The sequence below is a fragment of the Chionomys nivalis genome, chromosome X (genome assembly GCF_950005125.1).
Source record: "Chionomys nivalis chromosome X, mChiNiv1.1, whole genome shotgun sequence".
Lineage (NCBI taxonomy): Eukaryota > Metazoa > Chordata > Mammalia > Rodentia > Cricetidae > Chionomys > Chionomys nivalis.
The window spans coordinates 83,502,661-83,574,749 of record NC_080112.1 but is presented as its reverse complement, the minus strand read 5'-3'; positions in this window follow the sequence as shown (position 1 = coordinate 83,574,749).

Genomic DNA, 72,089 nt, shown 5'->3' with positions numbered 1-72,089 from the left:
ACATCATTAGTCTTCAAGGAAATACAAATCAAAATAACGCTGAGATACCATCTGATATCAGTCAGAATTGCTAAGGTAAAAAACACCAATGATAACTTCTGCTGGAGAGCATTGGAGTAAGGGGAACATAATTTGTAATAGCCAGATTGTAGAAACAAACTAGATATCCCTCAACTGAAGATTGAATAAAGAAAATGTGATACATTTATGCAATGCAGTACTACTCAGCAGTAAAAGAAAAAAATGATAACTTGAAATTGGCCTGCAAATGGATGGAATTAGAAAAAAAAAAAAATCCTGAGTGAGGTAATCCAGACCCAGAAAGATGAGCATGGTATTTACTCACTTATAAGTTGATACTAGCTGTAAACCAAAGGATAATGAGCCTATAGTCCACAATAACAGAGAAGCTAAGTAATAAGGTGAACCCTAAGAAAAACATACATAGATCCACCTAGAAATGTGAAATAGATATGATCACCTGACAAAATTAGAAAAAGAGAGGTGGGGGAGAAGGGAGAGAAGAAGAGAAAGAGAAGGGAAGAAGGTGAAAGGAGAACTTGAGGGACAGAATAGACAAGATGGAGAACGGACAGTATGAGAAAAAGCAAAGAGATATTTTGATTGAGGGAGCCATTACGGATCTAGCAAGAAGCCTGGCACTGGAGAAATTACCAGGAATCCACAAGAATGACCCAAGTTAAGACCCTAAGCAATCAGGAGTGGGTGCCCAAACTGGCCTTGCCCTGTAGTCAGATTGATGAATATCTTAAATGTCATCATAGAACCTTCATCCAGTAGCCGATGGAAACAGAGGCAGAGACCTGCAGAGGAGCACTGGGCTCCTCTTCCGAAGTCCAGGTGAAGAGTGTGAGGAGTGAGAATATGAACAAAGAGGTCAAGACCATGATGGGGACACCTACTGAATTAGTTTGCCTGAGCTAATGGGAGTTCACCATCCCCAGCTGGACAGGGAAAGAACCAGTATAGGACCAAACTATACCCTCTGCCAGGACAGTCAGCCCCTGGAAAGCACACACTCACCGGTCCAGATGGAACTCCTCAGCACCTAAACAGGGATGCCTGGTAGCCCAATGAGCCGGGGACAAAAGAAAAACGTGGCAGCCAGGGTGGGGTCCAGTAGAGCACAGGAGACCCTGCAGCCCCAAGCTGAAGGTACCTGCGCTCCCTTGCGGGGGAACTTGAGGCCTGCCTGGTAGGCAGGCACTCACCACTCTGGGTGGGTAGCTTTAGTGTAGGAGAGGGAAAATTGTTCTTGAGCAGAGGACCTAGCAGACAGTAGGGCAGGCTTGGGGGGGGGAGCTATTTGACAAGAACTTTAAGTCTTTGAAGAAAGAAATTGAGGAGGATACCAGAAACTGGAAGGATCTCCCTTGCTCTTGGATTGGGAGGATCAACAGAGTAAAAATGGCAATTCTACCAAGGGCAATTTATAGATTCAATGCAATCCCCATTCAAATCTTGAAAGGACATTAATCAACTTTATATGGAAAAACAAAAGACCCAGGATAGTCAAAACAATCTTATACAATAAAGGAACTTCTGGAGGCATTACCATCCCTGACTTCAAACTCTATTACAGAGCTTCAGTATTGAAAACAGCTTGGTATTGGCATAAAAACAGAGAAGTCAATCAATGGAATCGAGTAGAAGACCCTGATTTTAACCCACAAACCTATGAACACCTGATCTTTGATAAAGGAGCTAAAAGTATTCAATGGAAGAAAGAAAGTATCTTCAACAAATGGTGCTGGCAGAACTGGTTGTCAACATGTAGAAGAATGAAAATAGATTCATATCTATCACCATGCACAAAACTCAAGTCAAAATGGACTAAAGACCTCAATATCAGTCTGAACACACTGAACCTGATAGAAGAAAAAGTGGGAAGTACTCTACAACATATGAGCACAGGAGATCACTTCCTACGTATATCCCCAGCAGCACAGACATTAAGGACAACATTGAATAAATGGGACCTCCTGAGACTGAGAAGCTTCTGTAAAGCAAAGGACACTGTCAGTAAGACAAAAAGGCAACCCACTGACTGGGAGAAGATCTTCACCAACCCTGCAACAGACAAAGGTCTGATCTCCAAAATATATAAAGAACTCAAGAAACTAGACTTTAAAATGCTAATTAAGCCAATTAAAAAATGGGGCACTGGACTGAACAGAGAATTCTCAACAGAAGAAATTCAAATGGCCAAAAGACACTTAAGGTCATGCTCAGCCTCCTTAGCAGTCAGGGAAATGCAAATCAAAACAGCTTTGAGATACCATCTTACACCTGTCAGAATGGCTAAAATCCAAAACACCAATGATAGCCTTTGCTGGAGAGGTTGTGGAGGAAGGGGCACACTCATCCATTGCTGGTGGGAATGCAAATTTGTGCAACCTCTTTGGAAATCAGTGTGGCTATTTCTCAGGAAATTTGGGATCAACTTACCCCAAGATCCAGTAATACCACTCTTGGGAGTATACCCAAGAGATGCCCTATCATATGACAAAAGCATTTGTTCAACTATGTTCATAGCAGCATTGTTTGTAATAGCCAGAACCAGGAAACAACCTAGATGCCCTTCAATGGAAGAATGGATGAAGAAAGTGTGGAATATATACATATTAGAGTACTACTCAGTGGTAAAAAACAATGACATCGTGAATTTTGCATGCAAATGGATGGAAATAGAAAACACTATCCTGAGTGAGGTATCCCAGACCCAAAAAGATGAACATGGGATGTACTCACTCATAATTGGTTTCTAGCCATAAATAAAGGACTTTGAGCCTATAATTTGTGATCCTAGAGAAGCTAAATAAGAAGTTGAACCCAAAGAAAAACGTATAGTCATCCGCCTGGATAGGGGAAGTAGACAAGATTGCTGGGCAAAAGCTGGGAACTTGCGGGAGAAGTGGCATGGGGCTAAAGGGAAATGGGGTGAGAAACGTGAGAAGGGGAGGATGGGGGGAGCTTGGTGGAATAGGATGGTTGGGATATAGGAAGGGTGGATACGGAAGCAGAGAAATATATATCCTAATTAAGGGAGCCATCTTAGGGTTGACAAGAGACTTGACTCTAGAGGGGCTCCCAGGTGTCCAGGGAGATGTCCCCAGCTAGTACCTTGGGCAACTGAGGAAAGGGAACCTGAAATGACCCTGTCCTTTAGCCATACTGATGAATATCTTGCATATCACCCTAGAACCTTCATCTGGTGATGGATCGAGACAGAGACCCAATTTGGAGCAACGGACTGAGGTCTTAAGGTCCAAATGAGGAGCAGAAGGAGGCAGAACATGAGCAAGGAAGTCAGGACCACGAGGGGTGCACCCACCCACTGTGACAGTGGAACTGATCTACTGGGAGCTCACCAAGTCCAGCTGGACTGGGACTGAATAAGCAGGGGATGAAACCGGACTCTCTGAACATGGCGGACAAGGAAGGCTGATGAGAAGCCAAGGACAATGGCACTAGGTTTCGATCCTAATACATGAACTGGCTTTGTGGGAGCTTAGCCTGTTTGGATGCTCACCTTCCTGGACCTAGATATAGATGGGAGGATCTTGGACTTCCAGCAGGGCAGGGAATTTGGACTGCTCTTCAGTACCTAGAGGGAGGGGGAATAGAGTGGGGGGAGGGGGAGAGGAGTGGGGTGAGAGGGAGGAAGTGGAGGGAGGGGGCATTGTGTGGGAGGAGGGGGAGCGAAATAGGAAATGGGGAGGAGGCAGAAATTTTAATTTAAAAAGAATAAAATAAAGAAAATAATTAAATAAATAAATATCAATTAAAAAAAAACTATACCCTCTGAATAGTGCTGATATTTGTATGACTGGGGTAGACTCCAGAGTCACTAGCAGTGGCACCAGAATTAATCCCTACTGCTTGTACTGGTTTTGGGGAACCCATTCTCTTTGGATGGATACCTGGTTCAGCCTAGATATAATTGGAAGGGCCATGGACCTTCCCCAAAACGATGTGCCTTACCCTCTCTGAGGAATGGAGGGTAAGGTGCATTGGCAGAGGGAGGTAATGTGAGAAGGATGAGGAGCGGGAAATGGGATTGGTATGTAAAATGAAAATGGCATAGTTGCTCTTCAGTATCGAGAGGGAGGGGGAATGGTGTGGGGGGAGGAGAAGAGGAGTGGGGATAGGGGGAGGGGAGTGGGGGGAGGGGGGAATATTTGGGAGGAGGGGAGAGAAATGGGAAACGGGGAGCAGGTGGAAATATTAATTTAAAAAGAATAAAAAATAAATAAATAAATAAAAAATTAAAAAAACAAAATAAAATAAACTATAAAAGAATTTAAAATAAGGTATGTGAAAATTCGATTTCAGAAGGACTTTCTATCAGATATTAAAAACTGTACACGGCTTTTGACAGTTATGGGATAGAGTTTACGATCTCATGCACGACATGAGTGAGCTCTACCACTGAGCTTTCTCCCAGCCCCAAGAAATATAACTGTGATTTTGTTCATTCATAACCTCTCAATTTTATAAGAAATAAGTTGAGCTTCCATAAGATTTACCAGTCTTCTGAATTCATGTTTAGACTTCCTGCCTTTCTCAGGTTATCATATCAGAATTCAGAACTGAAGCTTGTTTTAAAATAAATATTAGCAGGAGAAAAGATTTGATAAAAGAATTGCCAGAATATTTTGCTATTAGTTAATAAATTTTGCCCACCAAAACTTATTGCTAGAATATTTGTGATTTAATAGCAATCTATCACTACTTCTAAAATACTAACAGACTTGCTCATTCAGAGGTCAAAGTCAAAGCAATCTAGATTGTATCAGTTCTTTTTAAAGATAAGTTGAGAAGATGGTTTTGTTATCATTTTATGTTGCTGAAGAAATAAAAGTTTTACTTATTCAAATTTATTTTGCACAACTTTTAAGTTTAATGCTATGTAAATCTTGCTGACATTTGCAATATTCAATTGTCATCATAAGCCAAATTTATACATTTTATTTAATGTAGCATTCACCAATCTATAAACGAAAATAGATTCTGTGTAAGAATTTAAGTGTCATAATTGACTAATTAAACTTCGATGATCAAATTTTCTTTAATACACATTTCATTCAATTCAGTATAGTGTCCATAGTACCTGATAGGTCTACTCATGAATGATAAAAGACTTAGCATATTAATATCTTATGGAAACTGAGTTATATCTTAAAGTAGTCTAAATTCTGGGCAAAAGCACATTTCTATAATAAAAACTAAACTGAATGATTATTATTTTCCGTGGGAAAAATATCAGCTAAGTAGGCAGCCACCTAAGAGAGAAAACATATATTTTACTCACTAGAGGGAAAATATTTCATTATTTAATGCAGTTTCTGGATAAATTACATTTAATATATTTTGGTCATTTCATCTAAATGTTCTCTTATCTCTTATTTCTTACCAAACAGTGCTTTTTGCACTCTTTCAAACTTTCTCTTAAGTATGACAACCAAAGGTTCAAAAAGATAACCTAAGCTACAGTGTATGGGCAACATAAATTAGTAAAAAGCAAAAAATAAATGGTTCAGAAAAGTAAGATATGCATGCAAGTAGAAAAAAATTGAGTAGTAAGTTCAAATCTTATTGTATAAAACTCTCAAAGGATTAATAAAAATATTATAAAGAGAAAGATCATCTTTAATGGGAAGTTTTAAAATCATTATTCTACATCCTATTGTCAAAAAATCACTCATAATTTTGGAAATAAAGAATTATTAACAATTGTTAATTGCATCACTGATTTCAAACTTAACTAGGATCTGTTCTGTTATTAATTCTCAAAGTGCTTAATATCCTAATGCAAATTATGAGTCTTCTACATGATGGCTTAAAATCATTTAAATAGTCTCAGAACACAGCCTATTTTGTTAAAAACTTTACTAGTTTATAAAAAGCTATCCTGCTTTGGTGATCCTACATATCATTGTTATCTCCTACTCAACAGATCTACTGATTTTACTGAAAGTCCATTCAATGTCAGTTTTTAGGTTTTTCATCTATTTTAGTGAATCATTGTTATAAATTAGAAATGGTCACTTATCACCTGGCCAGGTGTTTCCTGTACAAAAAAAAATGAATTAACAATATATATATATACCAAATTTTAAAAACCTTTTATTCTCATATATCAAACTATTCTAAAGAATGACACAAAGGAGTTTTTACCTTATGAATTACAGTATAAAATTCATATTTGGAACATACAAATTTTTCTCTTGAATTTAATAATTAGAAGAAATAAGTCAATCCTAGTCTCTCCACACTAACTCCTGTATGTTCACTGCCTCTTAGTTACCAAAGAGCTTTCTTTGCAAGGTAGTTTGTGCTTTTGTTAATAGTACAGCATTATACAGGAAGATTTTCTTTTGTGACTATTTATAATAGAAAAACCTCATTGATAGACATAATGCATCTAAACTCTATGAAGACAGAACTGGGGATATTTATACAATCTTGTAGAATTCTTTTCCTTAAGAATTTGCTCTGACAGTATTCAATGTGTCTGAAAAGCAAATCTAAAGCCTGGCTATTAATAAAATATTATAAAGAAGCTCATTTTTTAACCGAACCTTTGTTTCCATTTTTCGACATAAGGTTAAGACTTTGCCTACCTTTGATTATATACATGTTCCTGAAGCTCTATCACTGATATTAATCTATGATACTGTTTTTATTCAATTAAAAGTATATACTATGGAGTTATAAAATCATTGTGTTGAAATGAATGGATGTTCTTTGGTTGAGAGGAACTAATATTAGTTAAGATAGCTTCACGTGTCAATGTCTTATTTCCAATATCCTTTCTGTAAATTGTCTAAGAAAAATTATTAGAGAAAAACTGTTTATACATTAATTTTTATATAATACATGAAAATTATATACAGTGGCAAGGGGACCATCCACAGAGTTCTGTATAACTCCATCTGGTAGAGATACCCACAACACCCAAAACTTTCACCTTGCCACGAGAGGATTACATGTCCTCTGCACTTCCATGGGTAATACAATCTACTCCAGATATAACCCCATCACTTGCCACTTCTGGACTACCCTTTGAACATTATGAATATTCCATAGACTATCATGTTTTGGAACTAGTACCTGCTAACTGTACAGAAAGCTTAATCTATAAAAGGAAACTGCATCTAACCTTGGTTAAGCTATGGACTACATTTTAAATCTTATTTGAAACACTAAGTGGCCTAAGAATTGAACTTCAAACACCACTCAGTTCATTGAAAACATTGCAAGCTAGGATAAGAACAAATAGAAATCCAAATACTTATAAAGCATAGCAATGAAGGTGGGGGACAAATATTCACACCAAAAAACAACCACAAATTATGTAACTCTGAGGTGCCTACATTTCACGAGAAAAGTGCAAACAATATAAATAATCAAGAGAAGATGAAAATTAAATTACATCTTAATGTTCCCTGAGAAAAACAGCTTTGATGACTCACAAATCAATAATTTCAAAACAAGACTTTTAAATATATTAAAAGTACTCAAGTCTCTTGCCAACCCTAAAATGGCTCCCTTAATTAAGATATATACTTCCCTGCTCCCATATACACCCTTCCTCCATCCCAACCATCCCATTCTCCCAAGCTCTCCCCATCCTCTCCTTCTCACTTTTCTCTCTCTATCTCCCCTTACCCCCACTCCATGCCCACCCCCAAATTCCCAATTTTTGCCTGGCAATCTTGTCTACTTCCAATATTCAGGAGGACAACTATATGTTTTTTCTTTGGGTTCACCTTCTTATTTAGCTTCTCTAGGACCACGAATTATAGGCTCAATGTCTTTTATTTATGGCTAGAATACATTTATGAGTGAGTACATACCATATTCATCTTTTTGGGTCTGGATTACCTCACTCAGGATAGTGTTTTCTATTTCCATCCATTTGCATACAAAATTCAAGATGTCATTGTTTTTTACCGTTGAGTGGTACTCTAATGCGTATATATTCCACACTTTCTTTATCCATTCTTCCATTGAGAGGCATCTAGGTTTTTTCCAGGTTCTGGCTATTACAAATAATACTGCTTTGAACATAGTTGAACAAAGACTTTTGTAGTATGATTGGGACTCTCTTGGGTATATTCCCAAGAGTGGTATTGCTGGGTCCAGGGGTAGGTTGATCCCGAATTTCCTGAGAAAGTGCCACACTGTTTCCAAAGTGGTTGCACAAGTTTGCATTCCCACCAACAATGGTTGAGTGTTCCCCTTACTCCACATCCTCTCCAGCAAAGGCTATCATTGGTGTTTTGGATTTTAGCCACTCTGACAGGTGTAAGATGGTATCTCAAAGTTGTTTTGATTTGCATTTCCCTGACTGCTAAGGAGGCTGAGCATGACCTTAAGTGTCTTTTGGCCATTGAACTTCTTCTGTTGAGAATTCTCTGCTCAGTTCAGTGCCCCATTTTTTTTAATTGGCTTAATTAGCATTTTAAAGTCTAGTTTCTTGAGTTCTTTATATATTTTGGAGATGAGAGCTTTGTCTGTTACGGGGTTGGTGAAGATCTCCCAGTCAGTAGGTTGCCTTTTTCCATCATTTAACATCTATAAATGGGTAGTAAAATTTGGTATTTATATGGATTTTATGCAGAAGTAAAGAGAATTGAAACTGGCAGATGAATGGATCTAGCTTGGAATCTTACCATGAGTGAGATAACCCAGGTCTATAAAGACAAAGGCTTAATATTCTCATAGATATGGGAGTATTAAAATTGAATCTTTAGAGGTCTATATTTAATTCAGAGTATGCATAGACTTCAAAGAAATAATGACATTTTTAAAGTAGGGGAGGGGCATAGATGAACACAGTGATATATATGAGGGGAAAATCAGAAAGATGGGGAGAAGAATAAAGAGGGGAGGAGAGAAGAGAGTGTTGGGGAGGGAAAATTAGCTTTAGCATATTTGTTTTGACATAATCTTCCATTTGACTCTTGTTTTTACAAGTGACAAGACTCTTATATGGGTAAATACTGTTCTATCATATTTTCCATATTTATTCATCATTTGGTATACACTGAAACTGTTTCTGTTTCTGGGAACAAACTCATGGACTTAGTTCAGTTTATGAAAACAAAATATATTAGTGGAGAAATAACTCTTGACAAGTCAGTTTCCCAAGTCTTAGATGAAGTATAAGCTCCTGATATTTAATTATATTCTAAAATAAAAATTAACAACATAAGGGAGCCATTTTAGGGTTGGCAAGAGAGTTGGCTCTAGAAGGGATCCCAGATGTCCATGGGATTGTCCCCAGCTAGGTCTTTGGGCAGCAGAGGAGTGGGTGCCTGAACTGTCCTTGCCCCACTATCACACTGACGATTATCACAAATATCACCATAGAATCTTCCGTTGGGTAACGGATGGAGATAGAGACAGAGACCTTCATCAGAGCAAGGACTGAGCTCCCAAGGTCCAGTTGAAGGGCAGAAGGAGGGAGAAGATGAGAAATATAGTCAGGACTGCTGGGGGTTGGTTCACCCACTGAGGCAATGTGGCTGTTCTAATGGGAACTCACCAAATCCAGCTGGTCTGTGACTAAACGAGCATTTGATCAAATTGGACTCTCTGATTATGGCTGACAATAGGGACTGACTGAGAAGTCATTGATAAAGGCCCTGGGACTTGTTTCTATTGCATGTACTGGCTTTTTGGGACCCTAGTCTATTTGGATGCACAGCTTCCTAGGCCTGGATGTAGGTGGGAGGGCCTTGGACTTCCCACAGGGCAGGGTTCCTTGCCATCTCTCAAGCAGGGAGGGAAAGGGAGGAGGATCAGTGGGGGAGCAGGAGGGGAATGGGAGGAGGGGAGGAAGTGTAAATTTTTGAATGGAAAAAATAAAAACAAAAGAAAGCCTTATTTGTGGAGAAACAACGGCATCTGGATATATTGCTTTAGTTTTCAGCAATACATGAAAATATTCATAATACGAAAAGTAAAACATATGTTCTGCAATTAGACAAACAAAAGCTTCATATCCCATTTCTAACTAATAATAATTTACAGAAATTAATTGTGATTCTATTATGTTAAACTCTAGTCATCAGTTTTTCACATAAATTAATTATAGAATTTGCCAAAAAAAAATACATTGCCAGAGGACATTATGAAGATAGTGTTCAGAATATTTATTAAGTACTTAATGTCTTCTGGCACAGAATTACAATTAATTAAATGTTGCTGAGGTCTTGATTCATAATACTCTCTGAAAGTAACTCTAGGAAAGGTTAGTAATAAAACAGTTTTAATTACTTCAGTGTGCATTTGATGGACAGTTACTTAAGAAATATTGACATACTCCATGTCCCTGAATTTCCTTGGAACTAAAAAAGTGTAGCTAAGTTTCTTAAAGCTAAGTTTCTTCTTTAAGGCAAGTCCTCATCAGTGCTTCACATTATGTAAGTAGATTATCAGGTTAACCCTTGCTTATTCACATTAGTTTTGTATGACTTTCAAGACTGCATATGGTGTACATATATTCAAAATAAAATTCTGATAAATATCTGCACATTCTACAATGTGCAGATACCTGTTAGTGTTTTAAAAGTTGAACAGTATCACTGTAAATCTCAGTACATAATACATTTATTATATACCAAAAATTATATGTCACTGACAAGTATTAGATTGAACTATGTATGGAATACCATTTTGTTTACTATATAAATCAAATATTGTTAATTTAATATGAATACAAATTAATAAAAATTTCAAACCTTTCTTACTAAAATTTTTACTCAATGAAGACAATATGACCATAGACTATCCATACACATAATAAAATTATTATTACAGCCAGCAAATAATCACATCTATCTGTTCAAATCATTATTGTTATCTTATGATGAAGGAAACTGAACCAATTTTAATGCAAATAGTTATATATAATAATATAATAACATCTATCTGTTTAAATCATTATTGTTATCTTATGATGAAGGAAATTGAACTAATTTTAATGCAAATAGTTATGTGCAATGCTTCTCAAAACCTGCTATTTTACAGAAAATAAGTGTCTTTTCCTTTAAAAATTGGTACATTGGACTGAAAAAAATCATGATTCATAAGTTGTGTTACACTAATTAAGACTTTTTTATGACAATTTCAATTTGTGAAAAGTGAGAAACAGATTTAAAGTTAATTGCACCAAATCACTAAGAAGGAAAATTTCAGTTAGTGTTCTGTATTTATATATTTACTAAGATATATAATTCTTATTTAAAAATAAAAATCAGCTAGAATCCTAACACTGATTTTCAGAAATATATTTAGTGAATCGTCATGACAGAATACAATTATACTTCCCACCATTACTTTTTAATAGAATTTTTTCCAGATAGCAAAATCAGGAGTTGAATGCTTTAGGAATCAATGGAAATATTTTATGATATTTCCAAATCCTCCTTCTATATTCTCAAAGTCAACATTTTTTTCTAGCAGTCCATCATCATGAACTTCACTCATCTTCAAATCCTTTATTCCATTTCTCTAAATCTGCTTATTCAAATGCTTGCAGTTCTAGTCTGTAAGAAGCCCTCAAATCATTGTTTATCTCATCATTCTACTTTCCAATGCTTTTCACTTTACAATTTTACCAGATTTAGATTCATAAAATCAGAAAAGTTCACATTTTTATAACTTTATAAAATTAAATAAAATCCAGTATAATGTACAAAGAACTTTAATAAAGGCTCTAAGATGTTATTCTAAATCCATGTTCTGATGATATTATAGTCTTGGCAAAAATGAAACAAAGCAAAATATCAATAACTGCAGTCAAGTCAAACTATCTTGGCATATATATATATATATATATATATATATATATATTATCTTTACTGAATATTTGTATTTACTATAGATAAATGAATTAATGTATACCAATAGATAGTAGAGCAGTTGCCCTTAATTTCAATCAGGATTTTACGCAATGAAAAATTTGACTCCACATTTTCATCTTATAACATTTATTTATCTTTAGTTAAATGTATGAATATTTACCCTTCATATATTGTAAGTGTATTATATGTGTGACAGGTTCCCATAGAGGTCAAAACACAATGGCAAATTTCCTTAAAATGGAGTCACAGACCATTTTGAACTGCCATGTTATTGCTGGGAATCCCTGCAAGAACAGCAAGTAGTTTTAACACCTGAGCTATCTCTCTAGCCCCAGACTCTGAAATTATTCATAGCTTTCTTAAAATGTATCATATATTCTATGAATTTGAAGTCTTTAGTCTATCATGGTATTATTCATGCCAAATTTTAGCTAGTATATCTATACTAAGTATGATCTAGGCGTGCAATTACATTCAAAAAATTGAATGTGGGTTTCAATTTGCCAATAATTTTACAGTAAAATATGGGATTTTTAAATGTCTATTAATTATCAGAAGAGTTATATTAGAATATAGCTGAACAAATTGTACAAACATATTTCCTTAAATAAATAGTGCAAGTAGATCATTGGTAATAGATAACATTTTATTATATGAAAATATATGGAGAATATACTTTAAATAAAATTCATTTTAAAAAATTACCTGGCAGTATAAATCATTTTGAAACTGAAAAACTGATTTTGAATAAATTACGGTATCATCAGGGGAAAAATAATTTTGTTTCCCAGCACAACATTATATGGATTATATAGTAGGTAACTATTTTCTTGGCTTGGAAAACTGGGAATTAGACATTCAAATATTCCAAGCCATCTCAGAATCACTACGTGAGCTAAACCCCAGTGTAAAGGTAGTATTTACAGCTTATATAGTATTTCCCTGATATTTTGAATTATTGACAGTAGAAGTTTTGTTATGGCTGTACAAATAATCTTTTGGAATGTTAGTGTTCTTTTCTTTGTTCGAGAAAGGTAGCTGAATGTTAAAGAAATTGAGATGCCATTATAAAGTGGGAATATAAAGAGTGAGTGGCAGCATGGGCAGGAAAGAAGTGCCTTCCACGCTTCCCTCATCCATCAACTTCTGAGACAGGTGGGAGAGCTGGCACTGAGGCCCTCAGAGGGGAGAGTTAGCCTGGAAAGTCCACTGTTGCAAGACAATGCAGGAGAGCTCACTCTGGTTATGAGTGCAAGGTAGAGTAGGATGGCTAACCAACCCTGCAACTACGCAGGCAGGCCCAGAACCAGGGGTATGGGTTGGCCCACCCCAATATCCACCCCTTCTGTGATCTGCTGGAACACATGAAGGGACCAATCCTGCAGACCCAAAGCTGCAGGATTTCACAACACAGGGCAACAGCAGGATAACCAAGAGGAGTACCAGTGAGGGTCCTGCATCTATAGAATAGCAGAAACTAGAGGCTTCCAACTAGAGGCAAAGAACACTTGAAAATTAAGATGTAGGGACAAAAATGTTTACTGTGTAACTCAGTACTCCACACTACACTTTCCGTGAGAATGTTTTCCTTTTCTTTTCTCTTCTTGCTTTTTTCTCTTAAATTTTATCAGGAGGGCAGAAGGTAGATACGCAGGGACAGGAAATAAATGGAATCGAAATGCATGATGTGTTGTAAAGTAAGGCAGAGTAAAAAAAATAAGAAATGCATGATGTGAAAGACTCAAAACTAAATAAAATAAACTTTAAAAAGAGTATTTCTAAAGTAGCTATTTCAATGCTATTTTGTCCTCAACTATATCAATATTAGTTTATATAAGTTTGTTTTAAACAAACATGCATGCCTACAATTTGTAATTAAAATAAACTCTAAATGTACACATTATTAACCCTATGATGACTGTGGAACTGCTTAATTTTATCATCCATCTAAAACTGTTTTAGGATAAAACTGCACATAAAACTATATTATACTTTAGTTCTATAGTATTTTTTCTCACTTCACAAGAATTTATAAACACAGATTGTGATTTATATGAAATTATAGCCAATTTTGTACATAGAAATGCTCACATAATTTGTGATTAATTGCATATGTGTATGTGTGTGTGTTATGTATTAATGTGTAGGCCATAAATCAATATTGAGTATCTTTCTCAATTGTTCACTGGAGTTTTTAAGAAAGGCTATATCACTGAATCGGGAGCTCAGACGTTATGTTATACTGGCTGACCCAAGGCTCAAGAGATCGTAGGTATCTGCCTGTGTCTGCACCCTGCTTGGGGACTACAGATATATGCCATTACACACAACTTGTAAATGGGAGATAGGGAGCAAACTGAAATCCACATGAAAGCACTTTAAGAATTAATTCATCTCTCCAGCCCAATTATAGTGCATTTTCAATGCAACTAGCTTCCTATATAAAACTTAAACTTAATCGAATCTGTTTCAAGAGGGATTTTTTTTTTTTTTGGTAAAATAACTAGTATAGCATGGTAGTGTCCTCCATATATTTTGTGGTGAGATTTCTAGCAAAAAAGATATTTGGAATCCACTGGAGTCTCCAATTGGTTCCATTGAGCTACCTTGGTATATAAAAATCCTGTAATTAAACTGAAATAAAATATTTAATCTTAGTTTCATAGAGGAAAACAGATTGGGATTGTTGCTAAGCAGTTGGCTGCTTTTCTCAATGTAGTATTAATAACTGTACTGTCAAAGTTGATACTTGAAAGTGTAAAATTTCTGTCAGTAGACTTGTTTTCCAAATGATCTTGACCAGCCCAGTCACATCAGCTCTATTTCAACTTTATCACCCACATTATATTTTTATTCCTCAGTCATAGTGAATTCTCAAAAGCCAGTAAAATAGTGTTGCGATAGTCCCTGCTCCCACTGTTAGGAGTCCTATAAGAGGACCAAGCTGCACAGGTGTCACATATATGCAGAGTGCCTAAGTCAGTCCCATGCAGGCTCCCTGGTTGTCAATTCCATTTCTGTGAGCTCCTATGAGGCCATGTTAGTTGATTCTATGAGTTTCCTCGTGATGTCCTTGAGCCCTATCAATCCTATAATCCTTTCTTCCCCTCTTCTGCAGGGTTCCCTGGTCTCTGCCTAGTGTTTGGTTGTGGGTCTCTATATCTGATTCCATCACTTTCTGAATAAAGATTCTCTGGTGATATTGGTCTAAGCATTAACTTAGCACACGCCAAAGACAGGACGAACTATAAGTTGAAAGTTATATGGCTGGGTTCCTTTCATACTTCTTTCACTTTAAGTTTTGACTGGTAACAAAAGATAGCTAGTTCAGTGTACCTGTCTGCTATTGCTAGTAGTCTTGCCTGGGGTCATCCTTGTAGATTCCTGACTATTTTTTTTAAAGACAGTTTTTTTACCTAACTCCAAATCCCTTCCCCTGATTTCTAGTAGTCTATTTCTTTACTCTGCCTATCTGACCTCCCCAACCTAATCACTCATATTCACATCCCCACCCACTGCAGTCCACTCACAAAAATCTCTTCTATTGTCCCTTCCCAGGAAGAGCTGGGTGTTCCCCCCATGAATCCTCCTTGTTTCCTAGTCTCTATGAATCTTTGGATTGTAGCATAGTAATCCTTTATTTCACAGCTAATATCCACTTATGTGTGAGTACATACCATGTTTGTATTTCTCTGTCTGGGATAACTCACTCAGAATGATCTTTTAGTTCCATCTGTTAGCCTTTACATTTCCTGGTTTTCTTGTTTTTAACAGATGAGTAATACTACATTGAGTAAGCATACCGTGTATTTTTTATCTGTTACTCAGTTGAGGGACATTTGGGTAGTTTCCAGGTCCAGGATAATAGAATAAAACTGCCATGGATATAGTTGAACAATTGTTTTTATCGTATTGTTAAGCAGCCTTTAGATATATGGCCAAGAGTGATATGTTGTTGGAAGTCACTTGTTTGTTTCCCAGCCATCCAGACTCCTGAAATAATCCCACAGAAACTATATTATTTAAATCACTGCCTGGCCAATCACTTAAGCATATTGCTAGCTAGCTTTTTATATTTGGTTAACCCATTTCTATTATTTTATATTTTATTATGAGGCTTGTGGCCTACCTGCAAGGTTCCAGCTGGCGGTTTTCATCTTTCTCCTCTGGTGGCTCCAAAAATACTCCTGGCTTTGCCTTCTTTCTCCCAGCATTCAGTGTAGTTTTTCCCATCTAGCTCTGTTCCCCCATAGCTCTGCTATAGTCCCAAAGCAGTTTTTTAGTAATCAATTTTAATCACAGCATACAGAAGGGAATCCTACATCACCTCCGCTTTTCTATCTAAATTAAAAGGAAGGTTTTAACTTTAACATATTAAAATTAACATACAAAACAGGTATCAAGCAATAATTATAGTTGCGGCATTTATATCCACTTTACCTTTTATCATAATGAAGGAAAACTATAACTATTCTTCAACTCCATCAAAGATTCCAGAAGGATATAATATTACCTAAGTAAATAGGAAGTGCATTGTAAGCAACTTTCAAAACTCTAAATTGACAGAAACATCTCACTGCCTGAACAGCCAAAATTCTTCTGTTATATTGGAGTATTCCATGTTCAGCCTATAGGTTCATAGTATCCAGCAGACTTTTCCAAGAAGCAGGAAATTTCAAAGACAACTCTGCCTATATCGGCAGTTTGTTAGTCACATTTTTCTTTGTCCTGCAGAATGTCTAGCAGAATCTTTCATGATTCAGGGACCCTGAAGGACCATCTCACCTTTAGGCAAGTTCAGTAGTCAATTCTCTGTAGGTCATGAATGTCCAATTTATACAGAATAACATCAAGCAGTCCAGGCAAGAGCACTTTCTTGCCCAAATGGCTAACCATCTCTATCAGTAGCCTTTTCAATGCCCATCATCCTCGTGAAGTAATTGGTGCTGCCAGGAGCAGATGTATCTCATTGTCATGAAAAGTCCTAAGTTATCAAAACATTTTAAAGGGAATATTCTGTAGTATTTGAAAGATCTGAAAAATATCTAACCAACTGAAATATGACTATTATAGATGATTACCTATTAACTTGTATGCCTTAATTATACATTATATTTTAAATAAGCTGTAAAAACACAATACTTTAATCAAGAGCAGAAATATACATATAACAAAATTGATCATAAATTCATATCAGTAAACCAAGATCTTTGCCAATGCAAAGTATCTATCTTTATATCATACCCCCTTAAATGTAAACAAACATTTATAAACAATATTTGGAAATTTGGACATAGTTCTTTCCAAATTGCTTCCTGTTTTCTGTTGAGTGAAGTAATTGTTGAGGGTGTTTACAGTGACATTTTGGGAGGTCTTGTTCCATCAAACCAAATTCGCATAGAAGGATTCTGCAGGGTCTCATCCTCTATGGAAACAAAAGAACCTCTTTTCCCAAGCAACATATCCTTAGACCCAAATTTTGAAGTCAAGTAAACTTTAAAACAAAATATGGTTTATCATAGCAGTCCCTAAGATCAAATGTCTCTCTGCAGTCAAAAAATGCAAAGAAAACACAATAGTATGCATAATCCACATTCTCTGTAAATATTCCATCTTTACGTGGCTTATTTTTCATATGCCAGTACTTTTTCTGTAAGTTTAATATTTATTTTATTATCTTTACTTCTGTAATCTATGACTGTCTGTACTCTTTTATATTACATTTACTGTCTCTTTGCTTTTTCTTTTCTCTCCCAAGCCTATGTACATTTTTAAACACACTGTGTCTTGTTTAGAGGTCTTTTATGTCTGAATCTGTCCTACTCTGTATCTGAAATTCTTTTCTATCCAGGAGCACTTCTTAAAATATTAAGCAGCTAGGCATTGTTACTAAGACTAAGGCTGCCTTGCCTTTGGGCTCTGCTCAGTCCACGACAGCCTGGCAGAGTTCTGTTTAACATGAACCATGCTCACAGTACATTTCCAGGCACACAGCAGGTCTGTTTTCCTTAAGCAAGTTGGAACACTCTGCTCACAAACCCCATTTAAATGATCTGTAGGGGGAGCTCCCAAAAGAGTCAGAATTCATGCTAGTAGCATGGCCCAGGAAGCCTCTGTCGATTAAAAACCATGCAAATTTTTGGATTTTATTTTGTTTTGTTTTTCTTTTGTTGTTGTTTTTTCTTTTCTTTTTCCCTTTGTTTCTTTTTTTTCTACTACTGCTGAATCAGGAAGACCTCTCTTAAAGGAGCTATGGCATGCCGCCAGCAAGCAGAGTCCATCTGGAAAAGAAAATGCAGCTAAAATTTGTTTTTTAGTGTGTAGAATTCATTTCCAAGCCCTCTCAGTTTTTATGTGGATTGAGATAGCACACATTGAAGCACCAATTTATTGTTGGAGGTCACTTGTTCATTTCCCAGCACCCAGACTCTTGAAATAATCACGTAGAAACTATATTATTTAAATCACTGCTTTGCCAATCACTTAAGCGTATTGCTAGCTAGCTTCGGTTAATCCATTTCTATTGTTTTATATTTTATTATGAGACTTGTGGCCTACTGGCCAGGTTCTGACTGGCAGCTTGCATCTTTCTCGTCTGGAGCCTCAATGGCATCTCCTGACTCTGCCTTCTTTCTTGCAGCATTCAGTTTTGTTTTCTCCACCTAGCTCTGTTCCTGTATAGCTCTGCTATAGGCCCAAAGCAGCTTTTTTATTAATCAATGTTAATCACAGCATACAAAGGGGATCCCACAACAGTGGTATAGCTGGGTCTTAATGTAGATCGATTGCAAATTTTCTGAGAAACTGCCACTGATTTCCAAAGTGGCTGTACAAGCTTGCACTCCCACCAGCAGTGAAGAATCATTCATCTTGCTCCACATCCTCACCAGTATGAGAGGTCACTTGGGGTTTTTGATCTTATATATTCTTGCATGTATAAATTGTATAAAATGGAATCTCAGAGTTGTTTTGATTTGCATTTACCTGATGGCTACGGATGTTGAACATCTCCTTAAGTATTTCTTAGTTATTAGAAATTTGAATGTTGAGAATTTTCTGTCTAGATCTGTACCCTATTTATAATTGCAATTTTTAGTTTGTTGATGCCTAGTTTCTTGAGTTATATATTTTGGAAATCAACCATCTTTTAGATCTTGGATTGGTCTTTTCCTATTCTGTAGGCTAACGCTTTGTCATATTGAGTGTTTCCTTTACCTTACAAAAACTTTTTAGTTTTCTGAAGACCCATTTATTAAGGGATAATCTTAGTGGCTGCATTATTGATTTTTTATTCAGAAAGTAGTCTACTGTGAAAATGAGTTCAAAGCTATTTCCCACCTTCTCTTCTACCAGGTCCAATGTTTTATATTGAGGTATTTGATCCACTTGGATGTGAGTTTTCTGTAGGGTGTTGTGAATCTATTTGAATTCTTTTACATGCCAATGTCCAAATAGACCAAGGCCATTTGGTAAAGATGCTTTCTTTTTTGCTTTGTATACTTTTACCTTATTTATCAAAAATCAGGTATCCATAGGTCTTTGGGATTATATTTGGGTCTTTAATTCAATTCCATTGATCCACCTGAATTTTTATGCAAATATAATATGGGTTTTATTGCTATAGCTCTATTGTAGGGCTTGAAATCAGGGAGGTTGATATCTCCAGATGTCCAAAAGTTCCTCTATTGAAAAGGATTATTTTAGCCATTCTATTTATTTATTGCTTTTTCATATTAAGTTGAGTATTGTTCTTTCAAGATCTGTAAATAATTGAGTTAGGATTTTAGTGGGGATTGCATTGAATCTATAAATTATTTTTGATATAATGGCCATTATTACAATGTTAATCCTACCAATCCATGAGCATGGGAGATTATTTCATATTCTGACATCTTCAGTAATTTCTTTCTTAAAAGATTTGAAGTTTTTGTCATACAGGTTTTACACTGGCTTGGTTCAGGCTACATCAAGATATTTTGTTATTATTTGTGGCTGTTGTGAAGGATATTGTTTCTCTGATTTTTTTCTCAGCCTATATATTGTGGCTGGATTTAATTTTTTTTCCTTAGCTTCTTTATCATTTGTATATAGGAGAACTGCTGATGCTGATTTTGTTGTTGTTGTTGTTGTTAATCTTGTAGTTAGTCACTCCACTAAACGTGTTTATCAGCTTTAGGAGTACCCTGGTAGAATTCTTGGTGTCATTTACTTATAATAGCAAATCATCTGCAATTAATGACACTTTTATTTCTTCCTTTCCAAATTGTATCCCCTTGATTTCTTTTAGTTTTTTTTTTTCTCTCTAGATAGAAGTTCAAGTACTATATTGAAAAGATATGGAGAGAGTGGACAGCTTTGTCTTGTTCTTGATTTTAGTGGAATTTCTTTGAGCTATTTTCCATTTAATTTGATGTTAACAATTGGCTTGCTGTATATTGATTTTCATTATATCTAAGTATGTCCCTTGTACTCCTGATTACTCCAAGACTTATATCATGAAGAAGGATTGATTTTGTTAAAGGTTTTTCAGCACCTAACAAAATGACTATCTTTCACTTTATTTATATAGTTGATTACATTGATAGAGTTTCATATGTTGAACTACCACTGCATCTCTGAGATGAAGTCCACTTGGTCATGCTAGATATTTTTATAATGTGTTCTTGGATTCGGTATGCCAGTATTTTATTGAGTATTTTTACTTCAATATTCCTGAGTGAAATTGATCTGGAATTTTCTTTGTTTGTTGAGTTTTCGTGAAGATTGGCTATCAGGATGACTATGGCCTTGAAGAAAGAATTTGGCAATTTTCCTTCTGTTTCTATTTTGTGGAATGATTTGAAGAGTATTGGTATTAGATCTTCCTTGAATTCTGATAGAATTCTGCATTAAAAACCGTTTGACCCTGGACTTGTTTTTGGTTGGGTGTCTTTTAATGACTTCTATTTCATTAGAGATTATCAATCTTCAATCTATTTAAATTGTTTATTTGATCTTGATTTAACTTAGGTAAGTAGTATCTACTAAGAAATTAGTTCATTTATTTTAGATTTTCCAATTGTGTAGAGTATATGTTCTTGAAGTATGACCTAATGATTCTCCTGGATTTCCTTGGAGATTGATGTTTTTTGTTGTTGTTGTTGTTTCTTTTTGTTTTGTTTTGGTTTTTTTTTATTTTTGAGACAGGGTTTCTCCATAGCTTTTTGGTTCCTGTCCTGGAACTAGCTCTTGTAGACCAGGCTGGCCTTGAACTCACAGAGATCCACCTACCTCTGCCTCCCGAGTGCTGGGATTAAAGGGGTTGCTCCCACCGCCCGGCTGATGTTTTTATTTCTGATATTGTTGATTTGGATGTTTTCTCTCTGCCTTTTAGTTAGTTTGGATAACGGTTTATCTATTTTGTTGATGTTCTCAAAGAATCAACTCTTTGTTTCATTGGTTCTTTTTTATCTCTTCATTTGTATTTTATTGATTTCAGCCCTTGGCTTATTTCCTTCTGTCTTCTCCTCCTGGATGTGTTTGCTTCTTTATGTTCTATAGCTTTTTTGTGAGCAATTAAGTTACTAGTATGGGATCTCACCAAATTCTTCATAAAGGCACTTAGTGGTATGATCTTTCCTCTTAGCAGTGCTTTCTCTGTTTTTATTTTATTTTATTTTTTTTGTTTCCCTTCCTTGACCCAATGGTAACTTATCAGAAAGTTTATCACTTTCCATAAGTTTGTTGGCTTTCTGTTTTCATTGAAATCCAGCTTTAAATCATGATAGTCTGATAAGATACTGGTGGTTATTTCAATTTTTTAATCTGCAGACATTTGCTTTGTGACAGAGTATATGGCCAATTTTAGAGAGGGTTTGATGAGGTGCTAAGAAGAAAGTATAGTCTTCTGTGTTCGGGTGAAATATTCTGTAGATATTTGTTAGGTTCATTTGAGTCATAACATTTTATTTCTTCTCTGTCTAGTTTCTGTCTGGATAAACTGTCTATTGGTGAGAGCATGCTGATAAAGTCTCCCACTATTACTATGTGGATCAATGTGTGATTTAAGCCTCAGTAATATTTTGCTGACAGAGGTTTTTGTCCTGCCTTGTCCCACAGTAGTTCAGTCCTCTCCTACATACACACACACACAAAAAAAAAAAAAAAAACACTGCAGTCTACATTAATTATAAACTGGGTGGCTTATTAGCTCAGGCTTCTTATTAACTCTTATATATCTTACATTAACCCATAATTCTTGTCTGTGTTAGCCATGTGGTTTGGTACCTATTATTAGTGAGGTATTCTCATCTTGTGTCTTCTGTGTCTGGGTGACAACTGTAGACTGAACCTTTTCTTTTCTCAGAATACTGTTCACTCCTTCTATACTTCCTGCCTGGATACTAGCCAATTGATGTTTTATTAAACCAATACAAGTGACAAATCTTTACAGGATTCAAGACCATTGTCCTGCATTACTTCCCTTTTTTTCTTTTCAAAACAAGAACTCTGAAACTAATCTCCTCTGTTTAGCTTTTTTTCTTGACCATTATCTATAAGAACGTGTAACCAAGACTCCAAACAAAGACAAAAATCATAATTAATTTGGGGGAAGGGGAATGTGGGCATTGTTTCGAGGCTAATTTCGGCTGATTTTTCTTAAGCCAGAATGAATCCACATCCTCTCTTTCCCTATGGAAGCAAAAGTTACTTCCTCAAAGTAGCATATCTTTTTACTTAATTTTGAAGTCAAGGTAATATATATATATATATATATATATATATATATATGTATATATAGTGTGTGTGTGTTTGTCTGTGTGTGTGTGTTAGATTAACCCAGCAGCATTTATAATCAAATATCTTTCAGCAACTGTTGCTCCTTCCCCAGCTATTAAATAATGTAAAGACAACAGAATAACATACAGTATACGGGTTCTCTGTTTACTTTCCTTCTTTATTGCTACAACTCTATGGAGTTTGAAGGTCCCTGATACCACCAAGAAACATGCTGTTGGCTATTCATAAACACCATTCAAGTGTTTGGTGGTGGGAACTCTTAAAAGACCTACAATGTTTTTTCAACTAATGCTGAGTCAGGAAGCCTCTCTTAAATGAGCCACACTTGCCTCTAGCAAACAGAGCCCACCTAAGAAAATACTGATACCAAGGAGCCATGTTTATTTCTGCTCTTTTGTGACTAGAATTATTTCCTATGCTCTCACAGGTGTTGTAGATGTAGTTGTCCATATTAATGCCATTTGTTGACAGAGGTTTCTGTCCTGCCAGGTCCCACAGCCATTTAGTCCTAAAGAAACACACAAAGGCCTACATTACTTATAAACTGGTTGGCCTATTAGCTCAGGCTTCTTATTAACTCTTATACCTTACAATAACCTGCAATTCCTATCTGTGTCAGGGTTGTAGCTTGGTACCTTTTATTAGTGAGGCATTCTCATCTTGTGTCCTCTGTGTCTGGATGATGACCATCAACTGAGCCTTTCCTCTTCCTAGAACTCTCCTATTCTTATCATTCCACCTAAACTTCCTGCCTGGCTATTGGCCAATCAATTTTTATTAAACTAATACAAGTGGAAAATCTTTACAGTGTAACAAACCATTGTCCAACCGTAACATTTCTTTTTACAAATGTTTGTGCCTTTACATTTGAGGCATAGATATTCAAACTGATACACCATCTTGGTGAATTTTTCCTTTGGTAACTATAAAATACCCTTCTCTATCTCTTTTGATCAATTTGATTGAAAGTCTATCTTATTAAATAGTAGGATATCTATACTATCTACAATAACTTGCTTCTTTGGTCCATTTGATTGGAAAATCATTTTTTAACACTTTGTTTACTCTACTTTGGCAATATATTTAACATCCTTCGTCTTTCCCTGCTTCCTTTGTGGTCTTTTGTGTCACTTCAATTCCATTTGGTTAGAGAACTAAACAAGACTGTCAGAGTAGGAATTTTAAATCTGTTATAGAAAAGAATGTTTTTGCTCAATGCTGGTGAACTTCAAGTGACCTATACAAGAAGTTTTACATAAAATTCAGACTTAGTATATAATTCACCCTGAAATGTTATGCAAAAACAAAGCTCAACAGTAAATATTTGCCAATATATCATTTCAATATGTGTGCATATATGTGCACAGTATAAATTATTTGAAAATCAGTACACCTATTAGTAATATCTGTTTGCCTGTTGAAAAATTTTTCTGGCTAGATCTGAAGCATTCCTTATAACCATTGTTAGAAGCAAGAATAAAACACAAATTCAGTGACAATATCACTAAAATTTCTTTTCTGGGATTTGTAAATTTAATGAACCATTTTACTCTATGCTTTAAAACTAAGAAAGAAAACAAAACATTGAATAGCTGTAGCACACATTACATTGTAAGTATTGATCTGCCTTGGAGGAAAAACAAGCTGTTGGAACTCACAATGACAGTTTGGGGAAGACAATATCATATCAGAAATATAAAAGAAAAGAAAATATATATTTCATATAAATATTATCTATATCATATGTAAATACTGAATATATACTTATATATTATAATAAATTCAGGTGTTGTATAACAATGGATGTTACATCTTCTTTTGAGCCATAAACATGTAACTACCCATAATAAATCTATGTTAGATGCTTGTGTGTAAAATTAAGCATAAATCATAAAATTTAATGAATATGCTGAAATTTAATTTTCATTTGATAAATCTAGAGATATTGAAGCTAATACTGCTCTATTTCCTCTTAAGAATATTTGATTTTAAATTCTGAAATTAGTATGCAAAATAATCGTTTTCATTATTATACTCACATACATGTATTCTTGAAGATAGCAACAGTAAAAATGAATGGCTTAAGAGGTATTTAACCTGAAATATCCTCTACTATATATTCAGATGAAAACACTAAGTAAAAGTGGAATATCTGAAAAATTATTTCAGAGATAGTATTTTCAGCTTTTACTTGATGATAAAATTTTCAGCAGTTACAAAGAAATACTTGAGCCACAATTTCCAGTACAAATAATTGTCTAGGTAGCAAAGGTGCTCTAGATCACATATGTTGAAGATGATGCTTTCTCAGGTGACCTCATAGTTACAAAAGAAGAAGCAGAAGTACATTTGCATATCCTGACTACCTGTCAGCATGGCATGGATCAATCTTAATTTCAAAAGAACCAAGCAATCACATCCTGAGTTGGGATGTGTCACTATGCTTGTCAATCTCCAAACTCTCTGACCATCAAACAAGGTGGAAATGGGCCTACATTTCTCAGCCTCCACACTTGTACAGTGTTTTAAAGATATTTTACTATATATAAACTTCCTGTTTACTCAAGTAATATTTTATCTTTCTTGGGACTCTGCTGGAAATTAAAAGCTAGACAGTATGCAGTTTTCCTTGTTACCAATTTCAGGAAAATAATTACATAGAGAAAGAAATTTTGTAAGGATGAGGAACATAAAATCTTCAATTTATTTAAGAAGATTTTTAGGTCTAAAATTATATTTTTAGGGTGGTAATACAAGTTAAGAAAGAAAATATTTTAGATATAAAACTTTGGCCTCACCAAGATAAGAAAAATAATACACTACTTTCTCCAAATTTGCCAAATACATATGGACTAAATATTGTAAATTTAAACCTTATATAGTAATTGTTCTTATTGTATAAAATTTTACTGTATTTGAGTTAAAACCTTTTCTTTTTCATTTAGACAAAAGGAGTAAATGTGGGATATTTGTATACTGTGTGAAGATGTATCACTGTGATTAATATAATAAAAAGCTATATGACCAATAGTTAGGCAGAAGTTAAAGGTGTGACTTCCAGCCAGGGAGAGAACTCTGTAAACAAGTAGGAGCCACCATTCAGACTTGGGCAAGATGGGCAGTATGGAAATGAAGTAACACCATGCTTCTTTACATAGATTAATATAAATAGGTTTATTTAATTATAAGAGTTATTTGGGGACAAGTATAAACTAAGGCTGAGCATTCATAATTAGCAATAAATCTCTCAGTCATTATTTGGGGGCTGAAAAACCAAAGATATTCTAACAAGAAAGCTTGTTAGACAATGATGGGAATAGGAAATATATAAACTAAGTATCGTATGCCACATTGAAACCCTAAGACTCCTATTCAGGAGAATACTGCATACTTAAAAAATTTTATTGATTCATAGAAATATTCCTCACACTAATGCATAATTTTCAGAATTAGCATATAAAACTATATTTTTAAAGTATATCTTTTAAAGATAATTACTTTTTTAGTAATAGAGTACAATGACATCTAAGCAGATAAAATGCTTGTTAAAGAATTCAAAAGAGTGATTTTTAAAATAAAAAAGCAAAATGAAATTTAAGAAAATACTAATACAGGAATGCATAAAATTAAGAAAAAAATCAAATGTTTGAATGTGAAATTCCTCTATGACATAGTTTGAAAATGAATCAATTGGAAGCTATAGGAATGAAGAACTCAATAAATCAGACAAAGTTTTAGATAAAAGCCTCAAAAACAAAACAACTTAAGTGGAAGAAATAGCATTGGATCATAAAAACAAGATTTTTCAGAACATCATATTTGGATAGAAATAAAAGGAATAGTAAGAAAGATTGAAGTGGAAATAAACAAATTAACTTGGGAACACAAGAGATCAAACTTGTGCGTGATTGGTATACTTTAAAGGTATAAAATCAAAATTAACAACTCAAGAAATCTATTCAGTGTACCAATAAGCCAATTTTCCTAGTGTCTGAGGAAAAGTGGCTACCCAGATACAGGGAATTTATAAAATCCCAAGTAGTTATGATTATATCTGATCTTGATCATAAGGCATTATACTCAAAGACTCAAAAATATAGAACACAATAAATTTTAAAATCTGCAAGAGAAAAGTATCACATTACATTTAAAGGAAACTTTATTAATCTAAACAACCATTTGTTTCTTCTTCTTTTCTTTTCTTCTTTTTTTTTTTTTTTTTGGTTTTTCAAGACAGGGTTTGTCTGTGTATCTCTGGCTGTCTTGTAACTCACTCTGTAGCACTCTGTAGACCAGGCTGATCTTGAAATCACAGAGATCCACATGCCTCTGGTTCCCTGATAGCTGTGATTAAAGACATGTGCCACCACCACCTGGTTCAAACAACCATTTCTGAGTACAAACTCCATAGGCCACAAGGACATAGAATGATATATGTCAAGTCTTGAATGAAAGAAAGAAAGAGTCAACCAATATATTCCAGGGCACTATAAAGAAACCACAGAAATGACCCCTCAAAGATTTGAGAGAAGTAAGTTTTTATTATTGATAAAAACAGCTTGAGCCATCTGCAAAAGTTCGGAGTAGAGAGGAAAAAAAACCGACTGTCCATGGCAAGGGAAGAGGGGGTGGAAAAATCATGCTGGTTGTAAAAAGAATGAGGAATTGAGGAGAGAGAAGCCTGTGAAGTCGAACAGCATGTCAGTTTAGGGTAGAAGAAAGGGCAAGAAGGGTCTGGAGAATCGTGTGCAGGCGTCAATTTACACACCAGGTTCATGTGAATAAAGACCCACGTAGCCTGGAGGTTAACTTTGAGTACGATAAGTAACTTCAGCTATAGGTCAATAGAGAGTCATGCGTTCCTTTGGAGGTAAGGAAAGAAAATGGGAATGGCACTTCTGGCAGACAGAAAACCTGTTTGTCAGGTTTTTGAGGAATGCTGCCTAAGGGTTTTTAGGTTTTTTTACTGTCCAGTCCCCTTGAACCAAATCAGTGGGCTTGCTGTTTAGAAATGCTTGGGATTTTCTTTGCATATGAAACTAGAATTACTATAAAGAACAAGGCTATTTATAATTTAATATGAAATAAAGATCTTCCCAGATAGCCAGATATTAAGGTAATTCATGGTTATCAAACCAGACTTATAGAAGATGCTAAAGGGAGTCCTATGATTAGAAGTGTTGTGCTTTCCTATCCCTTTAAGGAACAAGCCATGCCCCCTCCCATTACCTCTGACCTGCCTGCCGCCATCTTGCCCCATCCCTCTTTTGCTTCCTTGGTGTGCCCATGCATTTTCTCTGTTCTGCTCTCTCTCTTTCCTTTTATCTTTTCTCTCTCTATCTCTTTTCTCTCTCTCTCTCTCTCTCTTTCTCTCTCTCTCTCTCTCTCTCTCTCTCTCTCTCTTCCTCTCTCCCTCAATAAAATGCTTTATGCCTTTGTGTTTATGTGTCTGTTACCCACCACCCCACCGGCTGTGCGGCGGTGCCCTCCCACTGGTGGGAAACTGTAGGGCTTGTCACCTGGTGGGCCCCGCCAGCCCGCCTCGGAGAACGTTTTAAGAATAACAAGAAGTAGTTTAAAGATTACTATTAATATGGTAGGCTGCAAAAGTATAAGTCACACTAGAAGAGCTAAGTGTAAAAATAAAAAGTTAAAAACAAAGAAACCATTTGTAATATAGCAACCCACCAACAAAAAGCTGAAGGAAAAAGAAGCAAATATGTGTTCATAGCACTGAAAAAATAAAAACAGTGATAAATTCTGACTATGTACATCATGGAAAAAGAACATCATAAAGAAAGCTGTTTACCCTATGCCATACAAAAAGTTTCAAGAGACAAATATGTAGCCAGGATCAAGATAAAACCTTCAAAATTACATCCCCAGTGAATTTTCTCCCACAAATTTCTATTCACAGGAGTCTATTAATGTGTAGAAATCACCAATAGATTAATACGCTTGTCTGTTAGAACTTAAGACTACTCAAATGGAGGGAATTTATGCCTACCTGGTTATGAAAACTTATTTAACTTCTCAGAGCTAGAGATGTCATAGACCCTTGAGGAGAATCTAATATAGCCAATTCCCTAATTTCTAACTATATTCTAAATAATTATCCTTATACTTACAGATATGTGTAGTTTTCCCCTTTCATCTAAAAGCTTGTTTTTGCAACAGATGGAAGCCATTAGAAACACATAACTGTTAAACATCTATAAAATAAGTATAAGTGACTGTGGAATGTCCAATTCTAACTGATACATCTATAATGGAACCCTTATGCCCAAGACTCAAGAAAAATAAAGGAATAGGGATGGAAAGATTATAAGAGACAGAGATCCAGAACGCCTGCTGCTGAATAGTCCCCTAGACAAAATAAAGAAAATGAACTCATCAGATCCCTAAAATACAGTTAGCTGAGCAATACTAACATAATGAAAGTAACTGGCATGCCAACATGGATAAGGAAAATTTCACCAGATTATACCACTATATGAAAAGCCACAGGTACCTAATACCTGCAGAGAAAGAGGGAATTTGTTTACTCCAGGGACAAGTTACCACAGAGCTTATCCATCCTAAGTGGTCAGTTCTACACACATGTACATATGAGCATTACTAAATGGACTCAGTAGTTGTATATACTTGCTTGTGTGTGTTTGTGTGCACACATGTAACAATAATAATTAAAAGAATAAGATGTCATGAATTTTTCATGGAGAAGACCAGCCATAAAAGAAATTGGGGAAGGGGAGCAGAGTGATATAAATGCAGTACTAATGAATAAACTCTCAAAAAAACAACAAAAAACTGAAAACTAAACTTTTCAGAACAAGCTAGACTTGTGTCATGAGTATAATCCAAGCACATAGAAAGCCAAGACAACATGAATGATGGGATTTTGCGATCAATGTAAGGTACAAAATGAATTTCAATCTACCTTGGGCAAATTATAAGACTATCTCTCAAACAAAGAAACAACAACAAAACATGACAAATATCTACAGGATAATAATTATAGAACAAAGCCTCTCAATAGGAGAAAATGTTTGCAAACATTGTATTACAGGAGGAAGTAGGAGAAGGGCAGTGGTGGCCCACACCTTTAATCCCTGCACTCAGGATGCAGATGCAAGCAAATCTCTGTGAGTGTAAGTCCAGCCTGATTTATAGAGTGAGTTCCATGACAGGCTAAAAAGCTACAGAGAAATGCTTTCGAAAAAGAAGAAGAAGAAGAAGAAGAAGAAGAAGAAGAAGAAGAAGAAGAAGAAGAAGAAGAAGAAGGAGGAGGAGGAGGAGGAGGAGGAGGAGGAGGAGGAGGAGGAGGAGGAGGAGGAGGAAGAAGAAGAAGAAGAAGAAGAAATAAGATATTAAAAACAGTAAATTACTATTGAAAGGATATAAACAACTTATTTAAAACACTGGAAAAGTGCATGGTATAACATTTCACAAAAAGAGAGTCTCAGCAGATGAGTAGACCAAGGATATGTGCTACAAATATAAAGGTTATATTGCCTAGTCATTATAAATATTCTGTTACTTGTAACCACAAGGGTGCTAAATGAAATAAGACATGTATAGAAAACTAAATATTATATATTCTGGATTTTATCCAGAAGCTCAAGTTCACCTTATGGATTTATGAAGTAGAACAGTGTTTACTGAACCACTCAAAGCATACAGAACTGCAAGATGGAGAAAGAATAGTTAACATGTACAAAGGAATAGTTGGATGAGAGAGAAAACCACTAATATTCTCAGACAGAATAATTATGAATGAAAATTAAATTTTTCAGTAAAGCAAATAAATAAGTTTTTAAATATTTACAATATGAATAAACAATGTATGAGGTGTCAGACAATCCAGTTGCACTTATATAATCATTACATATGGTATACATGTATTGAAAAGTCATATAATACTTCATAAATTTGTGTACATACTATGTATTAATTTGAAAATATGACAAAACTTTATCTGAAGCCAAGTAAGTGCACAAAAAGCTGTTCAATGCCACAATACTGTTTTGGAAATAATGAATTAAATGTTCAAATACATATTCCTACACATGTATCAGAATGGTTCAAATTAAGGTAAAAGTGACTATACTATAAACTGGTCATAATATTAAGAAATTAGATCGTATAGATTTCTAGTGAGAATGTAAAATTTATTTTTCAATCTCTCTGGCAACTTCTTTGGCAGTTTGTTATATAACTTAAAATATATGTACTATATACTTACACAATTGCATTTATGAGTATTTATCATACATAAATGAAAATTTATGTCTAAACAAAATGCTGTTCATGAGTACTTATAGCTGATTTATTATAATAGCTTCAAAAGAAGAAAAAAGCTTTATAATTCACAGTAGATGATCAGTCTCAATATGAGTTATTACATGATACCAAATATTATAAAGTTACAAATCCATATTAAATCCTCAGGAATTTATATTGCATGAAAAAATATAACCCTAATGAATATATATGTTTGATATGTTTAAATGACAAGTTTATAGAAATAAAAAAGTGCATAGTAGTCTCTAGGTGTCACTGCCATGATCCAGGAGTAGAGAAGCAGGGTATTACAGGGTTTTGTGGTGTCAGAACTTTTCTCTATACCTCTACCATGCTGACATTCAATTTTGATTACTAAAGTGCACTCCTGCAAAACAGTACTACGGGGAAATATGAGGAAAGTCATATAGATAATTTCTGTATTTTGTGTTTTTATCTATTCTTCAAGAATTTAATAGAGTGTTTTTTTTGGCAATATTCTTCCCTCTCTCTCCCCAATTGTCCCCTAATATTTGCAGTGAGCCTTTGTTTAAAAAAATTAAGTAGTTTAATTTAAAAGTATATTTAGGAATGTTGTAACAATTCGGTGACTATAGGCAGCTGCTGACAAGCCTAATAACGTGAGTTTGGTTTCCAGGACTCACATGGTAGAAACAGAAACAATTCTGAACAGCTGTCCTCTGATCTTTACACTCACATCAATATATGTCCAGCCAGATAGATGCACACATATACATAAACACACACATGTATAAAACATAGCACATGAAAACTGAACCTGAATATAACAGTCTTCCACATATTCCATATGAAAACATATTTCATGAGACTACTGTAAAAATACTATGCCTTCAAAAGGATTAGGATGACATAGTGATGTGTGCCTGTATTCCCATACTGAGTTGCTGAAGCCAAGGGATAGCCACAAGTTTAAATATAGCCTGGTCAACATAGCATGTTTCCAGTCCAGAGCTGCACAATGAGCCTCTCTGTCTTTCTCTGTGTGTCTCTGTAACTCTCTATGTCTCTGTCTCTATATCTCTCTCTCACACACACATACCAAAGTGTTTTGAAACATCAGTATATTTATTAACAGAAGCAGTCATTACATTTGTATAAATTGAAGAAAACAACAAATCTGTAGTTTGACTGGACTACATAAAATGTATATCAGTTTAAAATATAAAATTGTCCTTTCATTCAATTATTGTGTATCCATTTATACTACAGAGTCTGCTATAAAAAGTAAATAAGCAATAATTTATTGAGTACAGGGATTAACAAACATAATTACACAATAATTGTACATCTTTGTTTTAAGCCTACAATTACATTGCCAATATAAGAAGTTTCTAAAAATTTATCTCATATAAAAGTGATTTACCTAAATAAACCTTAGCCTTACATTTATATCACATGCATTCACTATTCCAAACTTTCTCACAGATGTGTTTGTTCAAAGAAAGAATGGTGTGAAATTCTATCATTAGATAACATTACACCATACTGTGGAAAATCTCATGATAATGTTTTGTTTCCACTGTCAACAATACTCTGTGCTCCCATTGTTCTTTGGTAACCAGCTTTGTTATTTCAGGGAATAGGCAATCAAAGGCTAGTTCCCCAACATATATCCTATGGTAGTAAATCTTTGTCTAAACTGTCATTCAAGAATTTAAAACTATCCCCTCAAAATGTGTTAAGTCTGCTAGCCAATTATTAATAATTTCAATGAAATTTCACCAGGGAATTGTTTTCATGATTACATGAGAAAATGCTGATTATTTCACTTTAAAAGACTGTCTTATTTCCTTTGCTAACTTTAAATTTATTGGATATTACAAATGAATTGCCAGATGTATTGAGGATTTATATGAACTATATAAGCTTTCAGATTTCAGTTTACATAACAAAAAAAATAGTTTGAAAAATCATTTAAGAATAAAATTCACAAGTTAATCATGTGGAAAGCACAATCATATTTGGAACACCTACACAGCACATTTCTGATTCATAATGGACAACTATAGTAAAAGTTTTCTAGCATTTCACATAAAATTGCAAATCATTAGATTTTATATATATAGGTTACTACTGTTACATAAAATTATATTTACCACAATTAAATAACTTGAGGAGAAAATTAAAATTCTTTAAGGTATAAACAAGATTTCTTGGAATTCTCCATATTTTTTGTTAATTTGTCAAACTCTAAATAAATACTCTGCTAAAAATGATGTTAATTACTACAGGGTATTTTCTTTTACATGTCTACATTATTTAATACTGCATCACTGCACATGTATTTTGTGGAGCAATAATTTTAAAATATTTTATGCCTCAGGTATAAACAGTTTTAAGAATTTGGAGAAAGCAGAAATTTAGACTTTGGGGGAATGTGAATTAGGTAACTTATATGTCCTGTCCTCCTCTGGCATATAGTGTTTTCTTTTAGTATGACTTATTGATTGCTTTTTATTTCTTTTAAATTAAAAGAATGAGAAATAGAAGTAGTCAAATGAATATAATATATTACTGAAATTTACCAAAATATAGCTATATTGAAATGGTATGGCTAATTTCAGGTATTTGTCCAGTACACTGGAACCTTCTTTCAATATCAAGATGCATTATAGTTGGGGAATATTTTTCCTTATATTGATCTTACAACTTTCACAAGTAAACATTTTTTATTTTAAATTTTTAAGTAATAAAACATCTTTTTACCATGGGAGAAAATTAGGAACAACTTATTTTTTTCATTTAGTGTTAAAATAATTAAAAACTATTATATTATCTGCCAGTACTTCTTTGAGTCAACTGATTTAAATTCTTAAAATCTCTTATTTTGAAAAGTATTTAGTAATTGTGAGCTTATATTGGTTCTCTTAGTCCTTAATCCTTGTTTGCATTTAATAAATTGATATATTCTGAATACTTTGAAGCCTTTCATGATGAGAAATAAGTTTTGCACTAAAAACATTTTTAAGGAGCTGCAGAGATGGCTCCATATATAAGAGTTAGTATTCCTCTTCCAAATGTCCCAATTTTAGTTTTCAACACCAATATTATTTGGCTTAAGCTGCCTGTAATTCAAGCTCCAGGGAAAACAATCACCTCTGGCTTCAGTGGATACCTGAATGCCCACATTAATTAAAAACACTAAAAGTAAGTATGAAACAGAACTAACATATTTAATCAGAAACCTCTTTTGACTTTTTTATAAAGTGAAAGAAAATTATTTTTAAATAGAGTAATTTTTGGCTATTTCTTACATATTAAAATATGACCTCTTAGTATCACAATCATTGTTAATTTTGGTTTTCTTTTAATTTAATTCTTAAAAATATTTTATAATTTTGGCTCCATTTATTTAATCATTGAATAATTAACCCTTTCATTCAGACTGAAAACACAAAGTGCTTTTAAATTTAGAAAGTAATCACCCCTTTCTTTTAAAATGTTTTCATCTTATAGATAAAGATTTTTAAATAAAACCTATATTTATAGTTCTTGTATTCTGTGTTTGAAAATAAACAAATTTCATGTCAATCTCAAATAAGCCATAATATTTTATCAGATCATCAAATGTAGTCAAGTAAGAGCTGTGAATTTTAAAAGTCCATACCTTTTATTTTAGTAAATTAATATTATAATTTATATCACTGTAGTCTTATGAAATTTTTCTTGTTTATTCAACTGAACAAAAAATAAAAGTAACTATAATTTTTTCTTTACTAAAATTTTCATTATTTCTACATGCTTTTATAATTAAACAGTTGATGGTGGAGGTCTGCTTGCTCATCCCAGCCACCGAGAACTAAAATAATCACATAGAAACTATATTAATTAAATCACTGATTGACCCATTAGCGCTATCTTATTGGCTAACTCTTATTATTAATTTAACCCATTTTTATTAATCGTGTGTTTCACTATGTGGTTGTGGCTTACTGGCTAAAGTTCGGGCATCTGTCTCTGGAAAGGTTACATGGCATCTCTCTGACTCTACCACCTTTCTCCCAGCATTCAGTTTAGTTTTCCCCACCTAGCTCTGTTCCCCTATAGCTCTGCTATAGGCCCAAACAGTTCCTTTATTTATCAATGATACTCATAGCATACAGAGGGAAATCCCACAACACCTCCCCTTTTCTGTTTAAATAAAAAAGGAAGGTTTTAATTTTAACATAGTAAAATTACATATAACAAAACAGGTATCAAATAAGAATTATAGTTATAATATTTATATCTACTTTATCTTTTTTTTTTTTTTTGATTTTTCGAGACAGGGTTTCTTCGTAGCTTTTGGTTCCTGTCCTAGAACTAGTTCTTGTAGACCAGGCTGGCCTTGAATCTTCTTTATCTTTTATCACAACTAAAAAAAAACTATAACAATAACTATCTATTCTTCAATTCCATCAGCCTCCAGAAGGATATATGTAAGCCCATATTTCTACATTGAATTGCAGCCAGACTTTCAGGCCACAGTTTGTGTCTGCCACACAGGAGATGGTCACCTCCCTAACAAAGGGTCAGAATATGCTGTTGTTGTTTTGCTCCTTCTTTGTAATTTGGAGGACACCTAGGATAGAGATGCTAATTCAGCCTACATGACAGAGCTGACATACAGAGCAGGAAGATAGAAAGACTTGACAGAGGGCAGAGAAAGTTGTGAACATGACTAAAGTCACTTACCTGGTTACCTAGGAAACAGAAAGGTAATGAATTTACCCTCAGTTTACATTTTGGTATAAAGGCTGTTTGGAGAATAAATGCTAGAAATTTTCAGGATATAAACTCAGGAATTCATGAGGGATCACTGAGAATCTCCCTCCTGAAAAAGCCATATGAGTTGTGTCTTTAATCCCTTGCCTCCCCTCTGGTCTGGAAAAATAATGTATGGTCTAGGCTGGCACCAGACCACAACAGTTATAATATTTCCTAAGTAAACAGGAGGTGCATTGTAAGCAACTTCCAAAACTTGACAATTGACAGACATTTCACTGCCTCGACATTTATTCAAAGTTCTTCTGTACCATTGGGTCATCCATCTTTAGCCTACAGGTCTCTAGTATCTGGCAGACTTTTCCATGAAGCAGGAAATTTCAATGACTGTTTTGCTTCTATTGGCAGTTTGTCAGTCACTTTCTTCTGTGTCTTGCAGAATATCTGGCAGACTGTTTCGTAAAGCAGAAACCCCAAATGATCATCTCACCTTTAGGCAAGTTCAGCAGTCATTTCTCTGTGGGTCCTGCATGTCCATTTCATCAAGCAGTCCAGGCAAGAGCAGTTTCTTGCCCAAATGGCTAATAAACTCCATAAGGAGCCTATTCAATGCCAGTCAACCTCTTAAAGTAGCTTGGTGCTGCCAGGAGCAGATGTGTCTCACTGTCATGAAAAGTCCTAAGTTGTTAAACATTTTAAATGCCATATTCTGTAGTCTTTGAAAGGTTTGAAGAATCCATATCCATCTGAAATACATCTCTATACAGCTAGAAAATCCAACTAACATGACTACAGGCTTGACTATTATAAATGATTATCTATTAGCCTATATTTCTTAACTATACATTCATTTTTAAATGAGCTGGACAAACACAATATCTTAATCAAGAGCAGAAATATACAAATAAGAAAAATGACCTTAAATTTGTATCATATCCATATTTAAATGTAAACAAACATTTATAAACAATATTTGGGAATATGGGCATAGTTCTTCTCTAAACTGTTTCCTGCTGTTTATTGGGTGAAGTAATTTTTAGAGGGGTGTTCAAGGTGACTTTTTAGGGTGTCTTGTTCCATCAAATCTTATTAGTCTGGAAGGAACACACAGGTTCTCATCCTCTATGGAAACAAAAGAACCTCTTTTCCAAAGCAATGTATCCTTAAACTCAAATTCTGAAATCAAGATACTTTTAAAATATATATGTTGGTTTAGCTTTGCAGTCCATACAATGAATGTCTCTCTGTACTTAGCTCCTTTATAATCCAAAATTTCAAAGAAAACACAATAGTATACATAATATAGAATCTCTGTGTATATTCCATCTTTACGTGGCTTATTTTCTTTTTACTCCTTTAATCTATGACTCTCTGTACTGTCTTTTTGAAGACTTTACCTTTTTATTTTAATACCACTTACTTCTTTTTATAACTGTCTATATTCTTTTTCTTCTCTTTCTCAAGCCTACGTACATTTTTTTTTAAAAAAAAAATATACTGTGTCTCATTTAGAGGTCTTTTTCAACTGAATTTGTCATATTGTGTATCTATAACTCTTTACTGTCCAGGAGTGCTTCTTAAAATGCTGAGCACTTCTTAAAAACTTAAGCTGCACCATTGCTAGGGAAAATACAGCAGTGCCTGCTTGCCCTACCCAGTCCAGCATGGTGGATCTGCTTGTTGCCTCTGAGAGCCATGCACAGTGCCCCATCTCTAGGTACACAGCTTGTGTATGTTGCTACCAAGCAAGCCATGCATGTTGATCATGAAACCCATTCAAATGCTCGATCTCCTGAAAGAGTCAGCGTTTGCACTGGCTACATGGCCCAGAAAGTTGGCATTTTAAAACTGTATGTTTTATTTATGTGTTTTTTCTGCTACTACTGGTTCAGGAAACCTCTCTTAAAGAGCCAAGTCTCTGTTTGCTTCTATCAAACAGAGCCCACCCAAGAAATGCTGCTACCAAACCATGGTTAACTCTGTTCTTTTGTGTATAGGATTCCTTTTTAAGTTTTCTCAGGTTATACATGAATTTAATCTACCACATTTGCTCACCAATTTGTTGGCAGAGGGCAACTTGTTTATCCCAGCTGCCTAGAAGCAAAATAGTCACACAGGCTTATTGGCTAACTCTTACATATTAATTTAACCCATTCCTATTAATAGGTGTATCACCATGTGGCTGTGGTTTACCAGCTAATGTTCCTGTGTCTGTCTCCATTGGGGCTGCATGGTGTCTCTCTGACTCTGCCTTCTTTCTCCCAGGATTCAATTTAGTTTTTACCACCTAGCTCTATTTTCTTACAGCTCTGCTATAGGCCCAAAGCAGTTCCTTTATTTATCAAGGGTAATCACAGCATACAGAGGGAAATCCCACATCAAGCAGTAATAATAAAATTATTATATACTATGCTATACTGTACTCTCCTTTCATAAATTATTAACATATCTGTACTTACATTTGCACAGTATATTTTAATGTGATTCTGTCATAACATTAAACTCACTGCAACCATTTTTCCTGTTGTCAATCTGATTAACCAAAAGATCTTTATTCAATGTGTATATTCTTAGTTGCATAATTATTAAAATCAAGTGTATAAATCATGTTTTAATTCATTTTTCATAGTATTTTTAAAATAACAGTTATATAGACTTTTATAATCTTCTGTATAGAATTAAAACATTTTAGCTCTTTAGCCATATAATTTATACCTGGAAAATTCAACATATATACATTTAATTGTTACTTAGCAAATTATACTTAATATCTAAAAACCAATTCAAAATAAGTTGTCAAATTGTGGTGATAATTAAAAATATAATACTTAACATGACTGAGCAAGGACGATGCTAATAGACATGCCAAAGTGAATGAGGAAAAAACCCTGAGGCCTCAACCCTGCATAAAGAACTATAGAAAGTATAAGAAATATTGAGAACAGGAAACATAGCCTTCTCCTGGGAATAATATACCAATGTTTTGTGAATATGGTAACAAATGGTCAGTCCATAAAATCATACATATAAGTAATTATATGAATATCAGATTTTATATATATATATATGTGTGTGTGTGTTTCTGTGTGTATGTATATATCCATGTATGTATGTATGCAACAACAATTAATGAAAAAAATAGGCCATGAATCTGAGAGAGCAAGGAGGTGTACATGGGAGGGTTTGGAAGGAAGAAAGGAAAGGGATGAATGTTATTATACAGGGAAGGGGAAAATATAATTATGTTGTAATCTCAAAAGTAAGTAAATAAATGAAGTCACCTCATAGGAGTTCATGTAAATTTCACAGTGATTCAGTCTTGGATCTAAAGATGGTAGGGATAGAAACTCCTATCAATAAATATCGTGGGAGAATTGCAAGGCATACACATGGTAACAACTCCCCTCTCAACAGTGTTTCAATAAGGAAAACTCTTCTTGTGTGGTCATCTTTCAGAGACTCAACTGAAAAAAAATGCTGATGCTTTCTAAAACACTGAAAACTTTATAACTACACCAACACCTCCTGACTTCTGCAGAAAATACATGGAGCATCAGAGTATAGGGAAGGTAGTTTTTTGTTTGTTTGTTTGTTTGTTTTGTTTTGTTTTCAGAGCAGTAACTAAAGACTTACAGAAGTTGCAAGAAAAATGATTGACAGGTTACAGAAACAAGAGACACAAATGTGTTTTACTCAGGCTAATATCAGAACTGATGTTATGACCTTCAGATATAAGGTAATATTTTCTCTTAGTGCACAAAGTTTATGCTTGTCTCCTATGTGGCAAAAAGGGACAGATTTTCTAAGTTCTTTGTTTCCAAATAACATACAAATTCCCTGTTTGTATCCCTCCAGCTCAGGTTTAAATGTCTTTGTACTACTTTGAAGAGTCAGAATTCTAAGCCAAAAATTCTTTGTGATTAAATCTTCTTATTGTACCCCAATTAATAAAATTTATTCTTTCTGCCTCAGTATTTGTAAGTGTTCAAGTATGAGTGAGTCATTACAAAATAATTTAGGAAAATATTACAGGGAAAAAAGAAACCCTAGCCCTGAGAAACAAATATCTGCATCTCTTTTAGGAACCTTTTATCCAGTTACATACATGTTCATTGCTTCTCTGTTCAGAATAACTAGAAAATTAAATCCATCTGGATACTCATCCAAAGATGAACAGAGAAGAGCACTGCACTACATATACATAATGCACTATTATTTAGCAGTAAAGAAAAATGTATTAGAAAAGTAGACAGTAATTGGAAAAACTGCATTACAAGAGGCAACTCTGGCTCAGAAAGACTAATATGTTTTACTCATACATAGATCCTAGATTCCAAACTTCTGTTTTATTTGTTTAACTTGGAGAGACAAAGGGGGACTTTTGAGGGCTAAATTTGGGGAGCAGAGGTAGTAGAGGTCATATTGTGAACAGAAAGATAGAAAGATTAGTTTGGGAAGGTTCATGAGTATGGGGAGAGTCAGAGGGTTAAAGGAAGGGCTAATGCAGAGAAAGGGAAATATAAAGTAATAGGAATGCCTACTCTCTATCAACCCAATTAAAACCAATTGGATGGATAGTGAAATACATGTGGAATGAAAAAATACTGAATGTTAAAAGATCAAGTGGGGACTGGATCATGGGGAGGAGAAGGTTAATTGACTAAAATGGAAAATGTTTGAAAAAGCCTTATGAAGACAACTACTTATAAGTTACTTTTCCAAAGAAAACCAGAAATAACACTTCAAATAAAATTATCCCACCTGGAAGGGCAATGTCAAAGTTAAATTTTAAATGAATACCATACTACAAGGCTTGAGATACCTAATTTCAAGTTATTAGTCAGGGCAATCCGAAGGTCTCCAAATAGACTACTGTCATTGTCCTTGATTATCTTCCATCTCTGCATGGTAAAACTCTATTACTGAAAACACAGCATACTTTTGTGGCAGGACATAACAGAAACAAATCTCAAATGAACCAAGAAACTTCATCCCTCTGTCTAGCTTTGATAGTGCCAGAATGTATTGTAGGAGAAAACATGTCAATGGTTTTACCCAGCACTAGATCCTGCATGCTGGAATACTAAGTTGTCTGGCAAGATATTTTCACTAGTGTGAATAGTGGCAGAAGTATTAATAGGTAACCAATGGATTTTATTTTATTGGATTTAAACCTGCTTCACAGGAAGTAATTTTATGTCTGCTACTGTAATCTTCTTCCAAAGCTCATGGAAGGGGAGATCATAGGCTGTAGGATAGAACCTGCTATTTTTATTTTTCTAAATGGCTATGCTATCCTAATACTTTCTAAATAGTGGGCAGAAGTCAAAGAGAGATTCATAACTTATCAAAGGTCATAGAATAAGAGACAAAGTTTGTCTATAAATAAGACATTTATATCAACCACCTCCCTATCACCACTATCACTGAAGCTCAGGGACTGCCATGAAATGGGAGATTAAAAAAAATATGAGAGCTGCAGGATAGGGATATGTCCTGTGAAATGCTGTCTACATGACATAACATAATCATGCATTTGTTAACACATAGCAACTAAGTTTACCTGTGTATTGCCTGCAAAGTCCAACTCAGACACAGTGTAGATATACAGGACGTGAGTGTTCTCATGGTCCAATACTTTACTGAGGAGCTAATGACTGCTGATAATTGAAGGAAGAACAACCTTTTGTTGAGGATTTAGCCTTTGGCACGATTCCCATGATTCAGTAGATGACCATACACCCTATACTGGCACACTAATTGTATCTGGCTATGTGGGTTCAGGCCCTAGCCCACAGACACATGGTGCAGGTGGAGAAGGTTTCCAAGATACCCAAATCCATAGCCATGTGACAGTGGCTGGGCATGAGAGACATCAAAGCATGATGATGAGCAAGTATGTGGTGAAGGAAAAACAGAGAAAGAGAGGCAGGATAGCTTGAGTACTGTGAACAGAGGCAGAACTAGAGATGGAAGGGTAGTGAGTAAGTAGCCTGTGTAGCCACCTGAGGCCATGGAGATATCAAGTGAGTACTGACACTGAGGATTATCTCAGGTCCAATGGTGTGGGAAGTCCTTCTGTTTATGTGTTGCTTTTATTGTTTAATGAACAAATCTGTTTCAACCAGTGGCTTAGCAGAATAAAGCTAGGTGGGAAAACTAAACTGAATGCTGGGAGAAAGAAGGCAGAGTCAGGGAGAAGCCATGGGGCCACTGCCTGGGACAGACTTGCCAAAACATTGCCAGTAAGCCACAGCCACATGGCAATACAGAGATTAATATAAATGGGTTAATTTAGGATATAAGAATAAACCGTAAATATGCTTAAGCTACTGGTCAAACAGTATTGCAAATAATACAATTTCTGTGTGATCATTTTGTGGTCTGAGCAGCTGGAAACCAACAAACCATCTACTATGACAGTCCATGGCCCTATAATAGCAGGGGGCAGGATCAATGTCTGTGACCATTTTAACCACCAAAGGCCATACAACATCCCTTAATCCAGGCTGCCACCTGGAGCAATGTTTAAGTTCAATGATTGTGCAGAACTGACCCTCCCTATCACTGGTTTCAGCACTCTGGTTAAATGGCCTATCCCTTACTGGCTGATGCACTTGGGAGAGCAGGCCCCACACAATACATGGGCATCACAGCAAAGCTAGCCCTTGTACCGGGGGCATGGGTGACATAACCCCAAGAGTATAAACTCTGGAGAGCTGAACCTGCCCCTCATCACTCATACAGTGGCAGGGACAAAGGAGACATGTACCCCTTGTCCCTCATAGCCTATAGCAAGCTGGAGAGCTGTCCTTGAGAGAGAGAATGTCAATTCTTGCTGGCTACAGAACTCAGTAGAGTTTTGTACCCACACCTTACCTGGGCAGCACAATAGAACTATCCCTAGTGGCATGAGTGTGGGTGAGCAGACTGAGGACTATAGCAAGGGAGAGCTGGCCCTATCCTTACCTGGGCAGTGGGAGAGATGGTCCTGGAGACATAAGAGTGGATGAACTTGTTCTGCTCCTTTCCTAAACAAAGCTGGAGAGCTGGCCCTGGTGGCTTGGGAGTAGAACAGGCATGGTGACCGACTCAGCTAACACCCAGGCATAGGACCAGGACTCATAATTGACTAACCTGAACATCTACCCCATCTCAGAACTGCTGGAGGGCATGAAGACACTGGCCCTGAAGAACCAAATGCAGGATCTTCATGACACAGGATAATAACAAGCTATCTGAGAGGAGTCCGTGCAGATAGCAGAAGCCAGAGACCTGGAACCAGAGCAAGGACTCGTTGAAATGAACTTTGTATGTAAAGTCATTTGGCCAAAGAGTAGACTAGATGACACTCTGTGATACACAGCAGCTTCAATTGAAAGATGTTTCTTTTTATTCTTTAATTTGCATTTTATTATTTAATATTTTTATTTTTATAACATTTACTTTTCTGTTTTCTCATGGAGAGGGGGTTGCAAGCATGGAGGGAAGATTTGGAGGGCCAGAGATATAAGTGAGATTGGAGTGTATTATACAGAATTCACAAAGAATCAATAAAAAGTTAAAATAATTTTAAAATTAAAAACAACAATGGCATTACATTAGGAGTAGAACATGTTGAGTAGTATTATATGGACAAGTCAGCAGGAAAATAAAGGGGGTAGACATGATTACATTCTATTATATATATACATATATATATATATAATTAAATAAAATATAATCTAAACATGAGAATAAATATTACTAAATATTCCTGAATTTTATATATTGTAAAAAGAAAATAAAAATATAATTGTATCTTAGGCTACTATATAGGTTTTATTATACAATGTTTTATTAAATAACATAGAATCCTTCCTCAATCAATGCAGAAAGTTTATAAGTCAATATTGAAAATTTTAGGCTATTGTGAAAGAAATTATTGCTATAATAATAATAAATTTGTATACAATGTCCTCTAACATCTAAATTTTAAGATATACAATATATCTAAAAAGAAGAAAATAATGACTGTGGGACTCCACTTTCAAAAGATGATATAAAACTTTGAAGTAGCTTTGCTCAATTTAAAGAGCTTATAATTCATTTGAAATATAAATAATGGTGTCTCATGTTTACAGGGTGGTAAATTTTGTGGTGGCAATAAATGATGATTAATGCTTTTGATTTTTATCTGAGACACTGAATAACTTTTTAAACCATTCCATCCCCACCTTCTAACTGTGCACAATCTTTGCACAATTGAGTCAAAGAACAACACAGAACTATACTTTATCACAAAGATATTCTAATTAATTTAAGATTTAAAATGGTGATTATATTCTGCTCTGCCTAATCAAGATATCACTCAAATTGGCCTATTTATTTCAAACCTTATTTATATTTTCTAGAGTTCCCACTTTTGTCTGAACTCATCAAACTTTCGAATATTACAAAATGACTGTGACATTTTGCACTGAATATATAAACATTAAGAAATATTTGATAATTTGTATTCTGAATATAGAGTTCTCAAGTAAACAAGAGTTTTCTTATGTATACTGTGAATGAATGATTCATAACTGCATTAGAACAATACAAATAAGTCATGTTTAATCATTTGTTTATATAACTGGATAACACTCTTATGCAAATAATTAATTTATCACAATTGAAGGAGTAAATCTGTCCATTGAGAACAGTCTAATCAGTTATTATTAATGAGAAAAAAACTATAATGAAGTTTCCTTGTGTCTGAAAGATGTGCTTTAATTGACTATTTCGAAGTATGATGGGAAAATGAATGTCATTAATTTTTCTAAATGATATTTTTTTTGCTTCCTAAATTTGTCCTGACTACTCAAATCCCAAGAAAATACACAAAAAGGAATTTAAGTGCTGTTTTATAGTGAACAATATTTTTCTTATTTAAAATTTTATTATTGTTAACAACCAGACTTAATAAACCTTGTTTTTAAGACACATACATTTATCCTAGCAAATATATGAAGTTTGTATTATCTAAACAACAACAACCAACAAATTTAAGTAGCCTTTAGAGATATTTGTCAAACATTATAAATCCCTTTTCTTGTAAAAGACTGTAAAAGGTGCTTTGGAGACAACAGAGCTAGAAAGAATGTGGGTTTTTGTTAAATTACAGATCAGAGTTGGTTATATAATTTTTACTACCTAATGGATTTGTGCTATAGTGATTAACTATTTACAAAATGATTTGTAACATACATTATATTCATTTTAGTATATTTGACAAGTTCTCTGACTATATTAGACACATTATATAAACACAAAACTACAATTTTAATTAAATTGTGAAAGACATTTTTTAGTAGTTATCTATTAGATTTTTCATGTGTTAATTAGTTTCAACTGAAGAACTTTTTCTCTTCATTAATAACAGACTGAATGGGTTTCTGAGTTTCCTTTTTTTCTTATGCTTTGATTTGAATTGGTACTTATACTCTCATTGCAAATGTAATGGTCGTCAGTTAATTAAACAAATATTTTGAATTTCAACTTTTTAAATAAAGGCACAAGTCATATTGCTACTCACACTACACTGTTATGTATTTTAAATATCAACAATAATAAAATTTTATTATGTATTCAGATAAATTTACATTAAGTTGTTTAAACATCTTTTTTATAGAATGGTTTTTCAGTGTTCAAACTTTTTAATTTATGTAAGTTCCATAATACAATCATTTAAATAATATTAATGTAGATTGCAATATATCTCAGAAATTTAAGGAATAAAAATTATACATGACAGTGATGATAAATCAGTGAAATTAAACTTTTGTCTTCCTACCTTAAAACCAGTCTTCAATGAGATATTTTACAATTATGTTCTATTCTGACAAGTAGATAATATAAATTCCACATTGATTTTTGTTACTAATAAACATTTTTTTCTTTCCAGTGACAGACTTTTATGCAAGTCTCTAATTCACTTCCTGTCTTTTGCACAGTAACTTGCTGACAAATGTTTGCACTTTAGCTTTAAAAAAAAAATGTTTCTGCTTGCACGGAAGCGTCTGAAAAGCATTTTCCGTTTTACTGCCCGCAGAAGTGACATTAAACAATTCTGAAGCCAAACATTGTTTCCTGAGCTCTGTGTTTTCTACCTTTTTTAAAAAAACAAGTTGCAATTTTATCATTGGTCCCTCATTATTTTTTTAAAGTGTTCCGTTCTTAAAGAAATAAACCATTTTAACTAGGAAAATCCCTGATACATTATGTAATTATTTGAGAAGTACTGCATTATTTTAACATTCTTTTATAATGCATTGTATACTACAGCACAGAAGGTATGAAATTTTTTTTCTTACTATAAATGGATGTTTTTAATTTCAAAATATCACATGAGAGAAGCTAATTAATATGTAGTATATCTTCATGTTCTAAATCCTAATAGGTTTGAACCTTCATATTGTCAATATACTAAGACTGTTCTTTAAAACTTTGTTCCTATTTGCAGATGACATGACTGGATACACGTGCCATCCCCCAAAGGCCCCAACAGGAAACTACTATTGTTGGATAAATACCTTCAGCACAGTAGAAAGTTACAAAATAACCATCCCATGCTACACATTAAAATTTATGCCTAGTACTATAAATTAAGCTGAGTATGTCATTGGCCCCAGTTCTAACTTTACTGCTATTATTTTGATAAGTGGGCATGGCATTTTGTCCTCTAAACTCACATTTCTAAACCCATAAATTGCTGCAGCTTTCAGACCTCAGAAGAAAAATTTATTTGTGCAGCCCACACTAGTTAACTAAGAAATTCACAGTTGATGTGTATATATGTACAAAGAATAAGTGTCTTTGGGGTGCTTGTCCATAGATGGGATAAACCTATCATACTCTTATCCCACAAGTTCCGTGAATCGTTGCAGAAAAGGGAACAGGAATACTATGAATGTCAGAAGTGGAGGACTGTGTGAAACACTGCCTTTTAGACATAGCAGGATTATTGTATTCATGAGCTCACAACAGCTCTGATTGCCTGCATTACATTTCAGCATGGACAGGAAAGGAACACATGAGCTCTCTCTCTTCACTGAGGAGCTATCAACAGTTTGTGACTTCTCAAGGAGAGAGTCAATTTACTTTGAGAGTAGTCCCTTACAAATCTGGGTGGCCTATGCTGCAACCCTGGACTGGTGATATCCTGGTCTGAGCTGCAATGGGAGATGTGTCTGTGTCCATGGCCCTGCTTGCAGCCATGGCTTCTATTGATGTCTGTGGTTCCTGTTGCCATCAAGCACCGTGTGATGCCCAGGGTCTTGACTGCCACTTAGGGAGATGTTAGAGTCCTGGGATCATACTTCCAATGGGCCGACTGTGGCCTGTGCTACTACCTGGATCCATGGTGACATTCAGGCTCAAGTTGCTGCCGAGGGTGAATATAGTGGTTTATGACTCATATTTTAATAAATAAAGCTTGCCTGAAGATAAGAAGGCAAAGCAGCCACACTAGTCAGTCATACAGGTCAGGTAGTGATGGCACACAACTTTAATACCAGTAACCACACTAGTTAGCCATAGACACTGGGTGGTGGTGGTGCAGGCCTTTAATCCCAGCCCTAGGGAAGTAAAGACAGAAGCTGTATACCTGGGCAAAGAGGAACATAAAGGGGAAGAGATAAGAACTCATTGGAGTGTGGAGTTTGAGGATTCATGGAGACAGAATCTTGCCCTTTTAGTCTGAAGTTTTGGGAGAGGCAAAAAGTCTCTCTAGTGGTTGGTTGCTTTGCTTTTCTGATATTCAGATATCTTTTTCTGGGTTTTTATTATTCATACTACAGGCTACATTTGAGTTTAAGGTCTGTCGATCCTGCTACACTAGGAACATGTTTAGCTGGTGCCACCCCTTATTGAACCTGAGAAAGATGGTCCCACCCCTAACCACAGGTGTGAAAGAGCTGATGCCACCCTTCACCTGAGGGGGCGTGTCTCAGAGGTCTGGACTGACCAATTTAGCTACTGTCTGGGCACACATAAAGGGCATTTAGTTAATCCACTCTAACAAGTACATCTATCACCTGCTGGAGACTATGAAGGGACTACTGCTTCAAAACCATAGCTGCATGATCTCAATGACTGGGGCGATAACAGGATATCTGAGAGGGGTTTCTGTGAGAGTCCAGTATTGATGGTGTACTAGAAGCCAGGGGTCTTGAACCAGACCAACATCTCATCACACAATGAACATTTGCAAGTAAAACTGTTTGTACAAAAGGGTACTGAGTAAAACAGAGCAGCTCCCAATGCCATTAATAAAGAGGTGATGGAAAAGCGGGAAAGATGAAGAAGTAAAGTGGTTTTTGTTTTGTTTATGCTTTGACTTGTTAGGATTTTTTGTGTGCTTTTTGTTTGGTTGTTTTGTTTTCTGTTGAATTTGTTTTGTGTTTTTTAATTAATATTTTTACTTTTATTTCTTTATAAATTTTCCTTTTATGGAGATACTACAAGATTGAGGGGCAAATATGGAGGTACTGGGAAGTGAGTGGGATTGGAGAAAACTATGTGAAAATCCCAAAGAATCAATAATTTTTTTTAAAATAAAAGAACATGACACCCTTATAGATTGACCATGTTTCATTAGAATATCCTACACTCATGAATATATGGACAGCAGAAATTGGACATAGTGGGTTATTTTTTTGAAAAAGAAGACATGAAGTTGTGATGTGGTGGGATGGATCTTGGAGGAGTTAATGGGAGGAGTGAAGGACAATGAAACCAGAATATACTGCACATATATATATAAATTTTCAAATAATTCATTATTAATAGAATACAAATTATATGGGTGTAAAATCTATACAGAATATTGCTTCACTTAATTTTATGTATATTAATATTTCTATTACCAATATATACAAAGGTATGATTTTTAATTTAATGCAAATGATATATAGACATAAAAGAACACATACTAAGAGTATAATTCCTCCATAAATGTACACATTGCTTAATGTGATTCATGTTGAATATATTTATTTCTTCAAACATTTTTCACTTCTCCATGCTGAAATCCTTTAACATCATTCCATATTAGTATATAAGTTCTGCTATAATATGGTATTAGTATTACTGCAGATCACAATAATATACTGTATTTTTTAAAAAGTTATTTCTAATAGGTGTACATCAACATGTTAACATACAATTTAGAATGTTAAAAGTTCATAGTTAGTTGATGTTTTTATTTCTCCTTTTCTCAAAATCAAATTCCAAGAACTGAGTATTTGCTTTCTGTAAGCATTATTTGAATAACATCAGAGCCTATTTCATATTTTCTCTCTGGTCTGTGAATAATTACTGAATGAAAACATTTTAAGCCAACTTAAGGAAGTTATTATGCTTCTTGTTTCTTAAATATGTAGTAGTGATAGTAGGAATACCTACTCAAAGATATCTTATGTGTATTATATTAAGTAAAATATGTTAATAAGTTTAAAATGTTGTGAAAGAAAATCACAATTAATTTTTCAGTAATAATTAGCATCCAGTAGACTAAATTGTTCTCCTAAAATTATGACTTTCCTCCTCTCTTTATGTTCTGTTTCTTCTCATATAGCAAAAACATCATCCTTCCACTTCTTGTATAAGTCCTAATATCTGTGTCTTTTAAATATATTTGTATATGTATATATGGAGTTTTCATATCTTTATAAAAGTTTTCCAGCAAGTTCCTTTACTAACTACTCTCTGACTGAACTTGAGACCCACTCCACAGTAGAGAACACATGCCCACTACTATAAATGGATTCATAGTTTTCTCATTCTTTTTCTAGCTTCTACCTCACTGTCATTTGCTCCAGTCTGTTTGAATGATTTATTATTATTTATTTATTGTTACGTAGTTTTATTCCTTGAAGACATGAAAACTTTTTCAGAGTTAGTTGGCTGAGGGGACCATTGCCATTGGTGTACTTCTGTCTAATATTTTAATTTAATCAAATTTTCATCTAATCTTCTGCTTAGAGGACAGGGTCTCTATGTCAAAATTGTAAATGTGAGCATAGTTTTCAAATAATTATCCTCTCTACAATATACTACACCTAGAATCAACACTTTTGGGTGTATCATACTCACCCATTAACACACTGCTTATCTGCTGCAAAGACAAACCTCTAGTCTTCTATTGCAACAGATAAATACAGACTTCTCTGTAGAGTCACAGAGGAATCTGCTCTAATTTTTGAACTGCAAAACTTTCTTAAACTTCTAGCATTTGTACATACATTTTGAAAACACTAGGGAGAGATAATTCTGAAGAATTATGAGAAGCAAAGTATAAGATTCAGAAGGCAAAGGAACATTTTCTTTTTCCCAACTTCAACACCTGTGAATTTCAAAACCTACAATATATTGACCCGAGGCATAACTTTAGCTACTTAATAGATATTTGCTTAATTAAATGCTAGTATTGGGTGTGGTGGCACATGCATCTAACCACATAATGCAGACCTATAGAAGCTAAGTGAGGTGACAACAAGATAGACGCTGGTCTCTACTACACAGTGATAACCTAAAAATAACAAAAAGATGATAAAAAGATGACTCAGCAATTAGGAACAGAAGCTGCTGTTCCACATTTGCCAAGCACAATTCCCAACCATCCACATCGCGGCTGACAGGCATCTGTAACTCCAGCCCTAGGACATTTGGCACTCTATTTTACTCTTCATGTGTACCAGGAATGCACTTAGTCCACATATATAAGTGCAGACAAAACACTCAAAGTAAAAACAAGAAGAAATGTTATGACAAAAGGAAGAAAGAAATAGAGGGGGAGAATCTGGGCAGAAGGGAATAAAGGGAGAAAGGGAGTAAGAAAAAAAGGAAAATAGTGAAGAAGCATGTCCATATGGTCAAAAGTGAAAATATTTATTCTTACATATGTTTCTGAAACTGCAAAAAGAAAATAATTTGATTTTATATTTTCCTGTAAATTGAATTTTTATAGAACCTTTTGCTATTGAGCACACAATTCTGTAACAGTACAAATCTGAGTATCGTCATCCTTCATGAAATATCTATTTAAATAATCACACACAGAAAATCTACTCTCGTTTTCACACACACACAAATGATACTGACAAAATAATACAAAACTTCTGTCCCAAATTGCAGAAAAATTTATTCTTAAACTTCTATGTTTATGTGGTATTGTTTTACTCAATTCAGGCAAAAGGCAATGATTTGCTATTACATGGTGCTGTTTTTATGATATTGCTTATCTAAAGAGAGAGAAAAAGCATAAATCAGAAAAAACAATGTGACAGAGCATCAAAGGTAGCAAATATATTTTATGTGTAAAGATAACTTTAAAACCTCAAATTTTATACACATGTGCCAATATTCTTACTAAATTTGTGATTTCAAACTTTATTTATGTTTGATTGTCAAAAGTTAATCATTACAAAGCAAAGCCCACAGTAAATATCATAAAATGTTTAATGATATGTATTATTGCCATTGCATGATATACTAGCTGCTGCCTGAAAAGAAAATGATTTTTCCTTTCCCTCTTCCTCCCAGCACTTTATTAATTTCTAAGTCAAGATGTCCCTCTGCTGGAGCATTGAATTTTTTAAGCATACACTGTATCTTGTACAGGGCATGCTTCAGATTTCTAAAAGGAAATTATCTGAAATGCTTTACTACAACCATTTTATGATATTGATGAGTTTTTCTAACAAAAATAAAAATACACACATTAACATCTATATTTACAGAAATACTGTTAAAAGCTATGTCTAGCATCAATAAGCTTCCTTGGTGCAAACCCAAATTCTGTCTATGCCTCTTCCACTTTCAATAAATAACTTTTCTTTAAGGTATAATTTCAGAGGCTGAGGATATTTCTTTTTTTTCAGAGAAAGTATGTTTTAATTTAAAAATGAAAAGAGGCATCAAAAAGCATACTAAACAATAAAATGTATTAATGAGGATATTTCTTTGTGCTTAAGATCACTAACTGCTCTTGCACATAGGTTCAGCTTCTAGTACCCACATGGAGACTCACAACCATCTGTAATTCTAGTTCCAAGAGATATGACTATCTTTTCTACACTATATGAGCACTTGGTGCAAACATTCACGCAGATAAATACCCATATACATCATCATCATCATTATCATCATCATGAAGATGAGGGAGAGCTGGCAAGTTGACCAACCCTGTAACTACCCAATCTCAGAAAAAGGGTTATGAGTGGGCCCATCTCATCTGTTAGAGCATATAAAGGGGTAGTCCTAAAGACCAAAGCTGAAGTATCTCCATGACACAGGGCAACAACAGGATATCCAAGAAGTCTCAGTGAGGACCCAGTATTGATAGTGTAGCAGAAACCAGAGGCCATGAACCAGACCAATGACTCTTTGGAATGAACACTTGTAAGTAAAGCTATATGAATAAAAGGGTAACCTGTGACTCACTGTGTCACACTACAACTTCCATGCTGAAATTTTCTGTCTTTCTTTTCTTCCTCATTCTTTTCTTATTTTCCTCTTAAATTTTATTTTATTATTGTTGAGGAGATTACAAGAGCAAAGGTTGGATATAAAGGTATGAGGAGATGAATGGGATCAAGACACATAATGTGGCCAGGTAGTAGTGGTGCATGCCTTTAATCTCAGCACTCTGGAGGCAGAAACAGGTGCATCTCTGTGAGTTCAAGGCAAACCTGGACTACAAAGTGAGTGCCAGGACAGGTTCCAAAGCTACACAGAGAAACCATGACTCAAAAAATTGTATGATGTGAAAAACACAAGAATAAATAAAATGAAGGTTTGAAAAGAATATTCACATTCTTTTTAACTACCCACATTCATCTCCAGAGAGTTTTTAAAATTTTTCCAAAACAAATTTATATGCATTAAATGATGACTCTCAATATCCCATCCTCCAGCCCTTTATACATACTATTTTTGCTCATGTTTCTATAAAGATATTTTATGTAAGTTAAATTTCATATATTTTATGTAAATTTCTCTGTTTTGCAGGATATCTGATCATACTGTGAAGCGTAAGACTGCATTATTTTCTAGAAAAACCTGTTTCTAGCTGTGGTGTGGCTCAGCCCTAGAACAAACTTTAACCTAAGAATTTTCTGCTTGAATATTGTACATGGTATTAAATAAGGTCAACCAAAGGACAAAAAGTAGAGCAAGCTGCTAGTTGACATGAAAAACCATATAAAAGGCAGACCTATCAGAATTATTCCTGACTTTTCACTGAAGACAATGAAAGCCAGAAGGTCATGGTCAAGTGTTATGCAGACATTAAGGGACCATAGATGCCAGCCCAGACTACTATACCCAGCAAAACTTTCTATCACCATAGAAGGATAAAACAAAATATTCCATGACAAAACCAGAATTAACCAATACCTAGCCACAAACCCAGTCCTACACAAAATACTAGAAGGAAAGCTCCAACACAAGGAAGTTGGCTACATCAAAAAAAAAAAAAAAACAAAAAAAAAAAAACAGACAATTGATGGTCTCGTAGCAGCAAATCCCAAAGACGGGAAAACCACACAAGTTAATATCACCAGTAATGAAAGACAAATTAACAAGAGATAGCAATCACTGGTCATTATTATCCCTTAATATAAATGGACTCAACTCACCTATGAAAAGTCACAGGCTAACAGATAGGATATGAAAACAGAATCCATCCTTCTTCTACATACAAGAAACACACCTCAACCTCAAAGATATACGTCATCTCAGTGTAAAGGGTGGGGAAAAAATATTCCAATCAAATGGACCTAAGAAACAAGCTTGTGTATCTATCCTAATACCTAACAAAATAGACTTCAAATTAAAATCAATCAAAAGAAACAAAGAAGGACATTTTATATTAGTCACAGGAAAAATTCATCAGGAGGAAATCTCAATACTGAACATCTATTCCCCAAATATAAGAGTACACTCATATGTGAAAGAAATACTACTAAAGCTTAAATAATTCATTAAACCCCACACAATAACAGTGGTAGACTTCAACAATCCACTCTCACCACTGGATAGGTCAGTCAAACAAAATGAACAGAGAAATAAGGGAACTGACAGAAGCTATGATTCACATTGGCTTAACAGTCATCTATTGAATATTCCGTCCAAACATAAAAGAATAAACCTTCTTCTCAACACCTCATGGAACCTTCTCAAAAATTGACCACATACTTGCTAACCAAACAAACCTCAACAAATACAAAAAATGGAATAACCCCATGTATCTTATCTGATCACAATGGTTTAAAACTAGATGTCAATAGCAATACTAATTACAGAAAGTACACAAACACATGGAAATTAAACAATGCTCACCTGAATCATTAATATATCAAGGAAGAAATAAAGGAATTAAAGACTTCCTAAAATTCAATGAAAATAACCACACAACATACCCAAATTTATGGGACACAATGAAAGCAGTGTTAAGAGGAAAGTTCACAGCACTAAATGCTTACATAAAGAAGTTGGAAAAAATCCCCACACTAGTAAATTAACAGAACATTTTAAACCTTGAGAACAACAACAACAAAAAAGCAAACTCACCCAAGAGAACTAGATGGCAGGAAATAATCAAATTGAGAGCTGAAATCAACAAAATAGAAACAAAACAAGACAAATAATCAATGAGACAAAGACTTGGATTTTCAAGAAAATAAACAAAATAGACGAACCTTTATCCAAACTAACCAAAAGGCAGAGAGAGAATATTCAAATTAACAAATTCAGAAATGAAAAGGGAGACATAATAACAACAAGGAAGAAATGCAGAGAATCATCAGGTCATATTTTGAAAATCTGTACTCTACAAAATTGGAAAACTTAAAGGAAATGGACAACTTTCTGGATAAATATCACTTACCAAAATTAAGTCAAGACCAGATATGCAAATTAAACAGACCTATAACTGCTGAGGAAATAGAAATATTCATCAAAAGTCTCCCAACCAAAAAAAAAGCCCAGGACCAGATGGTTTTAGCTCAGAATTCTAAAAGATTTTTAAAGAAGAACTAATACCAATACTCCTCAAATTATTCCACACAATAGAATCAGAAGGAACATTGCGAAACTCTTTTTATGAGGCTACAATTACCCTGATAATTACGCAAACCACAGAAAGATATTATTAAGAAAGAGAATTACAGACCAATCTCACTCATGAACATTGATGCAAAAATTCTCAATAAAATACTAGCAAACTGAATCCAAGAACACATCAGAACCATCATCCACCATGATCAAGTTAGTTTCATCCCAGAGACACAGGGATGGTTCAACATATGAAAATCTGTCAGCATAATCTACCACATAAACAAACTGAAAAATAAAACCCACATGATAATATCATTAGATGTCAAAAAACTTTTGACAAAATACCACATCCCTTCATAATAGAGGTCTTGGAGAGAGCAGGGATACAAGGAACATACCTAAACATAATAAAGGCAACATACCTAAATGGCAAGCCAACAACCTATATCAAACAAAAGGGAGTGAAACTCCCAAGGGATCCACTGAAATCAGGAACAAGACAAGGTTGTCCACTCCATATCTTTCAATATAACACATGAACTAGTGCAATAAGACACCAAAAGGAGGTCAAAGGGATACAAATTGTAAAAGAAGAAGTCAAACTTTTGCTAATTTTGATGATATGATAGTTTACATAAGCGATCCCAAAAATTTTACCAAGGAACTTATACAACTCATAAACACTTCCAGTAATGTAGCAGGATACAACAATAACTTAAAAAAAAATCAGTAGCCCCCCTGTACTCAGATGATAAAAGGGCTGGGAAAGAAATCAAAGAAACATTATCCTTCACAATAGCCACAAATAGCATAAGATATCATGAAATAAGTCTAACCAAACAAGTGGAAGTCATGTATGACAAGATCTCTAAATCTTTGTAGAAAGAAAATGAAGAAGACACCAAAAAGTGGAAAGATCTCCCATACTTTCGGGTAGGTAGAATTAACACAGTAAAAATGGCAATCTTAAATAAAAGCAATCTACAGATTAAATGCAATGCCCAGCAAAATTCTTCACAGACCTCAAAAGAATGGTATTCAACTTCATATGGAAAAGACAAAAATCCAGGATAGCCAAAACAATCCTGTACAATAAAAGAACTTTTGGAGGCATCACAATCCCTGACTTATACCTGATGATACAGAACTAACCTCATTGTTTCTCCAGGTTCAAGACTTGATCAGGAACAGGCTTTGCCCTATGTACATAACACACATCCGATCCCATACAGGTCTGCCAGGTCCTCTAGCACAAGGTAATACAAAAATTGATCAATTATTGATTGGTAGTGTGCTATAAGCCTCTAAATTTCATAAAAAACATCATGTTAATAGCAAAGGTTTAAAGAAAGAGTTTTCTATTACAATGCAACAAGCTAGGGAGATTGTAAAGAAATGCCCTACTTGCTCTTTCTATAACCAAACACCACTGCCTGCAGGGGTTAATCCAAAGGGCACCCAAAGGAATAAAATCTGGCAGATGGATGTGTTCCACTTTGCAGAATTTGGCAAATTAAAATATGTTCATCACACCATTTACACTTATTCAGGCTTTCAGTGGGCAACGGCTTTAAGTTCAAAAAAAGCTGATTCAGTTATCACTCATTTATTAGATGTCATGGCTATCATGGGTATACCTACACAAATAAAGACAGATAATGGTCCTGCTTATGTCTCTAGAAAGATGAAACGGTTTTTTGATTATTACAATATCAAACATGTTACAGGTATACCATACAATCCTACAGGTCAAGCAGTCATAGAAAGATCAAATCAAACTATAAAGGATATGTTGAACAAAAAGAAAGGGGTAGAAAACACCCCCAGAAATAGGTTACATAATGCTTTGTTAACCTTAAATTTCCTCAACGCTAATGAGAAGGAAACATCGGCTGCAGAAAGACATTGGATAATAAAAAAGTCTACTAAACTAAATCAACCAGTTTATTTCAAGGATGTGCTGACCTCACAATGGAAGTCAGGAGATGTGCTGCGTTGGGGAAGGGGATTTGCTCTTGTCTCCACAGGTGAGGAAAAATTGTGGATACCGTCAAAATTGATAAAGGTTTGTTTTGATGAAGAGAAGCCAGTTGAAAAGGATAAATAACAATTCAATCACATGGATGACAATCATACTGATGGTAAGTAATACAGATAGGTTGGGGGCAGGGTTCTCTTCTTATCTCCACAAAAAAATACCCATCTTCAAAAAATTTAAGGTACCCCTAATATTTAATTACTGATGGAGGGACATGTTCTGTAAGTATTAATTTATATATATATATATATATATATATATATATATGTCTTAAACTTTCTTTGCTTTTCCTCATATCTGTGTCTTTCTTTATATGTCAGTATATGTCCTTGTTGTTAATGTTTAAATTTCCCATAACAAGCAACAAATTTTCCTACAGTAATCTTTAAAGTTTCCAAGATGAAGATGGGGCCCCACGACATCAACTCCATCTGGTTTTTATGACGTCATGAATTTTTTTTTTTAAAGAGCTAATATTAGACCTGTTTTTTGGTACCAACTACATGAGACAATTTCAAATGGTGCACATTTTTGACAACACTCTGGTCGGACCTTCTCAAAATGCACTGAGAATAGTTACAATTTTCTTAGGTCAAAGGTTAATTTGGGAATTTTACCATCATTTGCTTTCACAGGACCCCCTAAGAAGAACGTTGCCCCCATGTCAGCTAAAAGCAATCTTAGAGGAGGACATCCCCTCTCCCAACAGAGTTTGCCCTCAGGGTTCGGGACATCTTTTAGTGGTTGGTTTAGGGTTGAGGGGATGGGGTGATATTTTTATGAAAAAAAAAAAGAGAAAGAAGAAGGGGGATTAACTGGTTTTATGGGATAATTGGTATTTGTGAATTACTGTTTATAGAAAATTGTATTGGTACTGTTTCTTGTATATTGATATATTAAATATTAAATGTGAGTGTTCCTACCTCTATTTTTGTATGAGTATGCTTATAACTTTGTCTATATTGTATTGATACATCTACCATATTACATTGTACATTTCTACCTCTGATACTATGACATTGTTTACAGTTAAAGATCATTGTCTTCATATATTGCACAGTTGTTTATTCTTTTAGCCTTCAAGTTAGATAGGTATTGAAAATTATATGTTTGTCATATTTATTTTTAAGTTAATCAGGTCTTTTAGTTACATAGAGATTATATTTAGTGTAGATAGTATGATCTTCAGCCTCTTCAAGAGCTGTAGAAAATGGCCTTTAATCTAGCCTAAAATTTCTGTGCCAACGAGACACAATTACTCCTGGCAACACCACTCTACTCCCGAGAGAACGTTAAACACCAAAGACACTCCACTGGGAGCTTGTCTTCTTGACAGAACTGGTCTTTGGGTTAAAAAAAGCCCATACCTCAACTTCTGACAAAGATACAGTCTATCCCTAAGTGGATAAAACAGGATTGTCTTATCCTGCCAAGACAGGGTAGGATAGTTCTAAGAATGGTATGCCAGTTATGTTAGGCCTTAGCCAAAGTTGGTTGACTCAACATTACAAACGAGACTTTGGGTGATTGCCCAGGTAGTCAGTTGTCTCTGTCAATTGTTACACATTTTAGATATCTCTTGATTGTTAAGTAATATTTATTCCCTTCTCAGATCTTTGACGGAGTTAAAGATTATATAATTGTAGTTACTCTCTATGTTATGTAGACTCCTTGAGATAAAATGTTTAGCAAAAGTTTTGTTCTCAATATTGTTTGTTATATTTATTATTTGTTATTACTGTATATAGATGTATTTGGTTTAGTTCTATCTTATTTAGACAAAAGGGGGAGATATAGGGATATAGCCCCACCCATTGGGGGCGTGTTCGCCTCGGGCTAATGTTTACGGATAAATCTGCCGGGCGTGATCCCAGCAGCCCTTTTTCTTTTGCTCCGCTTTTCCTGTTCTCCGCGGGAACCTGTGGTCCTGTAAGTCTATTTCCTTATTAAAGCTGTATATATCTATATAATCTGTCTACATTCATTCACGCCACCACAAATAATCAACTTTATATGGAAAAACTAAAAAACCAGGATAGCCAAAACAATCTTATACAATAAAGGATTGTCTGGAGGCATTACCATTCCTGACTTCAAACTCTATTACAGAGCTACAGTATTGAAAACAGCTTGGTATTGGCATAGAAACAGAGAAGTCGACCAATGGAATTGAATAGAAGACCCTAGCTTTAACCCACAAACCTATGAACACCTGATTTTTGATAAAGGAGCTAAAAGTATACAATAGAAAAAAGGGAGCATCTTTAACAAATGGTGCTGGCAAAACAGGATGTCAGCCTGTAGAAGAATGAAAATAGATCCATATCTATCACCATGCTCAAAACTCAAGTGCAAATGGATTAAAGACCTCAATATCAGTCCGAACACACTGAACCTGATTGAAGAGAAAGTGGGAAGTACTCTACAACACATGGGCACAGAAGAACACTTCCTACGTACAACCCCAGCAGCACAGACATTAAGGGCATCATTAAATAAATGGGACCTCCTGAGACTGAGAAGCTTCTGTAAAGCAAAGGACACTGTCACTAAGACAGAAAGGCAACCCACTGACTGTGAGAAGATCTTCATCAACCCCGCAACAGACAAAGGTCTGATCTCCAAAATATATAGAGAACTCAAGAAAGTAGACCGTAAAGGGTTAATCAACCCAATTAAAAAATGGGGCACTGAGCTGAACAGAGAATTCTCAACAGAAGTTCGAATGGCCAAAAGACATTTAAGGTCATGGTCAACTTCCTTAGCCACCAGGGAAATGCAAATCAAGACAACTTTAAGATACCATTTTACACCTGTCAGAATGGCTAAAATGAAAAACACCAATGATAGCCTTTGCTGGAGAGGTTGTGGAGAAAGGGGTACACTCATCCATTGCTGGTGGGAATGCAAACTTGTGCAACCACTTTGGAAAACAGTGTGGCGGTTTCTCAGGAATTTCGGGATCCACCTACCCCTGGACCCAGCAATACCACTCTTGGGAATATACCCAAGAAATGCCCTATCATACAACAAAAGTATGTGCTCAACTATGTTCATAGCAGCATTGTTTGTAATAGCCAGAACCTGAAAACAACCTAGATGCCCTTCAATGGAAGAATGGATGAAGAAAGTATGGAATATATACATATTAGAGTACTACTCAGCAGTAAAAAACAATGACCTCCTGAATTTTGCAGGCAAATGGACGGAAATAGAAAACACTATCCTGAGTGAGGTGAGCCAGACCCAAAAAGAGGAACATGGGATGTACTCACTCATATTTGGTTTCTAGCCATGAATAGGGGATGTTGAGCCTATTATGCGTGATCCTAGAGAAGCTAATTAAGAAGGTGAACCCAAAGAAAAACATTTAGGTGATGAAAGGAGACAGAGACAAAGACCCACATTGGAGCACCGGACTGAAATCTCAAGCTCCAAATCAAGAGCAGGAGACAGAGCACGAGCAAGGAACTCAGGACCACGAGGGGTGCACCCACACACTGAGACAATGGGGATGTTCTATCAGGAACTCACCAAGGCCAGCTGGCCTGGGTCTGAAAAAGCATGGGATAAAACCAGACTTGCTGAACATAATGGACAATGAGGACTACTGAGAATTCAAGAACAATGGCGATGAGTTTTTGATCCTACTGCAGGTACTGGCTTTGTGGGAGCCTAGGCAGTTTGGATACTCATCTTACTAGACCTGGATGGAGGTGGGTGGTCCTTGGACTTCCCACAGGGCAGGGAACCCGGATTACTCTTAGGGATGATGAAGGAGGGGGACTTGATGGGGGAGGGGGAGGGAAATGGGAGGTGGTGGCGGAGAGAAGGCAGAAATCTTAAATAAATAAATAAATAAATAAATAAATAAATAAATACTGTTTTCTACTATCCTGTTAAGAAGAATCCTTTATTTACTATTCTATGGCTGTGCATACTTGGGTATGTGTATGATTAAAATCACATACATTATTACAAAGGACACATGAAAAAGGAAAAATAAACTATTTACAACTTGTTTTACTTAAGATTTTATTGCTGTGAAGAGACACCATGACAACAATTTTTGTTTTGTTTTGTTTTGTTTTGTTTTGTTCAAGGGAAAGTTTATCTGTGTAGCATTGGAGCCTGTCGTGGCACTCGCTGTATAGACCAGGCTAACCTCAAACTCACAGAGATTCACCTGTCTCTGCCTCCTATGTTCTGGGATTAATGGTGTGTGCAGAAAACATTTAATTGGGGCTGGCTTACAATTCAGAACTTTAGTCCATTATCATCATGGCAGGAAGCATAGCAGAGTGCAGACAGACATGGTATTGTAGAGAGGCTGAGAGTTCTTCATCTGAGACCTAAGGCAGCAGAAAGGAAGAGGGAGCCACTGGGCCTAAGCAGAGCTTTAGAAACTTCAAAGCCCACCCTCAGTGACACACTTTCTCCGATAACTCCACAACTACTTCAACAAGATTACACCTCCTAATAGTGCCCTTTGAGCCTATGGGGGCCATTTTCTTTCAAACCATCACACATCTCATACTCTAAAAAATAAATGTACGATTATATAGGATTTTTTATTTCCTTTCCCATAAGTACTTTCTTCAGTGTTTACAGTGTTGCACATCTTTAATCCCAGAACTCCATAGGCTGAGATAGGTGGATCTTTGAAATCAATACAAGCCTGTTCTACCTGGTAGCTTCTAGGCCAACCAGAAATATATAGCAATATCTGTCACAAGGAAAAAATGGCTTATGTTATTGTTCAAAAAATAGTACTTTATCATTTTTAAGGTACAGATGTAATAGTGCAGTTACTTGAAGTTCTGTGAACATGATGACGATATTAACATTTAATAAAAATGGAAAATTCATCTTGGTCTTAAATCATTAGAACAAAGTAAAACTAGCTTTGAGTAAATAATAACCCACCCTCATTTTATTATTATACATGCACAACCTGAAACCAGGCTGACCAAGTTATGTAGTCCTAGCTGACATCAAACTTATGATGGCATGACTCATGTTCTAGTTTTCTAAATGTAATTGCAGGCATAAACCCAAACTCAAATCCAGATAGAAATTTGCTCTACACTTGAATGGGTTTATAGGAATTGTAGGGAGGCAGGATTCTATGATAACTAGTTTCTTAAACTAAGAAAGACAGTGATAAAAATTGACAACAATGGGGCTAGAGAGATGTTTCAGTGTGAATGCTCTTCTTCCAGAGAAACTAAGTTCAGTTCCCTAGCACCCATGCTGGGCAGTTCACAATTACTTAAACTCCAGTTTTAAAGGTTGTAACATTATCTTTCATTCTACCACACAAAAGTTCCGTTTACTCACTGAGACATATATAAACTCATAAACTAAAGTGAATGAAATTATTTTTTTAATGATATTGGTCAGTAAGTTAACCATAATGAAGAGAAAAGAGCAAAAGAAGTTTATTTTTTTAGATATCTTAAGCTGAAGTAACAGAAGTGAAGTCTTTTAGCTAATGGGGATTATTCCTTTGGAGACTGACTAGATTCACGTTTAGATAAAATGAAAATTGAAATTAAGAGTGAGTTTATTTTCTAGCATTGTTAATTTTCTTGTATTTGTTGTTTTCTTTTGCTATGAGTGCAATAAAATCTAAAAAAAAAAACTCTATTAAAAGTTCTTTTATTATCTTTTTTCATACTCCATCAGTCCACTCAAGTCTCACCAAGGACTTCTGGCTTGTCATTCAATGCTAGTTGTAGAGAAGAGTGTTAGTAGGTGAAGATTTTCTAATTTTTCGAAATTGACCTTTACATCACATTTTAGAATGCAAAAGCAAGGAGAGCATTAAGGGAAATTTAGAAAATAAAATTACGGGCTTATTTATTTTTGACCACCTTACCACAAACATCACATCATCAATACCGAGCAGTATAAGAAAGGTAAAACAATAAAGGAGAAATAAAAATGACTTTTAGAATCTGTCATCACAGTTTGCTTGAATCTTTTAAATGTGATTTAACTGCATTCATTGCAGCTTTACTGACCTTATGTAGCTACTAAAGATTATGTGAAGCAGAACTGCCCAAGGGCATACATCCTTGCTGAAAAACCTGGAGGAAATTCAATAGACTAAATGTTTATCTGGTGTTTGTTCATCAATCTGAAGCACACTAAACACAGCAACAGTATATTTTTTCTACTTATTTCTTTCACCTTTCAGCATAATAATAAGATCTGAGACTGTCAAAGTTATTTTCTAAATGATATTCAATTTTCTAATATTTAATCTTGTTAGGTTTTCCTGTATTCAAAGTCTACTCCCTAATCACCACAGATTATTATCTTGCCCTCCATTTACAAGACCCTAGGAACACAGCTCCAGGAAATAAAGTAATGAGATTTTAGTTCTAAGTCACTGGAGCTCACTATTGACATTTAGATTTAGCAAGTAATTTATTGTAAACAAAGTACTGAGCCTGAAATAATCTATAATCAGTGAAAAGTTTATCTTGAGGAGAAGATAAGCACTTTAAGCTGGGGAAAGCATTTTTATCTTTGCTAAAGTGTACAGAAAGAAGCTGTCATTTTCACTAGGACAAATGGATCAAATAGAGAAATCACAAAAACAAAATCTAGGTACCTTAAATTCTGCAAAGATTAAAATCATACATCTTTTTTTGAGAATACAAATCCTTCCACCTTGAAGCTACCATATATTGAGAATCACAGTCTTGTACAAATGAGAGCTGACCTTATTTGCAGTAGACAGCAACAAACAGAAAAACCCTATGTTCTCAATTGAAAGAAATTCTAACGGAAAAAAATTCAAACAAACAAAAATCTCTATCAAATCATAGATCTCTATAAAATACTAAAACTACAAGAAAACAAGCTTTTGTATTTTCTATTCATCTTAAATAAGCACCCAATTTTATATTGTAAATAGTGGTTTTCATCTGTCCAGAAACTGGCTATTAAAAAATAATGTTTAAAAAGAAAATAGTCTACAATGTGTACCAGTAAATATCACTGGAAAATAGTTATAAATAGATAATTGGTAAAACAAAAAGTGTGTTATGCTAGCTTTGTTTTCTTACCATTATGACAATATCTTCCCATGGAGAGATGTACTTAGGAATTAGGAAAGCAAATTCTTGATAAACTTATTTAGATCTGAAGGAGTATTTTGTGCAAAATATCCTGTTTATATAAATATGAGTGTGTGTGTATGTGTGTGTAATTTTGTAACTGAGTGAAATCAACCAACAACATCATTTTTCAAGTGATTTATGCTATCTCAGGGCCATTGCTGAGGTGTTCTAAAACAGGGTCAGAGAATTGGACAATTAAACCAGAGAGTATATCTATGTAAAATTTTCAGGACAAATAGCAGCGATTGAACAAAAAAATTTCACAATATATTTTGCATGTTAATTCCTCTATTGAATATCATATTGGAAGCAAAAGAATTTTTAATAATTTGTTCTTTTGAGAAATGATGAGATATTGTGTATAAGTTCAGAGTAAGAACAGAAAGGCTGTAAAGTTCAGTGATTCATACAGGCCTTGACCTCAGCAAAGTAACAGGGTATAACACATATAATCTTATTTGAAGTGTTGCATTATAAAAGAGTCTTACATACATATATGCTTCAGTGAATAAATTATACATATATTAATTAAAAAATAACACAAGATAACTTTATTTGTTGAATGACATGTGATGTTTTGTTGCTTTTATACATTGAGTAATGAAAATATCTGTTTTTCAATGTATGCTCCATAAAGAAATTACAAAAATTTGAGATTATAGATATGCCCATAATAAAATTGTTTGACTTTAAGTACAATCTATTGTATTCTAACTGAAATAATAATTTGTAATTGCCCTTGCATAAAACCTAAGAATGAAATGTCCAGGCTCTATAGCAGATGGATGTGAAAATTTGCAAATACTATTGTAACACAAAGTCTTTGAAGTCTCCACTGGGATACATTCAAACATTACTAGGAACCATCAAATGCACTAAGAAGGTTGGTTAATGAAAGGCAATAATTGAATATCAAGTGGCTAGTTTATAAAGGCAAGACCATTTCGATGCCAGTAAAATAAGCAATCTAAAAATCCGTGGGCACTATTATGAGGTAAATATGGAATAGCAATTATGATACTCATGAGAAGTAATAGGAGCTATTCAATGGAAGCACAGACAAATATATGCATACATGCAAAAATAAATACATACGTATATACAAAATATTACATGGGTTGAGTTTATTTGTGTTATAATGATATGGAAGTACACTGATATTTCTGATTTGAATGGAATCTCTTAATACTATTGTCTTTTTTCCTGAATCAAAAATTATTACATTATAGTTTAGCGACTTAAGTTCCTGGAGTTAACCAAAAAGTGAACTTGAAAAAATTAGTGAGCTATGAAAAAGGCATTTGAGATTTTAATAAATATTAGTTAAGCAATTGAACACAAATATAAATAATTTTTACAGGTTATTTTCTAGATTGAACTAAATTTTCTGTTTATAATAAAAAAAGAGAGTACATCACAGTTTGTACTATTTTGTTTCCATTGTTACATATTAATGAATTAACATCAGTGAGATAATGTACCCTGAGAAAATTCCTAGATGTCATGCCCTTTGATCAGTCTTCTGTTCCTCTTCCCCGCAGAGAACCTTAATTTTGAGTATAACCACTTTTACTGAGTCTTGTTTCAGGAGATGATCATGTGCTAGTTAAAGCCCACAAAAATAAATAAAAAATAATAACATGTTATGAAGGAGAAATATTTGCTGCACATTTTACTTTGTTTTACATTACTGACGTCTGGTTATTCTAAGATAAATTGTATGTGTAATCTACATAGTTTTTCTACACAGCAAGATTTTATTTTAGGCTAAGTTACAAATTTTGCCACTAGAGTGTGCTAAAACATTTTGTTAGAGTATAAAATTATTTCTGAAATTGATATTGCTATAAGCCACTGTGATCAAAATTTTCTATTATAGATGAATGAATATTATAAATTAGATTTGAGAAAATTAATATATCTTTCTTATATTTTTGGAGAACTCTGCTATATCTATATGTTCTCACATTATAAATTTATTAAAAACATCAGTTATGTCTATCACTAAATATAACAAGAAATAAAATAATTGATTTCAAAATTGCCTTAAAATAGACAAAAGGGACAGAAAAAGGGTATACCAAAACGGGGTGCGACATAGAAATATAAGCCAAATAATAATTTCCTCTTCCATACTGGTGAAAAAGCCATGTGGGTAATTGGTAACTGCTCAAAGTTCAAGAAAAATAAGTACATTGGCTTATAATGCTTGTAATTTCATTTCAGTTAAAGAAAAATATTAAACTGAAACTTTTGAGAAACAGTCAGTTTTGGAATTAAGGTAGCAATGGTTTAATTTTTTATTATTTGGGTTTCATTCAGAACATCAGTGATATATAGAAGCATATTTATTTTGAATGCACATAATTAATAAAGGACTTTGAGAGGGATGGAAAAACTACAGGAAAAATATGGTTTTTGTAGGCAAGGTTCTTTACGAAAACAATATAACCAAAGAAATAAAGCCCAGTTAGAAACAGCTTAATGCAAATATAATTCCAAAAAAGAAATCCATTTCATTTTCTTTTCAGTCCCTTTGACAACTGGAATGTCTCACAAGATTTAGGAAAAAGGTAAGATTCTGATTCTTAGTTAGGAACCTTCCAGCTTACAAAGTTCAAATATACACAAGGGAAAATGTGAACATGTGCACATGTAGAAGTGAAGAGGGAGGGAAGCATGTCTTCCTAGGTGACTCTGACACCTTGACAATTGTACCTTTACTAGAATTTTTAACAGGCTGTCTATATAACAATCGGAAACTCAGGTTGAAATGTAGCCTAAGAATTCACACTACAATGGGGATTTTTGATTCACAATATTAAGCAAGATAGTGATGCTATAACTAAAGATACAGAGTTTTGTAAAAGATAACAAAGAACATTTTAAGTTTTAGCTTTTTAACATGTGGGTTTTTGAGGAAGCTTAGATTCTTTTGAAACAATCAAAATTGCTTTAAAGTAGGCAAATAAAAAACAGAAAAAGAAATTATATCCTTAAAATTATTCTTCTCTAAAATATGCCAGGTTCTGAAGGCCTCTTAACAAACTTAACTATAAACATTATGTATTTCATAATATCATTTAATTCATTTCAGAGCATAAAGAATAAAAATATCTGTTTCATTTTAAAAGATACACTTCACAAAGAACTTGACAAAGCTGATAATATCTGAAAGCCAAATTTGCAATAGCAATAAATATGATAAATGGAATTTATTAGTTATTAAAATAATTATATACATGACAAAGCACAATTTCAACTAAGGATATGAGTACTCAGCAGTATCAGTGGATTTATTATGATAAAAATTTCTCTAATCAAATGAAATAACACACACACACACACAAAGACAAATTTTCTCCAAATGCTACAATATTTGTCAAAATAAACTATCATTCTGGCAAAAAACACCAAAGTGAATTGGGATTAGAAGCTATCTGTTCTATACACAAAATATGTCTGTCTCAGTTATGCTTAAGATTCATTAGAATTCTCTTTCAAGAAAAAAGATCAGTGTATGTATGTGAACATATATGGCTATAATTCAGTTTCAAATGTTTTGGAAATTATAACATTTGTGCAAAATATGTGAAAGAAATAAAATGAGTAAGTATGAGAAATGAGGAAAAAATATTTGTAGCAAGCAATGCAATTGCTGCAGAAAATTAAAGTAAAACAGCTGGAAAATAAATACAATAATTAGAAAATTACATAATTGTCCTCATAAAAATTGTATGGGATAGGATCTGAAAAATCTGCCTTTTATATGTGGTGAAATAAAGCATAAGTGATTGCATGATTTGCTCCAGTGTACACATCTAGAAAATAAGAAAAACAGAATATAGTTTTGTTATAAATAGTTAGAAATACATTTTAAATAGACAATATTCTATAAATAATTTATATAGGATTAAACATATATTTAGTAAGGAAAACACAGTTATTGAATATAACCATGACATAAAATATAAAGACATCTTCTGAAGAAAAATTATTTACTGTAATGCTTTTTATACTTGAAATCTGAAAAAAAACATGTGGAATAAAATATTCTATGCCAATAGATAATGACACCATTTTTACATAATAAAATTTAAAGTTAATAACAAAAAACAAGCGTGAAAAAAACAAATGTAAAACTAAAAGTTGAGTGTAATGATAGTATAGCAACTGAATTATTTATATTTTTAAAATATTTCAAAGTGAACTACACATTTCGAGTTAGGATTTGGTAAACATAGGGTTTGTCACATTTTTACTATTCTACAAGATATATTTAACCCTTAGTGTATACTTTAATTCATTTCCACATTTTATCTCATTTAATCCTTCTAAAAATCTGAAGTATATATCATGAATATATCAGTGTTCTAAAGGAAGATAAAGAGATACAGAACATCTTGCTCATTGACTAGGTTTGGAAGAACACCAAACTTCTACACAATGGTCTGTGGAGCAACAGAAGCTGCAGTTGAACCACTACATTGTGTATTCCGAAATGGAAGCTCACAAACAGGCTAAAGATTAGATAAACAATATTCAATGACAATCACACTTAAAATTGGTATGAAAGAGTTGGATAAATAGATTCAAGAGTTGTAACTTCTGAAAGAAAGCTGCTATGGAAGATAAAATGCATACATATTATTTAATTGGAGTTTGAATCATTTTTCCTAAACACAAAAGGAAGAAATTGTAAGATAAAAGATAAAATAAGTGTGACATGCAGCTTTACACCCAATTATTCACCTTTAACTACAAAGTCCAGTTTCTCAAAACCTTATAAAAATAATTAGTGATGACTTTCCACAAAGGTGTTTTTTACAACTGATATTAAAATTTTTATGAATACCCAAATAAAAACCCTAGTGAAGTATGGTTTATTTATAAAGCAAAGTATTATAAGAGAACTGACAATAAATATATATATTCTACATTAGACTAAATGGAAGTTGCAATTATTTGTTTGAATCACCAAGGCAGAACCCAGAGAAGATAAATAATTTTGTACATTATCAAAATATATTGAATATATCTGTGTTTGTGTGGGTATGAGTTTTTCATCTGTGTTTGTGTGGGTATGTGTAAATGTGTGTATTGGTGTACATGAAGATATATGCTTTTGTGTAGAGTCCAGAGGTTAATGCCCACTATCTTTCCACCTTTGTTTTTGTTGTTGTCTCCTTGAATTTATATAAATTATGATGCAATTAAATCATTTCTCCTTTCCCTTTCTCCCACCAAAACTTTCCATATGCACCCTGCTTGCTCTCTCTCAAGTTTATGGCTTCTCTTTCCTTGTTGTTACATATATACGAAACATCTTCATTTGAAATACACTGCATCAAAATAAAGGAGACTTAAAACATGATCCCTGTAGCATTCAAGCAAACTGGGGCAACTCCCGAAGCAGACTGATACCATACAGTACCCTGCAAGGCATTGCTGTGATGCAAATCTCTTTCTCTTTGAGCACACATTTGTCAATATGCTTTGTTTGCAGAGAGAAGGGTCACCACATTTCAACTTGTGAACAATAACGTATGTAAGGTGTCATCAACATAATGTGGAATTTCCCAAAAATCAGTTTTAATTTTAAGCGCTGAATGTTTAAAATAGAGAGACTTCCTCATCCAAATCTCTCATTAAAACTATGTAACCATTCTGGTTCTTTTTTTCTTAATCCAATAAATGATATTTTACACTCCTTCCCATCCTACAAATCTACTGAACAATATATATTGTGCTTGGCATGAACAAATGCTGATGTGTGTGTGTGTGTGTGTGTGTGTATGAATCAAGATTTCATAATGAAATTTGAATGTACATAAGAAAAGTTAAGGACAAAAATATATACTGTTTGGGTGTGATACAGTGCACTTTGAATTTCAGCATTCAGGAGGCAGTGCCCTGGACAGCCAGGCCTGCATAATAAAATCCTGTCAAAATGTTAATAATAAAGTTAAAAAAGAAAATTCAATATATGTCCTCATTTTAATTTTTGTATTAAAAATAAAATCTCACATATATGCATCTATATTCTGTGTTTAGTTGGTGAGATTATGGTAAACTACAATTTATTTCACAGAAATATTCTGATTTTTGAAATTTCCTAACACAAACATAATTTACAAAGTTAAAACAAATTAAATTATTCTGCATTATCACAGGTCTTTTATAAAATAAAAAGATAATGAACAAAAGAAAATTGCAGTATGGAGGAGTGGCGGGGCCACTTCCCACCACCCGGCTAGCTTTACCCAAAATAATTACACGAAAACTGTATTCTTTTCATCACTGACTGGCCCATTAGTTCTAGCCTCTTATTGGCTAGCTCTTACATACTGATCTAACCCATTTCTAATATTCTGTGTTGCCACTTGAGTGTGGCTTACCGGGACGAGTCTAATGGGCATCCATCTCAGATAGGAGAGTCATGGTGACTGCCTGACTTGGCTTCTTTCTCCCAGCATTCTGTTCTGTCTACTCCGCCTACCTAATTTTCTGTCCTATCAGGGCCAAGGCAGTTTCTTTATTAATTAACCAATGAAGGCAACAGATAGAAAGCAACACCTACATCAGAAAATCATGTTATATGGCAACCAAATAAACATCAAAATACATATAAAAACAATACAGAACTAGACAAATAACTAAGAAGTCAAACAATTTAGATTACCTTCCTCAATATACTTTTCTGATGAATCCATTTTCCTGTAGATTTTATAGATACCTTTTTCTTTACATCATTCACTGAAGGACATCTAAGCTGCTTCTATTTCCTCACTGTTGTGAAAGGAGCCACAATGTACATGGAAGTGTAGGTATCTCTGATTTCATAATGAAATAAATTGGAAATGAGATCAAGACATGGACAAAGTAGATGCTGATAAATGAGCTCAAGCTGGTCTACTGAAGGAGTTCCTACACAAAACTAATTATTTCAAAAGCCCCATGGTAGACTCCTGACACTTCTCACCTCAGTTTCTGGTTTCTCCTCACACTCCATGCCTGCCCTGTACTGCAGCTGTCACTAGTCTTTATCTCTTTTTATCTTCACTCTCCATGCCCCCACACCCTCACCTCTCTAAGAGATTGCCCTGGTGATGTCCAGTAAACTTCTCTTTCTTTAGGCTCTGAACTCTTTCAAATGCTCTCAATATTTTCTTCCTCTTAGCCACAAAAAAAACCTTTTCTTCCTCAAACAGGAAGCAGCCATTTCAGCAACTGCTTTAGCCTACCCCCACATATACACTATAGAAGGAATATGGATGAAGGCAAAAGGACACTTCTAAAATGAAAGGAGTTCATTTAAATACTGCTGGTTTTGGAGACAAGGGTGTGGTTGGTAAGAATGGGAAAAGAACAAACTAAAATACAGCTTTGTCTAAAATGATACCTGTCCCTGACATATGAGCTGGATCCTTGGAACCTATTCCCATGTTGGGATGCCTTGTTCAGCCTTGATGCAGGTGGAGGAACTTGGTCATGTCTTAACTTGATATGCCATGCTTTGTTGATACCTGTGGGAGGCCTGCCCCTTTCTGAACGGAGAAGGACTGGATGAGGGGGTAAACAAGAGGTGAGGGAGAGAACATGAAGAGAGGATGGAGGGTAAACTTGTTAAGTTGGGAGCGTAGACCCTAGCCCATTGCATCTATCCCAGCCTCCAGGTCTGGGAGTTTGTATTGGTCTGGACTCCAAATCCCAGAAGTATTTAAATGAACTCCCAAAAGAGGAACATGTCTTTTCTCCTTGTTCCAGATGGTTGCATTTGCACGCTTCCTGGTTCCCCCCTGGGGCCACCCAAGAGCACAAAACTTCCATTAAACCTAGATATTTCTTTTAATTTGGCTTGTTTTGATTTGGCTTGATTGGGATCGTGCATCAGCAGAGAGTTCACGTTAGGAAAATATTTCTAATATCTTTGAGGTTCCACCGAGATAGGGCAGACCCTTTCCACTCAGCAGGACACGTGTTGAAAGCCCCGTTGTCTACAATCTGTGTTCTCCATGCCACACTTAAACTGGCTTCTGGGCTATAATGGCTGCCTATTGGTAAGTCCCTATTCTTTTCTAAGCTATACGGTTTTGGGGGGATGCATTTGTACTTATTTTTGTCGTTTTT